The sequence below is a fragment of the Helianthus annuus genome, chromosome 8, assembly GCF_002127325.2.
Source record: "Helianthus annuus cultivar XRQ/B chromosome 8, HanXRQr2.0-SUNRISE, whole genome shotgun sequence".
NCBI classification, from domain to species: Eukaryota; Viridiplantae; Streptophyta; class Magnoliopsida; order Asterales; family Asteraceae; genus Helianthus; species Helianthus annuus.
Window position 1 is genome coordinate 53145343 of NC_035440.2, and position 72089 is coordinate 53217431.

Genomic DNA, 72089 nt, shown 5'->3' on the forward strand with positions numbered 1-72089 from the left:
GGGCCAGCCTACAAGGAAGGAATTGAAATTTCTACGCAACCCTCAGCTCTAAAAAAGAATAGATCCATCCCGATAGAGGACAAGCAAATAGTAGAGAAGAATATACCACAAAAAAAGCATCATATCATTTGGAACTCTAAAAATAGGAGTTAAAGAAGAATATGCCAAAAACTAAGTTCTCGGGTGAATATAGAAGGATCCAATTCTCAGATAACCTGTTCATCAATGCTGAGTATCAACCAGGAGATACTAAATTTATCATAAATAGGAAAAAATCCAACAAACACAAGACGACTAAGGAGCTGGTGCAAGATTTTGAGCATAATCGGGAAAAAAGAGAAGGCCATGGAAGTAAAGTGCCGGGGCTGGATATGAACTTTACCTTAAAAAAATCTATGTTGAGCAGCAACCCCATCCGTGAAGTTACATTTGCTACCAAAGTTAAGGAAGACAGGAAGGCCGAGCCTGTAGAAAATAAAAGCGATAAAGAGACAGAGGACCAGAAGATTGAGGAGGGGAATATTAACCAACCTAAAGCTACTTATGCGGATATGGTTGATGGTAAAATGAAGAATGTGTTCACCGAGAAAATCAAATACTACCCTCCCGAGATAAGAGCTGATGGCCAAAAAGTAGTTATTGTGGAACCAAGGATAATCAACAAAGCCAAAGAACGGTACAAAAACTATCTCTATGGTTACTTTGTAGGTACCAATCCCTCCCTGGCGTACGTTAAGTTCAATATAAACAAGATGTGGAGATCTTATAACATTGAGGAAATAACCAACAATGGATCTCGTATTTTCTTATTTAAATTTAAAGATGGGACTGTAATGAATGAGGTTTTAAAGTTGGGGCCTTGGATGGTGGGAAATATGCCATTATGCCTGGAAAAATGGGATGCAGGTATGAGCATGACTAGAGTAGCACCTAAAACGGTACCTATTTGGGTTATTTTACAAGACCTCCCATTAGAATTATGGGAAACTGAATGCATATGTAGAGCTGCTAGTTGTATAGGAAACCCTATTACCTTTGATAAAACTACTAAGTATAAATGTGCCAATCCGGATGAGGCGGGGGGTTATGCTAGAGTTCTAGTCGAAATTAACTTTGATTGTGAGTATCTAGCAACTATCAAAACATGTTATGCCAATACCGGAATTATACCAGGAAAGAATGTTGATATCAAAGTAGCATACTAGATGAGACCAGCAAAGTGTGACCACTGTAAAGTGTATGGCCACAGTTTTCAGAACTGTCAAGTAAGGCAAAAATCAGCGGAGGAAATATTGAAAGAAAAGAAGCAAAGAGGGGTAGCATTAAGAGATTCAAATCAAACCCAAGGGCGAAATATGAACCAGGTGGATGAAGATGGTTATACTACAGTGACTAATAGGAGGAACAAGTATGGGAGATTCCAATATATTGACAATAAGGGTAGTAGAAATGATAGAATGGGACAGGGCCAACAGAAAAATGAACGGATAAATTGGGAGGCCTTTAACAATGGCATGCAGACTCAGCATCACCAAGGAGGGCAAAATATGTATAAAAACAACAAGTTTAATAAGAGTTATGTTAAGACGTCTAACAATAGCAGGATTGGGCAGAACCTAGAACAACAAGGGGGTCTTAAACCTATGTATAGAGCAACTAACAAGCAAATGGATACATGAGCATCATCCTCAGGGGTAGTAAAGGAAAATCAGACAGCTACTGGTCATGAACAGAAAGAACAGCATGTTAGAGAACCAGTTAAAGGCAATGTGAAGTCAAAGGGACCAAAAGTCAAAGTCATTGAAACTACGAACAGATTTCAATTGCTGGATGAGGAGGATAGTGTATTGGAGGAGAGGAATTATACTCTTAGAGAGAATACAAAACAACCTATAGATAATGACATCAACAAAAACTTGAATAAAACTCAAGAACAAACTCTAAACAAATGTTATTTTGACTACCTGACCCCTGCAGATAAAGGAGCAGCCCTGGAGTACATAACCAATAAGAAAGTTCCTGCAAAGGAAGTGCTAGAGAGCTGGAGTAAATCCCTTATTAGTTATTTCATACACCTGTGTAGTATTTACAACTTTGGTGCAGGTATACAAGCTGTTCAAAAGGACGATGATATGGAAGATGAGGGAGATGCTAGTAAACCGAGAGAAGAGGAAATAATTGAAGATGTGGAGTCGGAAACGGATGGCACAGCAGTCTTCATGAAGCAAGATATTTTCAACATCAGACCTCAAGAAGTCCTTGCTCCCATGGCAGTTGACAAAGTTGTCCCAAAACATCCTCATCCGAATGAACATGAGACTGGTAAGTTTCAATCTCCTAATGGATTTTAAACTTCTTACATGGAATGTTAGGGGTCTGGGAAAACTGGATCACCAAGAGCAACTGCTGAGAATCATGAAGGAGAATAATGTTAGTATATGTTGTGTTTTAGAGTCTCATCTCACCTCTGGTAAAATACAATCTGTTTGCAATAAGGTTTTTAGGCATTGGGATTGGACGTCTAATATGGCTCATTGTAGAAACTGGATCAGAATTATCATAGGCTGGGATCCCAACACTGTTGATGTGATGATTATTGACCAAAACGAACAAGCAATCCATTGCTTTATTAAACCTCTCACTGGTCAAAAGGAGTTCTACTGTTCATTCATCTATGGTAACGTTAAAGCTTACAGGAGAAGACCCCTTTAGGATGACTTAGCGAAATTTCATAGCACCATACATAATGAACCATGGTTAGTGATGGGTGACTATAATGTAGTTATGAATCTGTCAGAGACATCAAGTGGCTCGTCTCAGATCACCACAGCAATGGAGGATTTTATTGAGTGCTGCAATAAGGTGGGTTTGACTGATCTTCCTAAATCTGGCCTTCACTACACATTGAATAAATCACCTGGAAAGCCAGATGGGTTGCTCAAGAAACTGGATAGGGCTATGGCTAATTGCTTTCTGGTTGATAAATTCCCTAACGCTAAAGCTGAGTTCCTTCCTTTCTGGACATCCGATCACTCACCTTGCCTGGTTAGCATGCCTGATATCAAAAAGAAATGGAAGGCCAAACCCTTTAAATTTATGAATTATCTAACAACAAAACCTGGATTTAAACAAATTATAGCGGCTGATTGGAACCAGCACATTGACGGGTGCAGTATGTATAGAGTTGTTAAAAAACTGCAAAGGTTAAAAGGTGATATCAGGAAGTTCGGCAAGCAAAGCAATATAACAAATGTTACTGCAGAAAAACTTAGAACAGAATTGGGGAGAATTCAAGCCGAGGTGGAAAAGGACCATTGTAATAAAGATCTTCGGGATGAAGAAGCTATTTATGTTCATGCCATGAAGCAGCTCAGCTTGGAAGCAGAATTACTGTTGAAACAAAGGGTCAAAGTGACTTGGCTAAAGGAAGGGGATCAAAACACTAAATATTTTCACAATGTTGTCAGAGGGTATCACCAAAAGACTAGAATCAATTCCATCTCGGATATGGACGGCAATTTCTTTCAAGGGGAAGACGTTGGTAACCAGTTTGTGAAATTTTATGAAAATCTTCTTGGTAGACAAGGCCATACTAACCCTATCATAGAACCTCAAACTCTTTTTACACGTAAACTTCCTACTCATGTTGCAGATAGTATGGTTAGGGAGGTGACCAAGGAAGAAATAAAGAGTGCCATGTTCAATATCGATGATGATAAAGCTCCTGGACCTGATGAATACTCTTCAAAGTTCTTTAAAGCCACTTGGAGCATCATAGAGGATGATATATGCACTGCCATTCAGGATATCTTCAGAAATGGCAAATTGCTAACCTAGGTGAATGCCGCCATTATCTCTTTAATCCCAAAAACTACCAATCCGAATTCTGTGGTAGAATTTAGACCTATAGCATGCTGTAATGTTATTTATAAATGCATTACCAAAATAATTTGTGAAAGGTTAAAAGCTGGTCTAAATATAATTGTGGATGAATGTCAAAGTGCCTTTGTCCCAGGCAGGTTGATTTGTGACAACATATTACTTACTCAGGAATTGGTTAGGAATTATCAACAAAAAAAGAGGGGAAGCTAAAGTTTCTTTGAAAATTGACCTTCAAAAGGCTTACGATATGGTCGACCACCATTTCATGGATCAGTGTTTGCAACATTTCGGCTTTCATCCCTGTATGAGAAGCTGGATAATGACATGCTTAACCACTGCTTCCTATTCCATAAATGTCAATGGGGAACCGTTCGGCTATTTTAAGGGGAAGAGAGGGTTAAGACAAGGAGACCCTATGTCCCCTTATCTTTTTACCTTGATTATGGAAGTCTTAAACTTAATGATCAGGAGACAAATAGAGGCAGCAGGGAACTTTACATATCATTGGAGATGTGAGGATTTAAAAATTACTCACTTATGTTTTGCTGATGATTTATTTGTCTTTGCGCATGCAGATGGAGAATCTGTGAACATTATTAAGAAATCCCTGGAAGAATTTAGTGGTGTGTCAGGGTTGATTCTTAATCTTAACAAAAGCACTATGTTAGAAGATGTGTTCAGGAGGATATTAAAGGGCTACTGCCATTTAGAGTGGGAACTCTCCCTATCAAGTATTTGGGGGTGCCACTAATTTCAAAGCGCCTATACTCAAAAGATTGCAGGTGCCTTGTGGATAAAGTAAAAGCTAGAATAGGGGATTGGAAATATAGATTTCTGTCATTTGCAGGTCGGCTGCAACTCATCAAGTCTGTTTTGTCATCCTTGCAAGTGTACTGGGCCTCTGTTTTCACTCTTCCAGCTAACATCATTGAAGATATTGAAGGAATTATGAGAAGATTTCTCTGGAGTCAAAGCGATTAATCTAAAGGTAAGGCCCGTGTCCGTTGGGAGGAAGTTTGTAGACCTAAATGCCAAGGTGGATTGGGAATTAAATCCTTAAAAACTAGGAATGTGGCCCTTATGTCTAAGCATATTTGGAACATTATAACTGATAAGGAGTCCATATGGGTTAAGTGGATAAAAAATCACAAATTAAAGGATAGGGAGGGCAGGAACAGGAATTTTTGGGACATAAGAATTGTCGATGGAGATAGTTGGAGCTGGAAAAATATTCTTAACAACAGACATATGATTAGACCTCACTGTGAATCTATAATTGGGGATGGGCAAAAAACCTCTATTTCGTATGACAAATGGCACATTCATAGTCCTTTGGGTGAAGTCATATCCAAAAGAGATATAACCAGGGCTGGCCTGTCAATCGCTAGCACAGTCAGTGAAGTAATTGCTCATGGAGAATGGAATTGGCCGATTGAATGGCAAGAACGCTACCCTTTTCAGTTTGACCAAAGACCCCCAAACATTACACAGAACCGTCAAGATTGTTCCTTGGTTCAAAACTATCTGGTTCAGTCAGTGCATCCCTAGACACGCTTTTATCACATGGCTTGCATTCAAAGAGAGACTCCTTACTCAGGATAGACTTACAAAATGGGACCAAGATACTAATGCTTTATGTCCGTTTTGCAAGGAAGAACCAGACAGCCATCGTCACTTATTTTTTTACTGTGCCATCCCTACGAGTATATGGAGGGAAACTCAAAACTGGGGAGAATTCAAACATCCTCCTGATGAATGGATAGAGTGCATCCAACATGTTAATAACCTGCCTAGAAACAAATCCATTAATAGCATAATCTGGAGGCTTCTGTTGGGAGCTACTATTTATTTCATCTGGTAGGAACGAAATATTACGTTGTTTCAAGGAAAAGGTAGGACGGTGGAAGATATTCATAATATTATTATTGATTCTGTGAGAATGAAACTTATGGGGCTTAAGATACAAGCTAGTAATGCCTCCTTAGTGGCAAGTAAGAAATGGGGATTTGTGATCAAGGAGAAACTTCAACAAAATGCTAATACGAATGGGTGACGGGATAAACAAAGGCAATGGAAGGGTGAGATCTTCGAAATGTAAACACTGTGGTGACCCACACAAGTTGCAAATGAGAATCCGTAGATTTCAGTTAGAGTTAGGCGGATACCAAGTTGTTTTATTTGTAGAGGAGGATAGGTTGGGATTTGACCCGGAGGTTGGTCATTGTAAGATTACCAAGGGCATGTGGGGAGGGGTTGGTACACTGAGCACACTATGCACCACTTTATACACAGAGGATGTTAGAACTTGAGGTTTTAGGAAGGGCATGGGTGTTCATTTGGATTGGGGAGGGACGATGAGGAAGATTGGGGTAGTCATCTGGTGTGAATGCACTATCAATAGCAGTCTCTTGAGTCAACGATTTGAGGGTCATAACTATCTGAGTCACTTTTCTGTAGGATTTTACTTGTTAAATCAGTTGGACTTACATAGTCAACCTTATGGGCTTGATAAGTTCAACCCTGCGTATGATGATAGGGAAACTAGGAATTGGCCTATGCAGCTAGAGGCTGGTAACCATGGAGAAATAAGGGAGGCGAGTTCCTATGGTTTTTTGGCGAATTTTCTATGGCTTTTTCACACCATACTCGGTTACATATTTTTTTTTCTTTTCTTTTTTCTTTTTATTTTCCTAGCTAACCATGGGAACCAAACCAGATTTCATGTCAAAATTCACTTTGAGCCTCTCTTCACTTGTGTGTCTTGTAACAGGGGGGACTTTGCATTGGGTTGGGTCTTTATTTGGCGGATGCAGGTTGAATATGGATTAAAATGCAGAACTTGGAACCTAGAAAAGCGACTGATACAAAAGCTATGAAAGTCAGTTGGTATGATAAAAAGAACGATTGTTAGAGTCAAAGAAGGGTGGGCTGGTCAGAAGATTATAAGTACTTGGAAGGTGGCTTGGATGCGGAAATTCAAAGTAATCAAGCTAACATTAAAATGTAGGAGGCATAAAGGGCAAATTAAGGACATACAAGGGTACAAAGAACTGCAGATTTCAGAGGAGCATGTAAGGACTATAGAATACATCAAGATACATTCAACAATGGAAAAGCCTGAGAATAATTGTTTAGTTGTTTATAATCTACATTATGCTTGTATTAGTACTCGGTTATGTGTCAAGATCATGTGGATTGGTAGTTGTATGTTTTATTTTTGGACCACGGGGATTACATAATTATGTAAGTGCCCCTTTTTCGAGCCGTGCAGTTTTCTAGTCTATGGGTTTGTCCTAGATTAGCTGCTTGGTTCTTTTTTTGTATTCTTTTTTTCTTTCTAATAAAGTTTGCCTCGGGTACCGTCCCCTTTCCCAAAAAAAAAAACTAAACCTTAATGCTAAACCCTAAACCCTAAAGCTAAACCCTAATTCTAAACCCTAATGTTAAACCCTAAAGCTAAACCCTAATTCTAAACCCTAAAGCTAAACCCTAGTGCTAAAACTAAACCCTAAAGCTAAACCCTTAATGCTAAACCCTAATGCAAACCCTAAAGATAAAGCGAAACCCAAAAGTTAAGGTTAAACCCTAATGCTAAACTCAAAAGTTAAACCCTAATGCTAAACCCTAAATACTATTACTAAACCCTAATGCTAAACCCTAATGCTAAACCCTAAAGCTAAACCCTAAACCATAAAGCTAAACCCTAAACCCTAAACCCTAATGCCAAACCCTAAATACTAATGGTAAACCCTAAATAACACTTATTTTTTAATTTTAAACATGTATATACATATATGTATAATTGACAATATACATATATGTATAGTTAAAAGATTAACAATATACACATGTGTATAAATCCTAAAAAAAAATTTAAAAATAATAAAAAATTAAATGCTTAAAGAAAAAGCTGCGATTTTTGCAAAAAAAAAAAAAAAGTTGCATTTTTTTTACATTTTTTTTTTTGCATTTTTTTTAGGGAAAATGTGTAGTCTAGAATGCTTCTCAAGTTTCTCAAATAGCCTACTACTTCTCACATGATCCTTATCTATATGTATTAGAGAAAAATAGGATATCCATAACTTGTTTTCTAGAACAAACTGACCTATTTTGAATCTGGAAAATATATACACATACGAGTTCCATACGCTTGATCAAGTCAGAATACTGATTCGAGAGTTAGCATTGGCGGTCCGCCACGTTTTATCTACGTGTTTCCAATCGTTGATGTGACACCGACGATCAAGGACGCATCTTTGGAGTCACTGCTAGCACCCGTGAGAAGTATCCGAATCGCCGTCGCCACCTCTATAACCTTAATTTTTCGTTTTCTACCATGAAAACATTACCGATTAAATGTGAATGCTTGACGAAGATATCATTTTGTTTTTTTTGTTGCTGCTAAAACCCTTATCGAACTGTGTCGCCGTCATACTCTCTTCGCCGTTGTTTTTTTATACTACCGCTAGTTTCTCCGGTGACAAGTATCGTCGCCGAATTTTTCAGCCGCACTACACCCACCGACGAGATTTACACGACAGGTTTGGTCAACAACCATGCAAATCGGAAGTAGATGGTGCAACCATCAGAGCGAAAGTTCAGGAAGAGGTGATCTGGTCGATTCTCAAAAGGAGAGAAGTTGTTGTGGATGTGATTTTTTTAAGGGCCTGATTATCATTTAGATCGTATCTATACATATAATAAAGTAAACCAATTTGAGACACATGGCAATCATTGAGACTATCTAAAATTCTATTTTCCCGCTTAAAATATAATCCTTTTAGTTTTATAGTTAATCCTAAATTTAAAAAAAATATATATATAACAATAATAATAATCCTGAAATCTAATCTCCCTATATTTATCAGTTTAATATTTTTATTATTATTTATCTATAAAAGCAAATCAAAGATATGATTAAAGATTAAGTTGTAACTTAATTGATTTATATATTATTGAAGTTGTTACGTATTGTTTAAGAACACCAATTGGTGAGAATGATATAAACAAATAATAACGTAAAACAAATTAAAAGATTTTGAACTTTACTTAATTTTCCAATCTAAATTATAATAAAAGACTTCAAATAATGCTACATGTCATTTCATCCTACAACCTCATAAATTTTATTTATATTTCTAACTATATAATAAAAGAAACCATTTTGGGGACACTTGTCATCATATTAGACCATGTTTTGTAGATAAGTATTATTTTAGTTTAATCTTTTCTAATTAATTATAGATAATTCTCCTACTAAATATTATTTAGTTTAATTTTTTATGGATAATTATTATTTAGTTTAATCTCCTTCTCATTTATAATATTATTTATTTAACTAATAGAGTAAATTACGATTTTGGCCCCTGTAGTTATAGCACCTTTACTCTTTTAGCCGAAAAAGAATTTTTAACATCTGAGCCCCCAACGACTTTTTTTCTAATCTTTTTGGCCCCTAACGTCTTTTTTCTAACCCTTTTAGCCCCTAACATTTAATAGACGGGGTTAGTGTTAGGGGCTAAAAGGGTTAGAAAAAAAGACGTTGGGGGCTCAGATGTTAAGAAATTACGGATAAAGTTCCACAAATTATCTTATTATTTATTTATATTAATTAGTAGGTTAGAAATTATATCTTAATAATTAAAACAAATATCGAACATTTTCATAACGAGGGTGGAGGAAACAATTTTCTTCTTTATATTAATTACTAGATTAGAAATTATATCTTAATAATTGAAACAAATATCGAGCATTTTCATAACGAGGGGGGAGGGAACGATTTTCTTGCTTAACAAATAATTTATTTATTTAATATATTTAAAATACAAGAAGAATAATAACTACATTTATCATACTAATAAATTTATCAAAAAACAACCATCTTTTTAAGATGCAACTCAAGTCTATATGTTTAAATTTTAAAGTTATATAACTTAATAATTACCGATAATTTATACTTATCTAATTAATTTAAATATTATTTTGTAGCTATAAGTTTATCTAATTGGCTAATTGCTATATGCCTAATCTAAACATTTCAACAATATTTTTAGAACTAATAAATTAAGACCACTGTTATTTAAATAAAACTTGGGTTCATGTCGTGAGAAAGTCGATGAGACAGTTTGTCTTCTAATCGATTGTTCAAATGTTTTTATATTTATAAACTTGACAAACATCACAAGTTTTGATCATACATAAAACATCACAAGTGTCTTAAAATATCGTTTTATAATTGTTAAATCTTAGTTATTAACTATTTGATATTTTATTTTCTCAACCCGTGTAATACACAGGGTTATAACCTAGTATTCTTTTATTTTACATTCAATTAATGGCTTAGTTCCCCATATGGTCCAACGGACACTTTACTTTCTTCCAGACTATTCTAATGTGAGATGAATATTAACATTTTTTTTCTTGATAAACAATATAATATGATACATATTATTTTAACAAAGAATTGAGAATTGATGTGTATGAAGAGTTTTTATTTTTATTGACTACGTGAAAATCAAATTGTCACAATCTAACACACATATATATATATATTAAATTGTTGGTATTATAACATTACGCATTTAATTTTAGTTAAATAATATGTCGTATTTTTTTCACCCTTTTGATTATTTAATAAAATAATCAAGTTTACATACTAGATTTTTATTAGTCACTAGAGGGTAGGCCCGTGCGATGCACGGCATGACCAACAGTTAGTGTCCTTCATTTTGTGGTGCGTTCGGGAAAAATGTTTATGCATGGATAAAAGGTGATTAGCCAAAAGACAATGTAAGAGAAGCCATACAAAACGTCATAAGAGCTTGTACCATAAGCCAGCCACACAAAATTTAAGGCGTGCATAGCATAGGAAACTTTGTTTGCGGAATGTGTTTAAGAACAAACTTGTATGCCAAGTCTAAAAACATACATTACAGGAAAAAAACTTAAAGGAGTTCATAAAGCTTCCGGTTTATTCAATAATTCACGAAATCTTCTGCCGCTAATGCATGCCCATGTAGTCGCCCTTCCCCTTAGTAGTTTCTTGTCTACAACAGGTTTAAGCAAGTAAACATAAGCAACGGCTATGAGTTAGTCAAATCAAATATCTTAACATATGTGCACGCATGACTCTCCATACATGACTAACCCATAAAAATCATTGAGAGAACTCACTACCATATGAAAACCTTAAATCATATTACAATATGCTACAATAAATTAAATAAAACCAGACTAAATTGTAACTGCCTAAAAACTTGAAATGACTATTAAACGAACTTAAACATAGATAAATGAAGGTAAATGAACACACATAAACAAATTTTTAAGTGAACTAACTTATGAGTGTAGCGACTGCAGTATGCACGTAAAGAAACATGAAACAGTAACAAAATAGATTACAACCAGTCTGCCATTATTAACATCATAGATTTCTTATACATAAACTTTAACGCTAAGTAAAAATATCAACAACTACCATGAATATAAACAAAAGGTATTATAAGACCAATAAAGTATAGAAACAAAATGGAAGCGAGCGAAGCAAAGCAGGTTAATTGGGCGAGGGAAGACTCTGTGTACTAACTTGCTTCTTTTATTCGGTAGGTGGGCACTCGTCATGAACCACCTAAGATTTAGAATGCAACAATGAGTGAAAGATATATGGTGTCAAAGTGTACATACCAAAAGCTATTCATCTTATTTGCTTAAAAAATTTATATTGTAGAGTTGGCATAGTATAGCACTATAGCAGTATGATTTGCAACCTTATTGTGATCAAGTGTGAATGAGACCACTGAATGAATAATGGGAGTAGCAACAACAAATTTGTAGATTTGGCCGTCATAGGATGCCATCCTTGCCTTTCACGACCTTTGCTTGATGAGATACCCATGAAGTGTGAGTTAAACTCCTATTTGTGGGTTCTCCTTCAAGGCCTTTTTGCTGATTATTTTAAGCCAGTTTACAAATGATGAACATAATGGTAAGCGAAGTTAGTTGCTTGTATTTCTTGAAGATAGAATACAAATATACTGATAATATGAACATACTGCAAGTAATGTTGCGGTATAATGTTCATAAGGCATGCAATTATGCTCCTTTGAATTATCAGCCAGCTTCAAAAAAATGAAAAGACCTGTTAGTAACAATCTTCTTTGTCATTCATTAACACATTTAACAAAAAAGCTCTCATTCATTAAAAGGCCACAAACAGGATGAAATCATGAAATAAATCAACACAAAATAAACAAATCATTAAATAAGCTAAAATATATACTCACAATAGGACAATCCCGCCAAAACTCAGATAATGATTTCCTCTGCAGGCAAGGAAAAAGACAACTAATTAAGAAGAAATTAGACCAGAAATAGCAGAGCACAACAATTCTTCCACAATTAGAACAAAGAGACCACAAATTTAGTAACTAAAACATTATGATTATGCATTCTTATTCATATACATCAAATAAAATGAAAACCAATGAAAGTATGAAACTCACATTTCTCAAATAGCTGAACTGAAATGGAGGCAATGCACCTGTATCCACACGGTTACTGGTGTTCCTTAGTGAAAGCAAAATATCCATTTGTAACACCACCGAATATGTTATTATTTCCACGAACTCTTTCTATATCAAAACTCAAAATAATGCGACTAAACAAACTGGAAATAAAAACGTACCTGAACCAAATCAGAATACGAAAAGAAAAAACCCTTGCAATCAGACCTATGACACGAATAAAAAAGATCTGAACCCAATCAGAGGCGAGATGTATATGAGTATTTAAACAAACAAACCAACTAATCGTGCACGACTATCTCCATATAATCGACATCCGGTCAGAATCGTGGCCGGAACCCTTTCTTTATCTTTCAGATGGTCCGTAATTGCTCATCAAAGTAACATTCCAAAATACATAAAACAGTTAAAGGAATTGCATATAACCATATTCAATACATATATTTGCATGAAACTTTTTTATAACCATCCAATTATTAAAGACGTATGAAGCTCTAAATCAGATAAAGACAAAAGAAAAAAAACATACCAGTTGAGAGAAATAGCAGGGAATAGAGCAACCGCACCTCGAAAAGTGATAAGGAGTCCCTTGCCGGAGGAGTAGAGGAGAAGAGCAGGCGGAAAATGCGGATGACACTTCGTATACCACCTTCGATCCTCCGTTACCTTACCTTGACTGAAGTCGTTACCCCATCACATCACCCGGTTCGTTCTTCGGAACCCTAGTCGTCACTCAAAGATGTGGCTGCTGACCACCGGCGAACTACCGTCACCATCGTCACTATATGTCACCCTTGAGCGGTGATGTTACCCCCATCACCCTCGTCGTCATCTCCTGAGTAATAGATGATCACCGGGTAATGTAGCCGGCGACCGTCCACTCTCTCTCCAGGCCCCTCTCTCTTTCTTTAACCCTGGATGTATCTAACTTTGTAGACGTAGTGTTATGTGAATGCGAATGTGAAAAGGAAGTAAATAATAGTTGATAAATTGATAAATAAATAAATTTTAATTAAAAGTGAACGATTCAATTGCAATTGCAAGTTGTAGGAAACTCTTTAGTTTCCAAGGAGTTATTGAGAAAAAAGGGTAAACAGGGATTAATGTTAAAGTTAAATAGGTAAATTACTTCTCTTTGAATTCCATTTAATATTTTTTAACTTAAAGACTTCTAATTTACCTCTATTTCATTATTTGTAAACTTTTAGATTATGATTTTGGAATATATTTTTTAATCAATATTGTTTTAAGTGTTGAATTTATAACATCATAAATTTTGACTTTAAAAACATTCAAAATAATATTGAAAAAACTGTTTTACAGCAAAAGTAAATTTTTAAACCATGGTCGCATGACTGTTCTCTTTAAAAAAAAAATAATGCTTAAGAGCTATGACGTATTATATATAAGCAAAACTTTCAATTTTCACATAACAGAGGCAGAAGCTTATAAAAAAATAGGCAGGGCTTATAAAAAAAATGAATTCATATCATTAGGTTAATATCTTATTTGTAAACAATTATATTACACATTAAATCATAAAATATGTAAGTAATGGTATTAGAAAGGGGAAAATGTAATAATCATTTAATAAGTTCATTAAAGGTAAAATAGTAATTCAATAGGAGTAATTTTAATAAAATGGGTAAATATGTAACATGTATGGTTTAAAAGGGGGAAATATGTAATTGATTTTATGGGTTGAGTATATATGTAATAAATGATCTTAGGAGGGGGATATATGTAAATGACCTCATTTAAAACAACCATAAATTTTGGTTTTAAAATAGTACATATAACTAAACTTTAGAATATATATTTTTTAACTTAAAGACTTCTAATTTACCTCTATTTCATTATTTGTAAACTTTTAGATTATGATTTTGGAATATATTTTTTAATCAATATTGTTTTAAGTGTTGAATTTATAACATCATAAATTTTGACTTTAAAAACATTCAAAATAATATTGAAAAAACTGTTTTACAGCAAAAGTAAATTTTTAAACCATGGTCGCATGACTGTTCTCTTAAAAAAAAAAATAATGCTTAAGAGCTATGACGTATTATATATAAGCAAAACTTTCAATTTTCACATAACAGAGGCAGAAGCTTATAAAAAAATAGGCAGGGCTTATAAAAAAATGAATTCATATCATTAGGTTAATATCTTATTTGTAAACAATTATATTACACATTAAATCATAAAATATGTAAGTAATGGTATTAGAAAGGGGAAAATGTAATAATCATTTAATAAGTTCATTAAAGGTAAAATAGTAATTCAATAGGAGTAATTTTAATAAAATGGGTAAATATGTAACATGTATGGTTTAAAAGGGGGAAATATGTAATTGATTTTATGGGTTGAGTATATATGTAATAAATGATCTTAGGAGGGGGATATATGTAAATGACCTCATTTAAAACAACCATAAATTTTGGTTTTAAAATAGTACATATAACTAAACTTTAGAATATATATTTTTTAACTTAAAGACTTCTAATTTACCTCTATTTCATTATTTGTAAACTTTTAGATTATGATTTTGGAATATATTTTTTAATCAATATTGTTTTAAGTGTTGAATTTATAACATCATAAATTTTGACTTTAAAAACATTCAAAATAATATTGAAAAAACTGTTTTACAGCAAAAGTAAATTTTTAAACCATGGTCGCATGACTGTTCTCTTTAAAAAAAAAATAATGCTTAAGAGCTATGACGTATTATATATAAGCAAAACTTTCAATTTTCACATAACAGAGGCAGAAGCTTATAAAAAAATAGGCAGGGCTTATAAAAAAATGAATTCATATCATTAGGTTAATATCTTATTTGTAAACAATTATATTACACATTAAATCATAAAATATGTAAGTAATGGTATTAGAAAGGGGAAAATGTAATAATCATTTAATAAGTTCATTAAAGGTAAAATAGTAATTCAATAGGAGTAATTTTAATAAAATGGGTAAATATGTAACATGTATGGTTTAAAAGGGGGAAATATGTAATTGATTTTATGGGTTGAGTATATATGTAATAAATGATCTTAGGAGGGGGATATATGTAAATGACCTCATTTAAAACAACCATAAATTTTGGTTTTAAAATAGTACATATAACTAAACTTTAGAATATATATTTTTTAACTTAAAGACTTCTAATTTACCTCTATTTCATTATTTGTAAACTTTTAGATTATGATTTTGGAATATATTTTTAATCAATATTGTTTTAAGTGTTGAATTTATAACATCATAAATTTTGACTTTAAAAACATTCAAAATAATATTAAAAAAACTGTTTTACAGCAAAAGTAAATTTTTAAACCATGGTCGCATGACTGTTCTCTTAAAAAAAAAATAATGCTTAAGAGCTATGACGTATTATATATAAGCAAAACTTTCAATTTTCACATAACAGAGGCAGAAGCTTATAAAAAAATAGGCAGGGCTTATAAAAAAATGAATTCATATCATTAGGTTAATATCTTATTTGTAAACAATTATATTACACATTAAATCATAAAATATGTAAGTAATGGTATTAGAAAGGGGAAAATGTAATAATCATTTAATAAGTTCATTAAAGGTAAAATAGTAATTCAATAGGAGTAATTTTAATAAAATGGGTAAATATGTAACATGTATGGTTTAAAAGGGGGAAATATGTAATTGATTTTATGGGTTGAGTATATATGTAATAAATGATCTTAGGAGGGGGATATATGTAAATGACCTCATTTAAAACAACCATAAATTTTGGTTTTAAAATAGTACATATAACTAAACTTTAGAATATATATTTTTTAACTTAAAGACTTCTAATTTACCTCTATTTCATTATTTGTAAACTTTTAGATTATGATTTTGGAATATATTTTTTAATCAATATTGTTTTAAGTGTTGAATTTATAACATCATAAATTTTGACTTTAAAAACATTCAAAATAATATTGAAAAAACTGTTTTACAGCAAAAGTAAATTTTTAAACCATGGTCGCATGACTGTTCTCTTTAAAAAAAAAATAATGCTTAAGAGCTATGACGTATTATATATAAGCAAAACTTTCAATTTTCACATAACAGAGGCAGAAGCTTATAAAAAAATAGGCAGGGCTTATAAAAAAATGAATTCATATCATTAGGTTAATATCTTATTTGTAAACAATTATATTACACATTAAATCATAAAATATGTAAGTAATGGTATTAGAAAGGGGAAAATGTAATAATCATTTAATAAGTTCATTAAAGGTAAAATAGTAATTCAATAGGAGTAATTTTAATAAAATGGGTAAATATGTAACATGTATGGTTTAAAAGGGGGAAATATGTAATTGATTTTATGGGTTGAGTATATATGTAATAAATGATCTTAGGAGGGGGATATATGTAAATGACCTCATTTAAAACAACCATAAATTTTGGTTTTAAAATAGTACATATAACTAAACTTTAGAATATATATAGATAGCACGTATATATAGGGTTGAAATTCATCTTGTGAAATGATTTCATTCTCATTAATATATCCATTTTACAAAATTGTATGTTACTTCCTGAAATTAATTTTCCAATGATAGGCTTCATTATATAACCTGTAGTTCTATCAACTGAGAATTTGTAGCTTGCTCTGGTTTACATTTTTTTTATATAGACCCGTGAATCTTTTGTATGTAGATACTTAGGGCCGGCTCAACCATTTTGGTGGCCTAATGCGAAGTAAAATCTTGTGGCCTTTTTCCTAATAAAATGTATGTTATTGAAAGTTAAACTTGAAGGGCCCAAGTGTGATTATTTGAAAGATTGTGTTAAAATTTAAAAACAATAAAAAATGGTGAACCAAGGATTCGAACCCGTGTCTCACCAACGTCAATACATACACAAACCACTACACTACCAACCGTCAATATGTTGATAACCCACACCCTAAATCTTTTATAAATGAACTGGGGTTTCATCAAATTGTGGAGGCTCTATAGTTTTGGTGGCCCAAGGCCCAAGCCTTATTTGGCTTACCCTTGGGCCGGCCCTGTAGATACCATGTTGAACGTGTCAAATCTTAAATTCACTGCACTTGAAATCTCGGGCAATTACTACCTCTCGTGGGTCTTGATGCTAAAACCCATTTGGAAGCAAATAGTCTGGGGGAGACAATCATTGATGGGAATAAAACGTCCTTTCAAGAAAAAGCTAAAGCTATGACATTTCTTCGCCTTCATCTTCATGAAGACCTAAAGAGGGAAAACGTACTGTCGAGGACCCTCTTGAGTTATGGAAAAACATTCAAGAAAGATTTAACCACCTGAAGTTGGTATTACTCTCTAAAACTCGCTACAAATGAGTTCATTTAATGCTACGAGATTATAAGACTGTTAGTGAGTACAACTCTACCCTTCTTCGCATCACCTCTGAGCTTAAATTATGTGGTGAACAAATCACCGACAAAGACATGATTGAGCAAACTATCTCAACGTTCCATTTATCAAACTGCTCCCGGCGCAGCAGTACAGGGAACGTAATTTTACAAAATATTTTGAGCTAATATCATGTTTGTGGTCGCGGAACAAAACAACAAGCTCATACTACAAAATCATTAAATGCGTGTTATGTGATGATTTTTTTTTTTACTATGTTTTTTTCTTTGTTTGGATTTTATTTCAACTCTAGTGGTATTTTATGTTTTGAACTATTGTTATGGTTTCATTTAAAATATTTGTGGTGTTTGATTCATATTTATGTGATGTGATGTTTTATATCATACTCAAGCAACTAGTTCGTTATATTAATTTATTTTATTTTTTCCAGAGGAAATATGTTTACAAGCTCCAATAAAACTATCATTGGCGATGAATGTCTCGTAGATAATGGTACTACCAACACTCTTCTCAAACATAAGAAATTTTTCTCTGAGTTGTCTCCTGCAGAGACTGTCTCCTGCAGAGACACTTGTTGGTACTATTTCTGTTGTATGTGATCTTATAGAAGGCTCTGGAAGAGCAAGCATCATATTACCATTGGGTACTAAACTAATCATATATGATGCATTATACTCTAGTAAATCAAGACGAAATTTACTTAGTTTTAAAAGTATTCGACAAAATGGTTACCACCACAAAACAACTTCCGCCAATAATAATGAATACTTACAAATTACTTCAAATAAAAATGGCAAAGATACCATTGTAGAAAAGCTAAAAGCGTTATCCTCTGGATTATATTATACTAATATTACTTCTATTGAAGTTACAAAAGCTCGGGCTCGTTTACTAAACGAGCTTGTTTTTTTAGGCTCAGACTTGGGCTCGAGCTCATTCAAGCTCGGCTCGCTCGAGTTTTTTTTTTAGGGGAATCAGCAAATTACTGAATCAGCTTACTGATGATAAAAGCTAATTAGACGAAATTCTCTCGTCCTTTTGCGCTTCGTTGTGTTTCACTGTTGCCACATAGTTTATATTGGTCTGTTATTTTACTTTTCACGTAAGCTTTTCTCATTCAAGTAAACCATAAAATGGCTTCTGTTGTTCGACCTCCATCTGCAATGGCATCAATGGTTCTTTCAAAAGTCCAATCTACAGAACACAAGTTTTGGAAACCTACAAACTACAAGTTCACCTTTCTTTGGTTAGCCACAAAACATCACACCATTTGTTGCACAAACGTGACCCCATGGAACCCACCTCCAGTGACATACGCATTAAAAGATGATACCACCAAAGGCGAGTTTTTGCCAAGTTTGAAACCCTTGATTCCGATCAAGCTCAATCAGCTGAATCTGTAACAACAGATACGAAACCGGTCACAAAACTCGGGTATATTAGATGGCCTATGTGGCTAATAAGCCCGTTGGTTCTATTAGCCACGGGAATGGTTCCGACTCTTTGGTTACCGATTTCTTCTGTCTTTTTAGACCGAATATAGCTAGCTTACTGTCATTGATTTTGTAACTACTTGAAAAACAGATGGCAATCACTGTATATACATTTACATAGTAGATGGATTTTCACATGTTATAACTCTCTCATGTCATTATTATTATATGATCATTTCACTATATTTTCACCATTTCATAAGTTCATAACTTTTCTTTTTATTACAATCTCTTTTGTGAACTCATAATTTACTGTTTTATTTATAAAATCCGTTTTTAGCGTTGTATATCTTGTTTTTACTATATAAATATGGCGGTTATATGGCCGTTTTCATTTTCTTTTTAACTTTTATTATATATGTTAAGCATTAATAAGACTATGCGTTTTGGCTAGACGCCACCCTAACGCCCCGGAACACTGCCTCTCCGGCGTTAAAGGGGGGCGCCATGGGAGTGCGCGTTCATGGGCGTGAGGGAGAAAGCTGGAGTAAATAAAACATTTTTTTTAAAATAATGTTTATTATGTGCATGCATTTTACATGTAACCTGTAGCATTTTAAAGCCTACACACATTTTTTCTTTTGTAATAAACCAAGCATCTATACTTAGAAGACGCCCTTACAGAATCATATCATGTAAATAAACATAAACATTTAATTGAAGCTAATGTAATGTATGATAAGAGGAAAGTTAAAATACCTTGGATGAAGGGCGCGGGCAACGAGAATTGGATTCTTGGTCCTCAAGCGCATTGTCGAATCCCGATGAGAGTAGTAATAATAATAATCTTCCTCTTCATTGCCGCTACTCATGCAATCCATCGCACTTGTTGGTCTTGCTTAGGGTTTCCGGTCAACTTCAGAGGTGAATTTTGAAGTAAAGTAGGATTATTATCCAGATTTGTATTGTTCTTGTTTAAATTTGTTTAAAGACGAAATTCACAGATTAAACAATTTCCACCCCCAAAATCTCCCTTCAACCATTAAATAGCAACGTGACTCTTAGCAAACCATACTGAAAAATGTCCTTATCTTATTTCCAAGAGTTTCACTTCTTGAATTGGCCCCTTTCTCCCAAATAGATTCATGCATATCATTACCTCACCCTCACACACACTACACCATATCCATCGTTAAATACCTTTGTTTCCCTCTTCGCCGACCCAATACAGTAACTACTCATCGCTTTTCGTATCGATCAAACTGTTAATAGCCACTATCCACTATTTGTGACCCCGCCCCTAAACTACGTTCGCTAAACCAACACCCAGTTTGTTGCATCACCATCGACCACAGAAAACTCCGTTGTACCATCCCCAAGTCACACCACTAATATATGACACCAGTAGCACCAATCGATAACAACTGATTACAACCTTTATTACATTTAGTTATGTGTACTTGAGATATGTATGTATGCGATTTTATGGGTTATGCACTTATGTATGTGTAAATGGTTACTATTAGGTTTGTACCTAATACTTGACCTAATGGTAGGTTGGTGAATTGGATGTGTTAATTGTGTGTAATTATATGTTTTTATACCCAATTATGTGTGGAACTTGGTGATTTCGGGTGTGTTTAAGGATTGTAGGTGTTATGGGAGATTACATGCAAGATATGAAATGATAATGAGAAAAGAAATCAAGTCAATTAAGTTTAAATATAAATAAATGTGTTCTTTTGTTGTATTTGTGCCACTAGAAAAAAAATCGTAGAAATAGATGAGAAGTTGTGGTTTATCAAGGAGTTGGAAATGTTGAAAACTGAGCAGATACCAATTTAAGTGGACGTGATAACCGGATGCATTAGGTAGCAAGCTTATTTATAGTTAAGTAGCTTTATAATTATGACATTTATAGTCAACTAGCTTTATAATGTGTTTCTGAGATAAAACGAATATACATTGTGATGTTTGTGACATTTATGTAGCTTATGTCTATCTAGTTTGTGTGTGTCGACAACCGGAAATTGGTAGGTTTTTGTGACACCCCAGGAAAACCAGTAAACGATACAACTTACCTGGCTTCCTTAGTAACCGCATGCTAAATTTCGGGACGAAATTTCTTTCAAGTTGGGGATAATGTGACAACTCGAGTTTCCGACTTTCACTTTCGCATTCATTACACGTTGACTTTGACCGTTTAGTTGTTGATTGGTTTAACTTGTAACTGTACGATTGGATTATAAGTGAAATGAATGTTGAATCTCTATGTGATAAATACATGTGAAGTACTTGATCGCATGAACTGGTATCCGTTTAAGAGTTTGAAACAACCCGACAAAACAGATTTCTGTTTCGCCATAAGCGTCTCCACGAAACAAGTGTGTGTTTCGTCACACACTTCTTTGACGAAACAAGAATGTGTTTTGTCGGCCCGGTTCATTGCGAAGCCCAGTTTGGGCCCAAACTTTTATGCGTAAATATATATTAGATTAGGTTATGTACATGGGGAACAGTTATCAATTCTCAAACCCTAGACTCCTCCCCTATTGACGGCAGCCTTGTGACTTCGTGACCCTCAAAGAACGATCAAGATTTCTTCCTTGTTCATCGTGGTTAGTGCAAGTCATTATCCGATTATGTGTTTTAATACGATTATTTGAATATTATGCTTGCATGTCTTCTGTGATGATAATTGATATGATGGTTGGCGGCTACTGTGATTTCTTTTTGGTCCAATAACATCTTGCATTGTTGTTGATACTGCAGTTGTCGTCTGTGAGGGTTATTAATTATTGGTGATCATCGACGGCGATCATTATTAATATTACTTCATTTACATTATTCTTGCATTGTTAAACAAATTGAGATTTGTATATAAATGTCGACTATCATATCGATAATTGCATGTGTTTTGTCAGTTTTCATGTGATTAAAGTTGTGGGTCAACCTTGGTTGAATTGTTGTATGCCATGGGGTGAATTGGCGGCTGGATCAAATGTTGGTCCAATCAACAAAATGGTGGCACACTACACACTTAATTATAGCAAAAGTCAATTGTGCAGTGCATGTGATTGCTTAGCAATTGTCGGCCATATGTAAACTTTTTTTTTTACCATTAGTGTTGTTGTGCATGTGCAATAAAATAACTATAAGAATCTTATTATTAATTGACCATGTGATCCACTGGCATGTCATAAGAAATGGCGGCTAACTTACATGTGACCATCTCACCCTAATTGGCTAGTATTTGCGGTCCAATGATGTTTGGTGGTGGTTAATAGATGTCGGCCACTAGGGCCTTACGGTTTTGTGATATTGTTTGTTATTGATGAAGCAGTTAAGGGCTCGACGAAACAGAGGTATCGGCGAAACACATTTGACGAAACCGACATGGCGAAACACATTGTGTTTCGCCGAGACCAATCATGACGAAACAAACCAGACAAATCAAAAGTGTTTCGCCGAGGGACGTCACGACGAAACGGAGGGCGTTTCGTCGAAAGGGATTCACGGCGAAACAAGGGTGTTTCGCCGACTGGTTAATCTGCACAGTAATCTGGTTTAATTCTGTTAAAGTTAACTGGATTTATTAACTACCGTTAGCTGATATGCATGACTTGTATGAACTTGAATATGTGTCATATGTTGTTCGTGATTTCTAGTTCAACACTACTGTGATTGTATATGCTTACATAGACTTAGTGAATATAAACTGATTATGTATACATGCGTACTCTAGGACTTGATTGATTAACTGTGAGCACACAATTTAGCATACCGAGCAAACCAAGGTGAGTTCACACTCTTACTAAGGCATGGGATTCCCGGGGTAGGGAATGGGATTGGTTGATGAATTGTACTTGCATTGTTATGGGAATTACTGCTAGACTAGTGATACCTGGGGAAATCCCCACTACTCTTCGCACACATGCCTATAATGGCCGCGATACTGATACTGTTCTTCGCACACATGCCTGGTATGGCCGCGGTACTTATACTAATCTTCGTACACATGCCTGGAGGGCCGCGATACAAATAAACTAGTCTACAATACATGGGAAACCCCTACTAATCTTCGCACACATGCCTGGAGGGCCGCGATGTAATTAATAACGATACATGGGTTACTAAACAAACAAACGATTTATGAAACGAATTTTACTAAACAACCCACTGTGAACTCGCTCAACTAGTTGTTGACTCTCTGTTACATGCCTTGCAGGTCGTTAGGTACACTAGGAGCTTGCACTGGGAGGCGCGGTCGTTGTGGACAAGGATCGTGAATGCTTGGTTAAACGTTTATGACATTACATACTTATGATTTTGTTGGGTTTACTTTTATGCTTCCGCTAAACGTTAAGATTATACTTGTGTTTTGATACACCTTTCATATTGGTTTGATTTAAATTACATTTACGTTTGCTATTTACATTTAATGTTCGATATGATTGGTGGCTTGATCCTGGTCAGTCACGCCTCCAAGCGGTGATACTCCGCGGGTGGATTTTGGGGGTGTGACAGATTGGTATCAGAGCCATTGGTTATAGAGAACTTGGTTTTAATGTGGGGAAAACGTTTTTATTAAAACCAGACTATAACCGGAACAGTGCTCTACGATCCACAACGACGCTTCGCTCCATGTGCAAGACTCAACATCCTAGGTAATATGGCTTATGTTTATTGCCTACATGCTAGAATTATATAGAACTTTGCTCGTGGTATGCTTAGATTACATTGCCTACTATATGCTATTGCTTGAAAACACTTATGTGCTTGCTCTCTTCTGTCATCGCACTTTCGCGAACCTTTCTCACTTATGTTGCCTTTGATATGAAGATCAATGGCTCGACGTATTAACTTGACACAAGCCCAGTTGACGGCTCTCATCAACGAACAGGTTGCTGCGGCGCTTGCAGCCGCACAAGCAGGTAGTATACCCTGCAGTCGTGACTTACGTTAGGATCTTTAGATCCTACATTCATAAACCAACTCTCGTGCTTAATATTGTCCTATTCCTATGCACAAGCAGGTCAACATGCTCAGCCACCTGTCTGCACTTTCAAGAATTTCATGGACTGTCGTCCAAGTACGTTCAGTGGCACGGAGGGAGCAGTGGGACTCCTCCATTGGTTTGAAAAGCTCGAGTCTGTGTTTGAAATGTGTGAATGCCCTAAGGCTCGCAGGGTAAAGTACGCCACTGGCACACTGGAAGGGATCGCGCTAACTTGGTGGAATGCGCAAGTTCAACTCTTAGGATTGGCAGCTGCTAACGCCACTCCTTGGAATGATTTCAAAGAGCTGATCAAATGGGAATACTGCACACGTGACTTCCACAAGCTAGAGGTGGAGTTCTTTCATTTGAAAATGACTGGATCGGAAATTGAAGCCTATACTAAACGGTCAAACGAGCTGGTCGTTCTGTGTCCAACTATGGTGGACCCTCCTATCAGGCGTATAGAGTTGTATCTCAAGGGACTGGCACCAGAAATTCAAAGCCACGTGACATCGGCCAATCTTAATAACATCCAGGATATTCAGCGACTTGCTCATCGCCTCACGGATCAGGCAGTGGAACAAGACAAGCTGCCTAAACGTATCAGTGTTACCGGTGCTACTACTTCTGCCACTCCCAGTGACAACAAGCGGAAATGGGATAGGGATTCCAGCAAGGGTTCAGCTACCGCTCAGTCACATGTTAAGCAGCGCAAGACAGATAACTACCAGAGCCCTGGTCAGCAATCTTCGGGCAATCAAAGACAGGGTGGATAGCAGGGCAATCTCCCAAGGTGCAATACTTGCAACAAACATCACAACGGCCAGTGCAACAAAGGTCGTTGTCAGCGGTGCCTCAAGATGGGTCATGAGGCTAAGGATTGTCGAAGCTCACGACCTGCGAACCAGAATCAGCAACAACAGCCACCTGCTCCAAGAAACCAGCAGCAGCAACAGCAGCGAGGCAACAGAGGCTGCTACCAATGTGGCGCTGAAGGCCACTTCAAACGCGACTGTCCCCAGTTAAACCAGAATCAGAACAACAACAACAACAACAACAACAACAATCAGGGCAATGGCAACAACAACGGGGGAAACAATAACGGCAATGATGCAAGGGATCGTGTGTTCGTGCTGGGGCAGGGTGACGCAAGGAATGATCCTAATGTGGTTATGGGTAAGTTTCTTCTCGACGACTTTTATGTTACTGTATTGTTTGACTCGGGTGCGGATATGTGTCTCTAAAAGTTAGTCAAATGTTAAAACATACACCAACACCCCTAAACACCAAACATGTCGTAGAGTTAGCCAATGGTAAAAGTGTAGAAGCCACACATGTAGTCAAGGGCTGTGACATCGTCTTAGCTGGTCAGACCTTCACCATCGACCTCATTCCTATAGTTTTGGGTAGTTTCGACATCGTTATTGGTATGGATTGGTTATCCCAGCAACAAGCAGAGATCTTATGCAAGGAGAGGATAGTTCGCATTCCACGTCCTGATAAAGAACCCCTCGAAGTTCAAGGCGACAAGAGTGGTGCCGTGGTCGGTATCATCTCCTTTTTGAAGGCTCAGAAATGCTTGCGCAAGGGGCACGCTGCCATTTTGGCACTTGTTACTAATGCCTCAGCAAAGGAAAAGAGATTAGAAGATATTCCAGTGGTGCGTGATTTTCCTCAAGTGTTTCCTGAAGATTTTCCTGGGCTACCGCCTCACCGTCAGGTCGAATTCCAGATAGAACTAGCTCCTGGAGCAGCACCTATCGCTCATGCACCGTATCGCTTAGCTCCAACCGAACTGGAAAAACTGTCAAAGCAACTGCAAGAGCTCTTGGATAAGGGCTTTATTCGTCCTAGCTCTTCGCCTTGGGGAGCTCCAGTATTATTCGTGAAAAAGAAGGACGGTACTTTCCGCATGTGCATCGATTACCGCGAACTGAACAAGGTCACAGTGAAGAACCGCTATCCTCTTCCTCGTATTGACGACTTATTCGACCAGTTGCAAGGGTCGAGTTACTACTCCAAGATTGATCTGAGGTCAGGTTACCATCAGCTGAGAGTCCGGGATAAGGACGTCTTTAAGACAGCATTCAGAACTCGCTACGGCCACTACGAGTTTCTTGTCATGCCATTCGGACTAACGAACGCACCTGCAGTTTTCATGGATCTTATGAACAGAGTGTGCAAGCCTTACCTAGACAAGTTTGTGATTGTTTTTATCGACGACATTCTGATTTACTCTAAGAGTCAGGAGGAACACGAGCTGCATCTACGACTTATCTTGGAACTCCTTCGAAAGGAACAACTGTACGCCAAGTTTTCAAAGTGCGATTTCTGGCTTCGTGAAGTCCACTTTCTAGGCCATGTGGTAAACAAGGATGGGATTCACGTTGATCCATCCAAAGTAGATTCGATCAGAAACTGGCCTGCACCGCGTACACCAACGGAAATACGCCAATTCTTGGGTTTGGCGGGTTATTACAGACGGTTTATCAAAGACTTTTCAAAGATTGCGCAGCCGCTTACATTACTGACATAGAAGGGTGTTACTTATCGTTGGGGTAATACTCAGGAATCAGCTTTTCAGCACTTAAAGGATAGGCTATGCAGTGCACCTATTCTCTCATTGCCAGAGGGCACAGATGATTTCGTGGTCTATTGCGACGCGTCGATTCAGGGTCTTGGTTGTGTATTGATGCAAAGGGATAAAGCCATTGCCTACGCTTCGCGGCAACTTAAAGTTCACGAGCGGAACTACACTACACATGATTTAGAACTTGGAGCTGTTGTTTTCGCGCTTAAGATATGGCGACACTACCTGTACGGTACCAAGTGCACTATTTACACCGATCACAGGAGTCTCGAGCATATCTTCAAGCAGAAGGAATTGAACATGCGACAACGACGATGGGTCGAGCTGCTGAATGATTACGAATGCGCTATTAAGTACCATCCAGGCAAGGCCAATGTTGTGGCTGACGCCCTCAGTCGGAAAGATACTACACCTAGGCGTGTACGAGCCTTACAACTCACTATTCAGTCTAGTCTTCCTGCACAGATACGGGATGCTCAGGTAGAAGCATTGAAACCAGAAAACGTCAGGGCTGAAGCCCTACGCGGCTCACGGCAACGATTAGAACAAAGGGAAGACGGCGCCTACTACGTAACAGGACGCATTTGGGTTCCACATTATGGCAACTTACGCGAGCTGGTAATGGATGAAGCTCACAAGTCTTGCTACTCGGTACATCCAGGTTCTGACAAAATGTACCACGATCTTAGAACTACGTACTGGTGGCCTAGCATGAAGGCCCACATAGCAACTTACGTCGGCAAGTGTTTGACCTGTGCGAGGGTCAAGACGGAATACCAGAAACCATCAGGCCTACTTCAGCAACCAAAGATACCACAATGGAAATGGGAGGAAATTTCCATGGATTTTGTTACTGGCCTACCTAGATCTCAGCGGGGTAACGATACTATTTGGGTGATCGTAGATCGGCTCACAAAGTCTGCTCATTTCTTGGCTATCAAAGAAACGGATAAGTTCTCTACCTTAGCAGACGTCTACTTGAAAGAAGTTGTTTCGAGGCATGGAGTGCCAACCTCTATTATTTCAGATCGTGATGCACGATTTACTTCAGAACTGTGGCAAGCAATGCACAAATCTTTTGGCTCACGGCTAGACATGAGCACAGCTTATCATCCTCAGACGGATGGGCAGTCTGAGCGCACGATTCAAACTCTAGAAGACATGATTCGGGCATGTGTTATCGATTTTGGCAACAGCTGGGAAAAGCATCTCCCTTTAGTGGAGTTTTCGTACAATAACAGTTACCACACCAGCATACAAGCCGCTCCATTCGAGGCATTGTACGGACGTAAATGCCGGTCACCTCTCTGTTGGGCAGAGGTGGGGGATAGTTAGATCACAGGTCCAGAAATGGTAGTTGATGCTACTGAACGAATTGCACATATACGACAACGCATGGCGGCAGCTCGTGACCGTCAGAAAAGCTACGCTGATAAACGCAGGAAACCACTCGAATTCCAAGTTGGGGATCGAGTGCTACTCAAGGTCTCACCCTGGAAGGGTGTAGTTCGTTTTGGTAAGCGGGGCAAGCTTAATCCGCGGTACGTTGGACCGTTCGAGATCATTGAAAGAATAGGCAAAGTGGCCTACAAACTGAACCTACCAGCAGAACTCGGTGCAGTTCATAACGTTTTCCACGTGTCGAATCTGAAGAAGTGTCTGTCAGATGAGACCCTTATAGTTCCTTTGAAGGAACTCACTATCGACAAACACTTGCATTTCGTCGAGGAACCTGTTGAAATCACGGACCGGGATGTTAAGGTCCTCAAGAACACCAGAATACCTCTTGTTCGAGTTCGTTGGAACTCCCGTCGTGGCCCAGAGTATACCTGGGAACGAGAAGACCGAATGAAACTCAAGTATCCCCAGTTATTCGAAAACCGTGCAACCACTACTGAGGCTGAAGCTACTATAGAATTTCGGGACGAAATTCCAAACCAACGGGGGGATGATGTGACACCCCAGGAAAACCAGTAAACGATACAACTTACCTGGCTTCCTCAGTAACCGCATGCTAAATTTCGGGACGAAATTTCTTTCAAGTTGGGGATAATGTGACAACTCGAGTTTCCGACTTTCACTTTCGCATTTATTGCACGTTGACTTTGACCGTTTAGTTGTTGATTGGTTTAACTTGTAACTGTACGATTGGATTATAAGTGAAATGAATGTTGAATCTCTATGTGATAAATACGTGTGAAGTACTTGATCGCATGAACTGGTATCTGTTTAAGAGTTTGAAACAACCCGACAAAACAGATTTCTGTTTCGCCATAAGCGTCTACACGAAACAAGTGTGTGTTTCGTCACACACTTCTTTGACGAAACAAGAATGTGTTTCGTCGGCCCGGTTCATTGCAAAGCCCAGTTTGGGCCCAAACTTTTATGCGTAAATATATATTAGATTAGGTTATGTACATGGGGAACAGTTATCAATTCTCAAACCCTAGACTCCTCCCCTATTGACGGCAGCCTTGTGACTTCGTGACCCTCAAAGAACGATCAAGATTTCTTCCTTGTTCATCGTGGTTAGTGCAAGTCATTATCCGATTATGTGTTTTAATACGATTATTTGAATATTATGCTTGCATGTCTTCTGTGATGATAATTGATATGATGGTTGGCGGCTACTGTGATTTCTTTTTGGTCCAATAACATCTTGCATTGTTGTTGATACTGTATTTGTCGTCTGTGAGGGTTATTAATTATTGGTGATCATCGACGGCGATCATTATTAATATTACTTCATTTACATTATTCTTGCATTGTTAAACGAATTGAGATTTGTATATAAATGTCGACTATCATATCGATAATTGCATGTTTTTGTCAGTTTTCATGTGATTAAAGTTGTGGGTCAACCTTGGTTGAATTGTTGTATGCCATGGGGTGAATTGGCGGCTGGATCAAATGTTGGTCCAATCAACAAAATGGTGGCACACTACACACTTAATTATAGCAAAAGTCAATTATGCAGTGCATGTGATTGCTTAGCAATTGTCGGCCATATGTACACTTTTTTTTAGCATTAGTGTTGTTGTGCATGTGCAATAAAATAACTATAAGAATCTTATTATTAATTGACCATGTGATCCAATGGCATGTCATAAGAAATGGCGGCTAACTTACATGTGACCATCTCACCCTAATTGGCTAGTATTTGAGGTCCAATGATGTTTGGCGGTGGTTAATAGATGTCGGCCACTAGGGCCTTAAGGTTTTGTGATATTGTTTGTTATTGATGAAGCAGTTAAGGGCTCGACGAAACAGAGGTATTGGCGAAACACATTTGACGAAACCGACATGGCGAAACACATTGTGTTTCGCCGAGACCAATCATGACGAAACAAACCAGACAAATCAAGAGTGTTTCGCCGAGGGACGTCACGACGAAACGGAGGGCGTTTCGTCGAAAGGGATTCACGGCGAAACAAGGGTGTTTCGCCGACTAGTTAATCTGCACAGTAATCTGGTTTAATTCTGTTAAAGTTAACTGGATTTATTAACTACCGTTAGCTGATATGCATGACTTGTATGAACTTGAATATGTGTCATATGTTGTTCGTGATTTCTAGTTCAACACTACTGTGATTGTATATGCTTACATAGACTTAGTGAATATAAACTGATTATGTATACGTGCGTACTCTAGGACTTGATTGATTAACTGTGAGCACATAATTTAGCATACCGAGCAAACCAAGGTGAGTTCACACTCTTACTAAGGCATGGGATTCCCGGGGTAGGGAATGGGATTGGTTGATGAATTGTACTTGCATTGTTATGGGAATTACTGCTACACTAGTGATACCTGGGGAAATCCCCACTACTCTTCGCACACATGCCTGTAATGGCCGCGATACTGATACTGTTCTTCGCACACATGCCTGGTATGGCCGCGATACTTATACTAATCTTCGCACACATGCCTGGAGGGCCGCGATACAAATAAACTAGTCTACAATACATGGGAAACCCCCACTAATCTTCGCACACATGCCTGGAGGGCCGCGATGTAATTAATAACGATACATGGGTTACTAAACAAACAAACGATTTATGAAACGAACATTTTTACTAAACAACCCACTGTGAACTCGCTCAACTAGTTGTTGACTCTCTGTTACATGCCTTGCAGGTCGTTAGGTACACTAGGAGCTTGCACTGGGAGGCGCGGTCGTTGTGGACAAGGATCGTGAATGCTTGGTTAAACATTTATGACATTACATACTTATGATTTTGTTGGGTTTACTTTTATGCTTCCGCTAAACGTTAAGATTATACTTGTGTTTTGATACACCTTTCATATTGGTTTGAATTAAATTACATTTACGTTTGCTATTTACATTTAATGTTCGATATGATTGGTGGCTTGATCCTGGTCAGTCACGCCTCTAAGCGGTGATACTCCGCGGGTGGAATTTGGGGGTGTGACAGTTTTGATATGAAAAAACTGAATAACAGGAAAAACAAAATAAACCTTAGAAAACACTTTTAGCGACGACATTTTTGTCGTTATTAATAAAAAGCCTTTAGCAACGAAAACAGTAATGGCGACAACAAAGCAACAGCGACGAAAAAAGGCCTTTAGCGACCAAGCAATAGCGGCGCCCCTTTAGCAACGATATTGTCGCCACTATTGCCTTTAGCGACGACTTTGGACATCAATAGCGACGACATCCGTCGCCCCCTATTTCTTCAGTTTCTTGTAGCGACTGTTCGAATCGAGCTTGGAAGAAATGTTGCGCCAACACCAGTTAGGAATGGCCTCACCCCATGACCCTCTCTATTTTTTTTTGAAGGGTGACTTTCTATGTACAGGACCTATTGGTCACCGGGTTCATGTCGATGACATTCCCCCGTCAGCCCCGCTCTTCCGGACGCGATGTTCGATCGGGCCCCGGCCGTTGCACAAGCTGACCTTCGCCCGAAAACCATACTGCCCCCATACGAGAGACTCACTGGGGTAACAGCTGGGTAAAACCGGGTTGCCCTCAGGACCGCACCATGCCTCGGTAGGAACGATCCATCATTGGGACGTCCTCCCCCCGAAATGCCACAGCCGGGTTTCAAACCTGTGACCTCCCAAACGCGATGTTCGATAGTCTATATTTATTAATTATAATCATATTTTCTAAAAATCATATTTTGATTGTAATTAGATTTTATTATTTACAATTACACTTTTTATTATAATTGTATCATTTCAGTTACTAGAATCCGGAAACAATCCGAAAACAATAATTATCCATTGGGAATAGCCCAATGGTGTTGGTGAGTTAGATAAGGTGTAAAATAGGTGGAGGTCATGGGTTCAATCCACATGACATGCAAGTTTAGCCATTAAAAAAAATTAACGAAAATAACCATTGAATGTATGCCTTCGTTGATATATCTAAGGGGTGAGTCATCAGCGATTCAAGTTGGTAAACTATTGGTGATGGTATTTGAAAGTGATTCCTAGGTAAGTTTCACTGACAGATTATTTACCCGACCCTTGACATCAACAAAGTATCTATTGGAATATGGTAGTTAGGGTTTTAGCATTGAGCCCATGGGCGGCTCAATGCTAAAACCCTAACTACCATATTCCAATATATTTGTTCGTTTTTCGTTTCTTTTTTTTTTAAGTTTTGTGTTCAAATAAAACTTCGTCTTCGGTTGTAGATTCACCGGTCTTCTTACGGTCTCTTACCACACAGATGATACTACGGCTCATCCTGTTGATTTCGCATCTCCGTCAAGCCGCCCCTTGCCGCTGTGCCGCCGCTGCTCATTAGACTACGGTCTTCCGCCGCGCCGCCTGCAGGATTACGATCCGCCGCCGCGCTGCTACCAGTCGCCACTGCAGTGCTGTATTGGTTGCCTCTTATAGGATTACGAGATCATTCAAAACCGTGGATCGAAGATTATGGATTGAAGATTGCAAGATTGTGGAATTTTGACCGAAATCGAAGACAGTTTTTCAGGGTTTATTATTGTTTTTGTTTTTCAGTCTAAGCTTCTAGTTCCATCCGCTACGAATGCAGGGGAGTATTAGACTATGGGCCCACGGGCTCAGTTAGGTTTCTAGGGTTACTCGTAATCCCTATATATTGTAACCTACTCATTCAATAATATTCAATCAAGTCTTTCATAATCTAACATGGTATCAGAGCCAGCCTAGGCTCTATACCATTTCCGCCGCGCCACACACAAATATACAAACCCTAGCCTTCACCATTTGAGAAAAACCCTAGACAGGGCGGCGTGCCGCCACTGCCGCCCTGTCCGGTCTTAGTTCGCTGTCTGTTTCCGTTTGTTTTTTTAGTCTGTTGGTCTTCTTTTCCTATTTCATGTACAAAGAAACGATATCGGTTCATTAATCGTGTTCTTGCTGTTGCCACCTATCAGAGCTTTGGTTTGGTATTTATTTAACTTTTATTCATAGGTGACATCATGTTCTATCCATGCTCTTTCCATCTTTGGTTTGGAATTTACATTTTTACTCATTGTGGATCACATCATGTTTGAATCTCTTTGATTTCTTGAATTCCATTTTGCACCTGTTAACAATCTCAATCCCATCCACTGCCATGCCATTATTTACTTTTTTCTGAAACCACAACTTGGATTTCATCTAATTATCCCAACCAATTTTCACATTCGTGAATAAATTGAATCTTCCCTTCAATTCCTTTTTTTTCTTATTGTTTGTTCTCGTCGAACCACAGTTCGATCATCTCTCCCTCTTTCGAAGATTGCCGCCTGGCCACGGTCAACGACCTTCACCATTTCTCTTAGATACACCGCGCTCGACAATGGTCGCCGGTTGTCGACTTGCAACCCTTCTTTCTTGTTTCCTCTTACCATGGCTAATTGGGATTTTGCGGACCGTGTGTTATTATTCCAGGAACCAAGAAATTAAAGCAGTGAAAGCCGTTGACAGAACTAATGTCAAGTATTGAAGAACAACGATTGTTATTTTTTATTGGAAAAATGAAGCAGCTTGTGGATTTTTTGACAGAATATTGTACCTTCAAGTCAAGAACTAAGATCGAGACTAGTTTCTTTTATTATTGTGTTGTTTATGTTTTCTATTCCAGTCTAAATATCCGATTCTCTACCGCTTTGACTGCGGAGGAGTAATTGAATATGGTAGTTAGGGTTTTAGCATTGAACCCATGGGCCTAATTATCTCTATATATTGTAACCCTATTGAATGGAATGAAAAACAATTCAGTCTTTTACCATATGTTACAGTATCATGGACGGAACACACGAGCATTGTTCACCTATGTTGAGTAACGCAAGACATAAGAGAATGAATCTTTGTAAAGAATGAGACATATTATCCTTATATATATATATATTATTAATTATTAATTTTATTTATTATTTATTTATTTATTTTTTAAATTAAATTTTGAAGCTTTTGAACAGTAACTTCTCAAGTAGGTGCCACCTCTTTCTCAAAACAAAAGGCCTCTTCGTATCAGATGAAAGAAACAGAGTGACTGGTACAAACGAAGAGGGAGAGAGCAGAAGAGAAATAAAGAGTGAGAACAGAGAGAAGAAAGAGCGAGAAAGAGGGATTCTGAAGATCCCGAGCCGGCTCCGGAGACCGGCCCCCAGCGCATGCTCGCCTCCCAGCCATAGAAGGGAAGATGTAGAAACCCTCGGATTTTTAGTCAGATCGGGTCATGTTTGGTATTCACAACGGTCGTGGTGGTAGGGATGTGGCCAGCGACGTGGATTATTTGTTCTTCGTCATGGCTTGTTCAAGGAGTTATGCTGTCAAGATGCTTTCTGGTGGTCTATACATTTGTGGGTTTTGTTTGAAAATCAAGAAAGATACGGTCTTGATTCAGGTTAGGGTTTCTGGTTCTTAAATCTTTAAGTTGATTAGGTATTGGGTATTGGGTTAGAGCAAGTTTCATCATATGGTTTGTGTTTGATATGAATGTGTATGCTTAGGGTTGCAGTTAGGGTTTCAAAACTTTATGTTTAGTAGTAGTTTTTGTTTGATTTTGTGTTGGTGTTAGTTAGCTTTAGGATTTTTATTTATGTTATCGGCATTTTTTTTGTTGTTTTGGATTATTTTGATGAGATTTTTTTTTTATTTTTTGCTGATTTGTTGAGTTATTTTGGTACCATTTTGGCTGTTTCTATTGTTAGAGCTAGCTTTTTTGTTTTCTTGAAATGTGATTGATTTTAGGTTGTGATGATCAATTTAAACAGCTACCGAAACAAAGATTTGACTAGATGGATCATGGATGGAAAGAATAGTGTGGGACCCACGTCAGTCCGTTTCGAGACCAAAAATTCTTCTTGATCTACAAGATGAAAATATGCGTTTTGAAATTTTGGATAACAAGGACGGTGAGCATCTTCAGCTTCATGCTTGAGCCATGCTCACAACTCAGTCTGCTAACTTAGCTGCTGTTGGGAATTCATTCGAGCTACATGGTGGTTATGGAGGTTATATGGCATGGAGAGGCTTCTCAAAGTGTCTTCCTCCTTGAAAGGTACGGCTATGTTAAAATACGTGTCGAAATCGCCATTATAATTTACATGTTTTTGAGAATGGTTTAGGGTCGTTATGCAGAGCTTCAAACGAGGTGTTCGAGGGTCTACAGATCTGAAAATTTTCTCTGGAAATCAAACCACCACTCACGACGAGGAAGAATGACATGTGGGTGTGTGTTTCGTCCATCAGAGACGAAGAACGACCCATTTGTGCGGCGAGGAAGAACCATTGTCAACCGGATTCCTTCACTATATACCCCGGGCCACTGGATCTGAAACTGAACCACCCGTTTGTGTGTTTATATACACATGTTTTACCTCACCAGGTGTTCAAAAACCTCGATCATTTGACCAGGTTTGGTTCTTGATCTTTATATACTTTTCATTTTTTTATCAGAAAACTTCTCATTTGAATCTGGGTTTTTTTATTAGGTTTATTTGTTAAGCTAATTTTTATTTATCTTATTGTTTTGATCGACTGTGTAGTATTTGAAATGAATTGCTCCTCACATGATAATTTAAACTTGGTTTTTCTTTTCAATTATGAGCGATGTGGTTTGTTGTGTTTTTAGGTCTTTGAATTAATGAAGAAGTAGGAAGAGACTAAACCGACGGAGTTAGCAACGAAGATAAAGCAATACGCTAAACCCTGTAGTTTTTGTATCTCATTGGTTTGTGGTAAGTTTATGCGGTTTTATCATAAATTCTACAACTTTTATCATGGTTTATGTAATTATTTGAATCTTGAGTTGGGTTTTTGTTAATTTTGCTCATGGTGTGTGATTCGTGTAGTTTGTTGTTTATGCAGCTGTGTTTTGCTGCAGTTTTTGAAGACAAAAACCCCATGATTCTATCAAAATACAGTCGGTGGAAGAGACCTATGGCTATTATGATCCAATGGTTATAAACGGTTTTTCAATTTTAAATTATTTAACTTTATTGTAACCTAAATCAGTTAACTCCTGTTCAAAAAAAAAAAAACTTGTAACCGAAATCAGTTAACTCTTATCAAAATAAAAATTTTGCAAGAATTAGGATAACTCTAAAGTTGCCTTAAAAAACATAATTGTGGACTAAAGAAAAAAAGACACGCTGCTCGTAGGTTAACTCTTAAGCAGACAATTCATTCAACCCAATATAAAGTGCTTGGCCCAACAGAAGTGAAGTGACCCATGAACGAAAAATGGTTCTCAATTTTGGGGGAGTTGTCATGTGTAAAATTGTAAGCATTGCCTACTTATATTGTTTTTTTTTTTTTTTTTTTTTTTTTTTTTTTTTTATTTTTATAAGTGAGGTCCAGTTAAATCTTGAGCTTGAATTATGAATTCAGGCATGAGTTGAGTACCATGTTTATTGGGATGTGCACATTTATTATGGGTGGGGTGTTTGGATATGTGATTTGAAAGGTTTTAAAGACTAGGATGCATGCGTTTGTGAGAAGCATTTTTAGGTCCTGTGCGGGCATCTTCTACTTAAGTGGTCAACAATTCATATAGTGAAGAGTGTGAAGACAAATTAGAAAGCTGACTTGTAAAGTTTCATTTATTATATGGAAGAAACGAAAATAGTTTATTTTGCATTTATAGATCTATATAGAGAGATAGAGTGAACAGGGATGCGAAAATACGATTTAAGGGTGTGAGAATAGTGGAAGCCTTGAATGAACAATTCTGTTGGAAGGAAATGTTGCTTTATCGCTGTTAGCCTCTAGCTAAGTGATTGATTAAGGTGTTGTCTCAGCCTCGGTCCCACGCGCAACGCGCGTTCGCGAATAAACCTAGTTCTCTCAATTAATGGATTGAATTATTTGCAAAACTTAAAGTCAACAATCATTTTAATACGTTTACTGGTCAACATCACCAGTTTCCTGATTTTCCCGTCAACGAATATACACCACAAATATTATTTGTGTTTTTTTTTTCTTTCTAAAATTAATCATCTCATGGCTCATGAGTGATGTGATAATTACTCGCATTGTTTCTGTGAGGAAAAAGTAAATATTTTTGTTTAACTACATAGAAGATGTAATATAAGATGATTAATTGTCTTAAGTATATTTTTATGGTGGATTTATCATTCAAAGTTATTGAAATTCATAATTTATTCTTTAACCTTTTAAATTATAATGAACTAGTGAAATTCCCCCGCGCTTCGCGACGGGAATTCAGTCGATATCAGTTCGGATGGTTATGGTAACAACACTCACTATAATAATCGAAAGAGAAAACATTACATCGATTGAATGCAATAAAAACGAATATTGATATTGATACCATTGTTGTTCAGTTGATGATATCAGGTTTGTTTGCATTCTATGTTTATTTTATTTCAACATTCAGATATTTATTTTTCTTGCAAATGGACAGTGTGCAAGCTATCGTACCAAACCGAATCAAAACCGATCGAATAACAACTATATGGATACCAATATTTATTTTTATTGTTCTTTCTTTGGATAAACTGAAACCGTATCGCTACCATATCATATCGAGCTGAACCGAACAACATCAATATTTGTATGCATTTATTTTTGTGGTTATTTGTTTGATAACGGATGCTTGATCGCATCTAATAAGTTGTATTATAAAAGAAATATTTTAAAACCAATTAAAGTGCTAAAACAGCAAAATAATAAAAAGCAAAAAAAATTATTAAAAAAAACTTAAACTACTGTTCATAGTCACTTTCTATTAATTATATAATATAATATATAATATATAATATATAATATAATATATATTATATAATATATAATTATATAATAAATAATATATAATATATAATATATAATATAATATATATCTACTATGTATTGAATACTGAGAAATCATTTCTAACTTTTGACTTCCATTTGCTAATAAATTGAAAAGTCTCCCAACCCCCTCCAATACGGCCATTAACTAAAATGTGGAAAAGAGAATAGACTTGCGTTCCAATTACTTTCTTTTTGTTATAAAAGAGATGAACAATGAATGGTGTTATTGCATATTACAATTTAAAGAAATGTTGACTTCCCTATCACATATGGCGAGCTTAATTGCCTTTGTGCTCACTACTTCCCTTGCCTTTAGTACAGCAAAATCCCAATCCAATTTAACCAGAGGTTCTTCTTTAAAGCCTACTGGTGCCACCACCTCTTGGTTGTCGCCATCCAGATTATACGCATTCGGTTTCTACCCACAAACAGGCGGCTACGCGATTGGTATATATATTGCTGGAATTCCAGAAAGGACTGTCGTCTGGACGGCTAGTCGTGACACCCTTCCGTTCTCAAGTAATGCTACTTTGAGATTCACATCTGATGGAAGGCTCGCTGTGGAACAAACACAGGGTCAGCAAATCAGTTTATTTGATACTGTTGGTGCTTCTTTTGCTTCCATGCAAGATTCCGGCAACTTTGTGCTCTACGATTCCACAGGGACGGTACTTTGGCAAACCTTTGACCACCCGACGGACACCCTTTTGCCTGGACAACGTCTCCTACCTGGCCAAAGTTTGTATTCAGGTGTCTCGGAGACCGACCAGTCAATTGGTGTGTTCCAGCTCAGTATGCAAACCGATGGGAACCTTGTGCAGTACCCAAACAGAGGGACTGATAATGGTCCAAATACATCTTACTGGAATACCGGCACATTTAAAGCTGGACCTAACGTGACACTGAATCTGGATTCCAGTGGTTTTTTGTATATGTTGCAAAATTCAACCTTTTTGATCCGTAATCTAACTCAAGGAGGATATCCTACAAAAGATGCTATTTATGTCATGAAATTGGATGTGGATGGAATCCTTAGATTGTATTCTCATGATCTAAGTGACATAAACAAGAATGGATCCGTCATATGGGAATCCTCACCAAACAAGTGTGCAGTGAAGGGTCTTTGTGGCTTAAATGGGTATTGTTTGGGCACAATAGATGATGCAAGATGTCAATGTGTACCGGGATTTGAAGTTGTAAATCCAAAGCGTTGGACTTTGGGTTGCACGAGAAAAGACACCGTAGAAAGCTGCAAGATTCAGGATGCTAATACGGAAATCCAGATGACAAATTTGGATCGTGCTCGTTGGGAAGATGCTGCGTATCTCATCCTTAAAGCATCAACCGGAGAAGACTGTTCATCTGTTTGCTTAAACGACTGTAACTGCGAGGTGGCATTGTTCACCGGACAGGAATGCAAGTTGCAGGGGCTACCATTAAGATATGTGGAAGTGAGCAATACCGAGTCAACTGTTGGGTTTATTAAACTATACACATCTTCTCTAAATAATGGAGCGAATCGAACTGATCACTCAACTCATGTCAAGAAAGCGCAACAAAAGATGATCATGGTTATCGGGATTTCACTCATCTCATTTGCTGTACTTGTTTTGCTAGTTTCTGGAGTAATTGTTTACAAAACGCAAGTTTGGGCATACAAAAAGATATCTAAGAATCTAGATGTCCAATTACTCGAGGACACGGGGCCTCGGGCATTTTCTTATGCTGCGTTAGAGAAAATCACAGATGGTTTTAAAGAAGAGTTGGGTAGCGGATCATTTGGGATAGTTTACAAAGGTATCATAGAGAGCACAATGAGAGATGTTGCGGTGAAGAAGTTAAAAGAAGAACTAGCACAAGAAGGGGAACGAGAATTTCAAACCGAAATGAAAGTGATTGGGAGAACACACCATCGTAACCTAACAAGACTACTCGGGTACTGCTGTGAAGGTCCAAAAAGGCTACTAGTTTTTGAGTACATGACTCAAGGATCACTTGCAAATATACTATTCGCACCCGAAGAAAGCAAGCCAAAACCGTGTTGGATGCAAAGAATTAGAATGGCGGTTGATGTAGCTCATGGTATCCTTTACCTACATGAAGAATGTGAAAAGCCTATAATTCACTGTGACATTAAGCCTCAGAATATCCTCATGGACGAGTATGGATGCGCCAAGATTTCTGATTTTGGGTTGGCTAAACTACTTGAACATGATCAATCCAGAACCTCCACCTTGATAAGAGGAACAAGGGGTTATCTTGCACCTGAATGGCACAAGGGGCTACCTATAACGGTTAAGGTGGATGTATATAGCTTCGGGATTGTTTTGTTTAATATTTTATGTTGTCGGAGGAATGTGGACAACAATCTTCCTGAGAGTGAAGCCATTCTTGAAGACTGGGTGTATGACTGTTATGAAGCAGATGATTTATTGAAACTTGTAGATTATGATGAGGATGTAGAAAAGAAGAGATTCGAACAAATGGTCAAAATAGGGCTTTGGTGTCTTCAAGAGGAGCCATCTCTTCGCCCTTCGATGAAGAGAGTGGTGTTGATGCTTGAAGGGACGGTAAAAATACCAGCACCTCCCAAACCTACTTCATTCCTTAGTGTCGTTTAGCTTACAAAACCAGATAAAAACATCATTCTGTTTCACATTACTTTGGTTTATCAAGTGTGTATTTAAAGGAAATTCTTAGAGCAGACTGTTAATTAGGTAGTTATGCAATTCGTTTTGAGTTTTACAATTATATATAACTTGGCATCATAGCAGGCAGTCTGTTCCAACAACTACCTTTGATCAATAATCTCAATAGTAGCTCATCTCAAGTGTTTTCTCCTCTACTTTTTTCACTTTTTTTTATTGTTTATTAATGAACAAGTGAGTTGAGAAATATATACACAAAAATTACATGAATCTTTTTTTAATAGCTAATTTGAATCACTGACGGATCAGTGGAGTATCCTTGTGCTACCAGCGGAACCACCCGATCATATCAATCTCTAGTAGACTATAATGCCTATACACCCAATTCAAAAGAAACCCAATAAATCTGGAACAACCCCTTTGTTGGAATACTAGAAAATAGGGTTTTTTTCCACCACATGTTGCCATTGGTCAGCAACTACTGAAAGTGCGGTGACAAAAACACCTGTGTCAATTGCTCTGCTGCCACCAAATAGCTACCACTTTTATATGTTGCTATCAGATTTTTGCCACCACAAAAACGGTCAAAATAATATGTGACCGCTCCTTGTTTGCCACATGACCAGGATTTTTTGCTACGGAATTGCTACGGTTGTTTTGCCATGGTTTTGGTACGATTTAGCCACCAACATTAACACTATATAGCCACCAATTTGCTACCATTTAGTTTTAGTATTGAACATTTGCTACCAAGTAGCCACCGCTTGCATTAAATATCTGCTACCATTTAGCAACCATATTGAATATTTGCTACCACATCTGTTTCCACATTTCCCATTTTTTCATGGGAATATTGGATTTTAATAATCTCAACTATTCGTTGTTGGCCGCTAATAGTCCCAACTATTAACATATTGGCCTCCAATAGACCCTGACTTACAAAACCCTAATGCCGTTAAGTCTCCGGTCGCCGGAAAATCATTTTTGGCCGGAAAACTCATATTTGGCTCGAAAACTCAGCATTTCCGTCCCAAACCTCTTTTTAACCTTATTACGGACCTTTAGGAGCTTTTTATAGTAAAAACATAATTATTGAAGTCGCCGTAAAACTCAATTTTCGCCAGAAAACTTTTTTTTTTTGCCGGAAAACTCAACTTTTTGGCCGGAAAATTAAACATTTTCGTCTCAAACCTCTCTGTAACCTTAGAACGGACATTTAGAAACCTTTTTCTAGTCAAAAAACGGTTTTCTGGCGACCGAAGACTAACGGTGTTAGGGTTCTGTTAGTTAGAGTACATTGGTGGCCAATTAGTCAATAGGTTGGGACTGCCAGTGGTTAGTTTTGAAGTTGAGACGGTTGGCGGCCAACAGCGAATAATTGAGATTATTAAAATCCAATATTCCTTTTTCATGACATATACATTTCAATAAAATTGCAAAATTATATAAACACTCCAATAAAGTTACGAAATCCTAAAATTGTATAAAACATTTCTGTTATAGTTTTTCCTTTTTCAAAATCATATGTAACATTCTAATAATAAATGTAACAACTCTCATTAAAATTAATAATTAGAATGATAATTAGTCAATAAGGAAACCTTAATTGAGACACCCACGTGATTTGGCATAAACCCTGAAATTTCCGGAATAATCGGAATCAGGATCAGGGCCCCTAAAACTTAGGGGGGCTAAACCCTAATTGATATTTATCCTTAAAATCGCGTTGTAAATTATGGAAATTCGATTGTGAATGATTCAGCAGACCTACATCACTGAGAAGGCTAGTCTACAAGCTAAAACGCACCCTTTACGGACCGTAAAGGAAAGTCCTTACGGACCGTAAGCCAACTGGCTCCCTTACGGACCGCAAGGGTACAGGCATACGGTCCGTATGTGAGTCGAATTTTGGGCTATAAATAGCCGACCTTGGCAGTCGACTATTGATGTTAAAACGTCACTCAGAAACCTTCTGTGCGTCGTTATTAGGCCGATTTACTACAAATTAAACACACACTACACACGAGGTGCTGCCGCGGAACAGGGTAATTACTCGATCGCTATTACGATTCATTTTCCGGGATCAATATATCCAAAGAATGTCTAAGTGCCACCCGCATTGGGTTATACTTTGTCATTTGTCGATAATTCGATAAATGAGTTGAAGTATTATGCTTTATCGTTTGTCGTTAATTCGATAAATGAGTTGAAGTATTGCACTTTGTCGTTCATTGTGAGAATTTGATCTCGTGAGTTATCGTAACTGCTGTATTGATCACTAACCCTGTTTTGTGTGCATTATTGTTGAAATTAGGTTAACAGGGCTAAAATCATATTCTGTCAGTACTAAATCTGCAATGTGAGTTATTCCTCTTTTATAAACTCTTTTCTCACAGTTTGTGAGTTGTTAACTGTTTACAATACTCCAAATTATTTTCAGAATTATAACTTACAGTGATTAAGTTTATGTAATCACCAAGTTACAGCCGGTATGTGGGGTATTGTGCACATTACTTGATAATCGTCACCATTGGGGCAGCCATTGGGTGATATGACCATAATCACAGACACCATTGGACAGGTGGGCCAATGGGTCGAGTGGTAAAGTACTGTGGGTAGTTGGTTGATATCAGAAACATTGTAAAAGATCTTAACACTGTAAATTATAACAAATGTGTCATTTTCCAGTAACTAGAATAATTCACTCAGTATTTCCCCGCTGACAAAATCTTTTTCAAACATATTTCAGGTGATCTGCTGTAATTCAGGAATAATGCGGGGGAAGCATTTCAAGCTTAAGATAGTGGCTCAATATAAAATAAAGAAATATGTTTTATCAATAAAAACTTGTTATTGTAAATTATCGGGGTTTTATCCCGAATTGTGAAATAAAATAATCGGGAAAAGTTTTAACTTAGCCGATCCTTTAAATAAAATTTCCGCTGCTAAACTCACAATAAATAAAGTACCGCAGGATTTCTGTCCCGCGGCTCCTAGAACGGGTCAAACCGGGCCGGGGGCCGTGACAGAAACAAGGTGGTATCAGAGCCACTAAGTTAAGCTAATTAAGTATTTAAACGATACTTAATTTTCCTGATTACTATTACGTGATTATGTGTTTATGTGCTTTTAACTGATTATTTGTTAATTACAGTATGGGTAAACAAAAGTTGCAAGATATCTATCTTAAATTAGATAGATCAATTTACAAAGAGGGAAGTTCATCCAAAATTAAATTTTCAAAGCTCCCTACAATTCCTGAAGAAGGAATATTTGTGCAAAAAGCGAATTATGAATATCCGCTTTCTTCTAGAAAAAGGAATATGATTATTAAGAAAAGTAAGGAGCAAATCAGAGAAAAGAAGATTAAAAAGGAAACCCAGGAATTAATTAAGAAATCACCTTGGGAAGATAAACTCGATGAAAAATGGGCAAATTTGTATATGCTAGCCACTGTGGCAGAACATGCAAATCTCCAGATGCCCTAAATTTAGCAAACAGCACTCCCCAATAAATAAATAAATAAATAAAATTTAGTAAAATAAATCTGAGTGTATTTCCCTGAATAGTGTGCAATAAAACTTCCATGTTTATTTGTTAAACTTTGCTCCAAAGTTTTAACTTGATATTTTGTGCATTTTGCATATATGCTACACAGCATGAACGAGATATCTGAAGCTTTTCAGAACCTCAATCTGTACCTAGTGAATATAGAAGTTTCTCATGAATTTACGGGATATTTTGCTGATGTGGACCAACCTGTAAAATTCCCTACTCTACCATTGACCAAACCAAAAAGAAAGAAAAAGAAAAATTATGTGTGGGGAAGCCGTATACGTAAGAAAAAGCCACTTACAAAACCTTCTAGAAATAACAACCCTTTAGGAAAAGGAAAGGCAATTATAATCCAGGAAAACCCTAATCAGCAAGAAAAGGAAACTGAAGCCAATGACGAGTCTAGGCAAATGGAGGAACAGTTTGATAAATATTCTCAAGAAATAGAAACAGAAATAGGGCAAGGTTCTAGACCAACTCAGGTAGAAATTGGGGAGAGTTCCAACCAAAACCAAAGGTTAACTTTTCAGGAGCAGATAGATATTCTATTGGCAAACTGTGATACTTTACAGCCTGTCAATACGAATATTTTTACCTATCCTATCGAAAATCCACTTCCTATGAACTCTGGGCCAACAATACCAGATCCAATCGTACACTTCCAACCTGTAGAAATGGAAGAATGGTGGACAAATGATTGGCAATTTCAAAATATTGTCAACGACCCTTATTCCTTTCTTCCGCAATTCGACCCAGAACCCCTACCTAATCCACCAATGAGCAATGAAAATCTGGCTGAACTTCGCCATTTTGGTGAAGAGTTGATGGATGCAGGGAATAGGATTAGGGAGATAGGGGGACAGATTGCTTGGAAGTATGACGAGAGGGAACTTCGTTTTTAGAATGATAAGTAGGAGGGTGGTAAAGCTATCTTTGTATAATAGTAAAAGTAAATAGTGAAACCAGTTGTAACATAACAAATAAAACATTGTAAAATATCGGTGTGTATTGATGCATACTATACTGATATGAAATGAAATCGAGAAATCGATAATTTTGACTTTATGTGTTATAAATTGTTCAATTATTTGTATAAATTGCTAATTGCTAATTACTCATAATAAATTATCATCAGATGGCAAATAATAGTAACGAACCAGTAAATGAAGTTAATCAATCGGAGCAACACCCAGAAGATCAATATATGACCAAACAAGATATTGAAAATATTGTTGCTCAAGGGGTAGCCAACGCAATTCCAATATTCGTTGCTGCTATAAAAAGTCCAAACGATCCGCAACATATCATTCCTAGTAAACATACTAGTGAGAATAATTTCAGTAATAGTATAAACGGGGGCAATGATCATGTTAATCATGACAATGAATCTCAGCACACGCCGCGCCCTAAAAAGCGAAAGGCTGTAACACCTGGTTGCACTTTCAAAGAATTCCTTGCTTGTAAACCCGCTGAATTTGCAGGCAACGAAGGAGCAACTGCAACACTGCGATGGTTAGAGAAAACCGAAGCAGTAATTGCAATAAGTAAATGTGCTGAAGAAGATCAAGTCATGTATGCCTCAAATCTGTTTAAAGAAGGAGCACTAGAATGGTGGAACACAGTGCTACAGGCCAAAGGAAGACAGGTAGCTTATGCTATGACTTGGGAAGAATTTAAGAATCTTGTTGAAAGAAAATTCTGTCCTGAGTATGAGAAGGAACAAATGGCAAATAAGTTCCTCAATCATCGAATGACCGGGGTAGATTGTCGTGGTTATACTTCGACATTCTTCGAATATGCGAGAGTGGTACCTAACCTGGCTTCGCCAGAACCAGTACTCATTTCTCGATATATTTGGGGATTAATTAGCGAAATTCGCAATATCGTTAAGGCTGCGAGACCTCGTACTATTGACGATGCAGTAGAATTAGCCAACACCCTAACCGACGAACAGATACGCACAAGAGATGAAGATAGGAAGAAAGAATTGGCTCAGAAAATTTCCCAAGGATTTAGGGTGGATAATAGTAGTAATTTCAAGAAGAAAGGAGCGAGACAATCTTCAATCCCGCCATTTTGCAGAAATTGCAGAAGGAAGCACTTTGGAAAATGCAATGCAATTTGTAACTTCTGCAAATCTGTAGGCCATAGTGAAGAGAATTGTAAGAAGAAAACTGTAACCTGTTTTCACTGTGGGGAAACAGGACATTACAAAACCGAATGTCCTAAACTGAATAGAATCACCAATAACAAGGGCAAACTAGTCGAAGGAACTGTTAAAAAGAACGCCAGAGCTTTTCAGCTAACTACTCAAGAAGCCGAGCTCATTCCGGATGTGATAGCCGGTACGTTTTTAGTTCACAACGTCTATGCGAAAGTATTATTTGACTCTGGTGCAAACCAAAGTTTTATAAATACTTCATTCTGTCAAGCTCTTAAGTTACCATTGACTACCGTTAGGCAGATTTTTACAGTCGAAACTGCAGATGGGAATTCCATAGAAATTAATCAGGTTTTGCAAAAAGTAGAAATAGAACTCTCAGGTCATAAATTTGTTGCAAACCTATTGCCTATGAAATTAGCTGAGTTTGATGTTGTGTTAGGAATGGATTGGTTAATAGCCAACCATGCTCAAATCATTTGTGATCGGAACTCTATAGAAATTCAAGCACCTACGGGAGAAGTAATCAAGATTTCAGGAGATAAACCTCGGAAACCGTTAAAGTTCATATCAGTAATGAAAGTTACTAATTATGAACGGAAACGAGGAATAGTATATATGATTCCAATAATCATTTGTACTAAAGGAAAAGAACTCAAGGAAATTCCTGTAGTCTCAGAATACCCAGATGTATTCCTAGAAGGTTTACCTGGGTTACCACCAGATAGAGAGGTAGAATTTAGGATTCATCTAATTCCAGGAACTACACCGATAGCCAAGGCACCTTATCGATTAGCTCCTACCGAAATGCTAGAATTGAAAAAGCAATTAGATGAATTACTAAGCAAAGGATTCATACAACCTAGTTCATCCCCTTGGGGTGCACCAGTGTTGTTTGTGAAAAAGAAAGATGGATCGATGAGAATGTGTATCGATTATAGGGGATTGAATAAGGTTACAATTAAGAATCAATACCCATTACTTAGGATTGATGATCTTTTCGATCAATTACAAGGAGCTAGGTATTTTTCTAAAATAGACTTAAGATCCGGATATCATCAATTGAAAGTACAAGAAGAGGACATACCTAAAACTGCTTTCAGAACTAGATATGGTCATTATGAGTTTACAGTCATGCCCTTCGGATTAACAAATGCCCCAGCTGCATTCATGGACATGATGAACAGAATCTGTAAACCATATTTGGATAAATTTGTAATCGTGTTCATTGACGATATACTCATTTATTCCAAAAGTCAAGTCGAGCATTGTCAACACTTGCATGCACTCTTAACTTTGTTAAGAAAAGAAAAGTTGTACGCTAAATTCTCGAAGTGTGAATTTTGGCTACAAGAAGTACAATTTTTAGGACACATGGTGAATCATGAAGGTATTCACGTAGATCCTGCTAAGATCGAAGCCATTACCAACTGGAAGGTTCCACAAACTGCAATGGAAATTAGAAGTTTTATAGGTTTAGCCGGTTATTATAGACGGTTTATTAAGGATTTTTCCAAGATAGCTGTACCATTAACTAAGCTAACCTGTAAAGCCACTAAGTTTGAGTGGGGACCTAAGCAAGAAGAAGCCTTTAGAATCTTAAAGCAGAAATTAACCAATGCGCCAATCTTAGCCTTACCAGAAGGAACAGAAGATTTTGAAGTATATTATGATGCTTCAAAACTGGGATACGGATGTGTGTTGATGCAACGCAAGAAAGTAATTGCATATGCCTCTAGACAATTGAAAAAGCACGAAGAAAACTATACGACTCATGATTTAGAATTAGGAGCTATAGTTTTTGCCCTTAAGATTTGGAGACATTATCTGTATGGAAGTAAGTTTACTGTTTATACAGATCATAAGAGTTTAAGATATATATTTGGGCAAAAAGAGTTAAACATGAGGCAAAGAAGATGGATGGAAGTCTTGAGTGATTACGACTGTGATATTCAATATCACGAAGGAAAGGCAAACGTAGTAGCAGATGCCTTAAGTCGTAAATATCATGACAAGCAAAGACGAGTCCGTGCTCTTAGAATAAGTCTACAAGTAGATTTAATGAAACAATTGAAAGAAATTCATGAAACGGCAATCAAGGACGATGCCGAAGGAATAAAAGGTTACCTAAAAGAATTGGAACAAGGAAATGATGGAATTTGGAAATTCCACAAAAGCAGAATTTGGGTACCTAAACAAGGAAATTTAAGATCGAAAATTTTAGAAGAAGCTCATAAATCTAGGTATACTGTACACCCAGGAAATAATAAGATGTACCAAGATTTAAGAAAGAATTTCTGGTGGATAGGAATGAAAAAGGATATAGCTGAATACGTATCTAAGTGTTTAACCTGTTCACAAGTTAAAGCCGAACACCAGAAACCCTCAGGTTTATTACAACAGTTAGAAATGCTTGTATTTGTTACTAAGTTACCCAAGACTAGAAAAGGTAATGATGCCATTTGGGTAATTGTGGACCGATTAACCAAATCCGCTCATTTTCTACCAATAAAAGAAACCTTTAGCATGGAAGGATTAGCCAAGCTATATGTGGATGAAATAGTATCCCTACATGGAGTCCCGCTCTCCATTGTGTCGGATAGAGATAGTCGTTTCACTTCCCGATTTTGGACAAGTTTCCAAGAATCAATGGGAACCCGACTCAATCTAAGTACTGCATACCATCCACAAACAGACGGACAAAGTGAAAGGACGATCCAAACTCTGGAAGACATGCTCCGAGCATGTGTAATTGACTTTGGAGGAAATTGGGATAACCATTTACCCTTAATTGAATTCTCCTATAACAATAGTTATCACTCAAGTATTGAAGCCGCTCCATTCGAGGCATTGTATGGACGCAAATGCAGAACACCTGTATGTTGGGCGGAAATAGGAGAAAGTCAATTATCAGGTCCAGAAATTGTTCAAGAAACCACAGACAAGATAACTCAAATCAAGGAAAGATTGAAAACAGCCAGAGATCGCCAGAAGAGCTATGCAGACAATCGTCGCAAACCACTTGAATTCCAAATAGGAGACAAAGTACTGTTAAAAGTATCTCCTTGGAAAGGAGTTGTAAGATTCGGTAAGAAAGGAAAACTGAGTCCCCGATATGTTGGACCATTTCCAGTGATTCAACGAATCGGACCAGTTGCTTATCGCTTACAGCTACCAGAAGAACTAGCTGGAGTACATGATGTATTTCATGTATCCAATCTCAAGAAATATTTATCAGACGAATCTCTGGTAGTACCTCTTCAAGACATAGAGGTAAATGAGAAGTTGAAATTCATAGAAAAACCTTTACAAATAGAAGACCGGAAAGTTAAATTCCTCAAACACAAGCGACTTGTACTGGTAAAAGTCAAATGGAATTCCAAGAGAGGACCAGAATACACTTGGGAATTGGAGTCAGAAATGAAGCGCAAGTATCCTCATCTATTCCAATGAATCTCGAGGACGAGATTTTTATAAGGTGGGGAGGATGTAACAACTCTCATTAAAATTAATAATTAGAATGATAATTAGTCAATAAGGAAACCCTAATTGAGACACCCACGTGATTTGGCATAAACCCTGAAATTTCCGGAATAATCAGAATCAGGATCAGGGCCCCTAAAACTTAGGGGGGCTAAACCCTAATTGATATTTAACCTTAAAATCGCGTTGTAAATTATGGAAATTCGATTGTGAATGATTCAGCAGACCTATATCACTAAGAAGGCTAGGCTACAAGCTAAAACGCACCCTTTACGGACCGTAAAGGAAAGTCCTTACGGACCGTAAGCCAACTGGCTCCCTTACGGACCGCAAGGGTACAGGCATACGGTCCGTATGCGAGTCGAATTTTGGGCTATAAATAGCCGACCTTGGCAGTCGACTATTGATGTTAAAACGTCACTCAGAAACCTTCTGTGCGTCGTTATTAGGCCGATTTACTACAAATTAAACACACACTACACACGAGGTGCTGCCGCGGAACAGGGTAATTACTCGATCGCTATTACGATTCATTTTCCGGGATCAATATATCCAAAGAATGTCTAAGTGCCACCCGCATTGGGTTATACTTTGTCATTTGTCGATAATTCGATAAATGAGTTGAAGTATTATGCTTTATCGTTTGTCGTTAATTCGATAAATGAGTTGAAGTATTGCACTTTGTCGTTCATTGTGAGAATTTGATCTCGTGAGTTATCGTAACTGCTGTATTGATCACTAACCCTGTTTTGTGTGCATTATTGTTGAAATTAGGTTAACAGGGCTAAAATCATATTCTGTCAGTACTAAATCTGCAATGTGAGTTATTCCTCTTTTATAAACTCTTTTCTCACAGTTTGTGAGTTGTTAACTGTTTACAATACTCCAAATTATTTTCAGAATTATAACTTACAGTGATTAAGTTTATGTAATCACCAAGTTACAGCCGGTATGTGGGGTATTGTGCACATTACTTGATAATCGTCACCATTGGGGCAGCCATTGGGTGATATGACCATAATCACAGACACCATTGGACAGGTGGGCCAATGGGTCGAGTGGTAAAGTACTGTGGGTAGTTGGTTGATATCAGAAACATTGTAAAAGATCTTAACACTGTAAATTATAACAAATGTGTCATTTTCCAGTAACTAGAATAATTCACTCAGTATTTCCCCGCTGACAAAATCTTTTTCAAACATATTTCAGGTGATCTGCTGTAATTCAGGAATAATGCGGGGGAAGCATTTCAAGCTTAAGATAGTGGCTCAATATAAAATAAAGAAATATGTTTTATCAATAAGAACTTGTTATTGTAAATTATCGGGGTTTTATCCCGAATTGTGAAATAAAATAATCGGGAAAAGTTTTAACTTAGCCGATCCTTTAAATAAAATTTCCGCTGCTAAACTCACAATAAATAAAGTAGCGCAGGATTTCTGTCCCGCGGCTCCTAGAACGGGTCAAACCGGGCCGGGGGCCGTGACAATAAATACCAACTAAAACATCAAATTACCGGAATTATCCTAATATGATAAACATTGAAACATTCAAAATCAAGTGTTTATAGCATATCTTAGAACAATAGCTGATAATGTAGCTTCAATTTGTGACATCCTATATTTATTGTTGATGTAGATTTTGTATCTGATGCTTGTCGAATAGATTAGATTTATTTTATGCTGAATATGTAATAGTTAATGAAACGGTCAAACAAATGTGTATTGACCCGCTCGTTTGAAGTGGTCAAACGAGAGGATTATGTATTTGACTGTGTGTGTTTGCTAGACAAGTGGGTGTGGGTATAAATACTAACACTTGTTATTTGCAAACTAGAAAGAGAGTTAGAGAAAGGGTGAGCTCATTTGAGAGTTCCCTGTGAGTTCTATTGTGTGGGGGAGAGATCACCACTTGGTCTCTCCCCGGATGTATACTCCTTTGGTATTAGACTTGTAACATCCCGAAAACGGCTTTGGTAATCAAACCACGTTAATAGTAAAGACGGGTAAAATACCTTTAGTGGTAAAAATTCACCCGGTAAATATTAGGATTTAAATAATTAATCCTAATAATAAATAAAAAGTGAATAAAAGCTTTTAAGAAATAAAAGCTTAGAAGGCCCGAGTTAACGGGACCTAAAATAAACTTAGTCATAAATATTCCCGAACCCGCTAAGTTAACTAGGAATATTTAACCTAGTTAATAAGTGGGAAAATTGTTAAAAGAAATAAGTAGGTTGTGGCCTACTTAATAACGAACCAAACATGAGGGGTTAAAGCGGGATAACTAGAAAAGTTATTTAATAAAAACAAACACAAACACACACACAGTGTGTGTTCTGGATCGAGCTCAGGGGCAACCAAGAAGGGTCAAACCCTAATCAACACAATTTCATCAAATTGAAGGGGCAAATCAAGTCCAAATCAAAATCCGAGTATGAATTAGTGATCTCCATTGAAAAAGGAGTCATGAGGTATGTAAATTTCTTGAGAAATCTCTAGTTGAAATTCTGAGCAAACCTAGAGAACTCGAATCTGAACATGCATGTTTGTTGTTTGGGTGAAATTAGTGATGAAACTATGTCTAGGAGTAAACCCTAGTCATGTACTTGTTGAATTGATGTTCATGGTTGTGAAGCCATGATCATACACTCATGTGTCAAGTGGGTTTTGATTATGTAGTAAAGATGATGATGTACACATGTTTAAAAACATCATAGTTGCTAGTAGGAACAAGATACTTGAACAATTTGCAAGTTTGAGTAATTGATCATAAGTGATAGTGGTGAATTTTGATGTTAATCTTGGTAAAAATAACTAGTTAGGAACTAGTTAGTAAATATGTAAAATCATGCACATTAGGTGTTTGTTAAAATGCCTAAATGAGAACTAAGTGTTGATAATGTGCCTAATTAAGTCTTGTGAACTTGATAGTGCAATCATATGTGTTAATTGGTGATTTGACTTTTAAATAGTCAAACCGATCATTAATAAGATCGAATGGTAATTGTGATAGAAAATATGTAAGATGGAATAGTCATAATTAATGATGACTAATATAACCGTCTTACGAATTATGATGATAGTTTGACGCTTGACAAGCTAGGTGGAGGCTTGGAAAGGAAGCGGGTCAAACGAAGCAAGAATGGTGGAAAAGCATAATTCGGATGCAAGGTAAGTATAGCTTACACTAGTCTTAAATTGTGGAATGTTTTCCTATCATATAAATTATGAATGAGATATCTAAACAATTGAAATATGATGTTCCGTCGTGTAGTCGAACGGAACAAGAAAATCAAAGATGATAGAAACCATAATAATGGTTAAAAAGAAGTCAATCGATAAATTGGTCATGTTATGTCGAAAGAAATACACAGTTTATATTTAAAGTTACCGTACGGTGTTAAACGGGAAGAGTCATGTAGAGGAGATGATAATAAATATCATTTCGCAAAGATAAATGGTCAATTCGGCCAAACGGGTCAAAAGGTGTAGACAACACCTTTTGACTATATAGACTAATGATTCTTTTGTTGAGTCATATGCTTACTGGAATAGATATCCAATGGATATTCGCATCGTTCTTAATTAGCGAATATAAAGCAAGGTATTAAAATCGGGTCTATTTGTTGATCCGAGCCAGGTACGCTTATTTATGATGTATATAAAAGTGCTAATTTGGTCGAATAATTGGTGATAGCCCTTCATTGTAAAAGAAGGACCAAAATCGACCAAAACGCCCTTGTAGGCTAAATTGAACAAACAACTCTTAGAGGTTGTTTGGAAAGGAGTCTTATGATTAAACAAAAGTTTAGAACGAGTACGGGTAGTGAAAGATGTAATTCTTGGGCCAAAAGACTCCATGTGAGTCTTTGCCGTAAAATGATATTTCAAGAAGTATAAATTCGGAACACATAGATATCTACTTTAAATCCAACACACATTTAGTTGTGATGGAAGAGTACTAGATAAGAGATATAGGTTACAACGCTAGATTAGAATGAAAGCGAAATTGAGCTTAAAAGTGCTTAAAATATCCTTAACGTGTCAAAATAAGCATACTAGTGAAAAGGGGTTTAATTTGTGAATAAACCTATGATTAGAACCTAATATGGTATATCATAATTATTTGATGAAGTGTATGGAATATAGGAATCAAATAAATACGTTTGTTTGATAAAATACATAACCGGGTCAAAATTTGGTATAAAGGGTAATAAGCCGAAGACTTAGAAGTCTTAAATTTTTTTAAGCTGAATGTCGGATTTTAACTCCAAATGATGGAGAATCAAATTACAAACACGTAGGAAGAAACGGTAGGCCAAACGGACAAGCGGTTTGAAAGATACGGAAGATTTCGTGTCAAATTACGGCAAAAATGGAAAACTGGATGCAGGGTCCACCGTAAATTACGGTGCCACCGTAATTTACGGTGGAGATGAAAAGCCTTACGGTGGCCCCCTACTGGTTTACGGTAGGGGCATGTAAAACCAGTGGCCACCGTAAATTACGGTGCCACCGTAATTTACGGTGGAGGTCAGGTTGAAATTTTTGTTTTTGTTATCAATTGTTTCTCGGACTCGTTTAGACACGTTTTAAACCCTGTATGACTAAAGCATTTCATGTTTATGAAATGTAGGTACACCTTGGATGCCGGAAGACGATCAAGCTCAAAAAAGAACCGAACACGATAAAGACTCATGCTTCCGCACATTGCCTCGTTGTAAATTTTAACGACGAACCCGATCACGTTATGTAGAATAACTTATGATTTGTAAAAGTTTTAATAATCCTGTATTTTGTAGTATGTGTAGTCTTAACTACACATCTAATTGTTGGTATTACATATAAAAATCGCTTAATAGTAACTAGGGTGTTACAAGTTGGTAATCAGAGCTCAAGGTTGTTGACAAATGTGTTCGGTTCGAGGCTTGATCGCAAATCCGGTAAGTGTATGTATGTTAATCGTTTAGCGTATAAAAGTGTTGTAAACAACACATAGGGTTATCGTGAAATACACGTTACCCCAAATTAAATGATAGATATGGTTAACAACATTTCGTGCGTTGACACATATAGTACAAAAGCCTTGTACTATGATACGGGCATTTAGTAAAGTTGACATTACTAACTTTGTGAATGTCTTGATTGAAGGACACTTACATTTAAAGATGACAAAGGTTAAACAAATGCAGGATGTGATAGAGGAACAGTCCGAGGCATGACAAGAGGAACATGCCCATCAAGGACTAAATCGCGTAACGACCGCGAACAAGGCTAATGGCAAGAGAAGCCCGTTAGGGCAAGCATTATCAGGTGCACGTTTTAAATTATTGCATAAATAGTAATATGCAACAAATATGTAGAGATTGAAAGTTGCATATGTAGATTGAAAACTTGGAAAGACCTGAATAGAAAACCTATCCGGGATATTGTTTCCATGAAAAACAGATAGAGGTATTACTTACATAGGGCGTGATGTGAAAACTGTAAAAAGGTCATGCGTGTCATGTTTTAATCGCTTACTCTGGCCAAGTAAGTAGCGGCATATGATACCATGAACTTATTATGGCGGACACGTTTACATCCGATGTAGTAAGGGTGGGGTGAATGGGACTAACTTAAAAGTACCCAAATGAATCAAATGAGCAAAAATATCTGATAAAAAAAATGTAAACGCACAGCCGGGTGACGGGAGCGTATTACATCAGAATAATGAGCCCGGGTGAAGGGACAAAGAAGCATGTAAAATGATTTAGACAAGTATTGGGAGGGAGTGATACTTACACTCGAACCCAGAAAACGCAAGCATGTAAAATGATTTAGACAAGTATTGGTAGGGAGTGATACTTACACTCGAACCCAGAAAACACAAGCATGTAAAATGATTTAGACAAGTATTGGGAGGGAGTGATACTTACACTCGAACCCAGAAAACGCAAGCATGTAAAATGATTTAGACAAGTATTGGGAGGGAGTGATACTTACACTCGAACCCAGAAAATGCAAGCATGTAAAATGATTTAGACAAGTATTGGGAGGGAGTGATACTTACACTCGAACCCAGAAAATGCAAGCATGTAAAATGATTTAGACAAGTATTGGGAGGGAGTGATACTTACACTCGAACCCAGAAAACGCAAGCATGTAAAATGATTTAGACAAGTATTGGGAGGGAGTGATACTTACACTCGAACCCGGAGAATGTAAACATGTAAAATGATTTAGATATATATTGGGAGGGAGGGATACTTACACTCGAACCCGGAGAATGTAAACATGTAAAATGATTTAGATATGTATTGGGAGGGAGTGATACTTACACTCGAACCCGGAGAATGTAAACATGTAAAATGATTTAGATATGCATTGGGAGGGGGTGTACTTACACTCGAACCCGGAAAATGCAAATATGTCCCTTAACGGGTCGTTTTTGTAAAACGTCGAACTTAAAGACAAAGTCAGAATATAAAAATGAAGCGAGGTCTTAATGCATACCGAGAGGATTGCAATAATAACGACTTTGGTAAAACACCCGGTTGATGGGTAAGAATCAAACACATGTGTAAACCGAGAAACGAGAACATGAATTTAAAGTCAAAAGACTCGGATTATGAGTTATGACTAAAAGAAGATAAAAATTTCGTAAACAGAAATTCTGATCATTATATATTCAACTATTTTGAGATTGAACGGGTTGAATAAAGTATAATGCTTGAAGGCGTAAGTAAGCGCAAGCCGGATAACGGTAAGCTTGAGACAAATGAATTTCAAACGTAAAAAGAGTGCTTTGACACCAAATATATATTTTAATAAGACACGAGTAAAAAGAGTGATCTACGGGATCAACATAACCTTTAGGGTTATAAACAAATGAGAGATATACGGACTAAAACGACCCACGGGTCATGATTAGAAAGAAGTTATAAGGACTTCGCCTTAAAGAGGTGAATGTCTAATCAAAAATAGCCCATAAGGCTAAGTGATAAAACCTACGGGTTAGATGGAATAAAGCGAGGAAATCAGTTAAGAATCCCCGCATAAAAACTAAGACTGTAAAGGATTAAATTACGGACTGTCAATATCCCAGTATGGATGATTGACACAAGTTAAAGAAAAGATCCTAAAACTAAAACTTCGGTTTTAGTAAGAAATAATGTTCTTACAAACATAAATTCTGATAGGAATTTAAATAGTAAGCGTGAAAGATACAAGTCTTGACACTGATAGGCGCAAGATGGTATATTCGAAAAGGGATATTCTCAAAAATGAAAGGTTGATATAAATTAAACATGATGTAACACAATCACGGTCAAGAAATGTAATGTGAAGTAGAATCACAATATAACCAAGCAAGCGGTAAAAAGGAACTGGACAAATAAGTCTAGTTAATGAAACCGGTTAAAGTCAGCAATTTAAGTTAAGAAATTTGGTTCGCTTGTAAACGGTAAATTCGGTATAACTAAACCGAATAAGTAAATTTGAAAATAAAAGGAATTGTCGCTAGAAGTGAAAGATTTCACTAGAAACCTTTAAACGGGTCAAAGTAATGGATTCATAAAGAATTCGATAGTATATGAAAGCGAGGAATATCGCTAAGTTAATTAAACTAGTGGAAATAACGAGATTACGTTATTTCCAGTCGCATAATGTCATGTAAGATACGTAGATGATTAATAACCAAAAGAATATTACCATACTTTTCTGGTAATACTAACAATTGGTTAAGATATGAGAAATGCTTAACTGATTATCGAGAGCAAATACATGGAGTCGAACTCGATAAATTAAGTAAGAAAAGGTTTCGAGGACGAAACCTCTTTAAGGGGAGTAGACTTGTAACATCCCGAAAACGGCTTTGGTAATCAAACCACGTTAATAGTAAAGACGGGTAAAATACCTTTAGTGGTAAAAATTCACCCGGTAAATATTAGGATTTAAATAATTAATCCTAATAATAAATAAAAAGTGAATAAAAGCTTTTAAGAAATAAAAGCTTAGAAGGCCCGAGTTAACGGGACCTAAAATAAACTTAGTCATAAATATTCCCGAACCCGCTAAGTTAACTAGGAATATTTAACCTAGTTAATAAGTGGGAAAATTGTTAAAAGAAATAAGTAGGTTGTGGCCTACTTAATAACGAACCAAACACGAGGGGTTAAAGCGGGATAACTAGAAAAGTTATTTAATAAAAACAAACACAAACACACACACAGTGTGTGTGTTCTGGATCGAGCTCAGGGGCAACCAAGAAGGGTCAAACCCTAATCAACACAGTTTCATCAAATTGATGAGGCAAATCAAGTCCAAATCAAAATCCGAGTATGAATTAGTGATCTCCATTGAAAAAGGAGTCATGAGGTATGTAAATTTCTTGAGAAATCTCTAGTTGAAATTCTGAGCAAACCTAGAGAACTCGAATCTGAACATGCATGTTTGTTGTTTAGGTGAAATTAGTGATGAAACTATGTCTAGGAGTAAACCCTAGTCATGTACTTGTTGAATTGATGTTCATGGTTGTGAATCCATGATCATACACTCATGTGTCAAGTGGGTTTTGATTATGTAGTAAAGATGATGATGTACACATGTTTAAAAACATCATAGTTGCTAGTAGGAACAAGATACTTGAACAATTTGCAAGTTTGAGTAATTGATCATAAGTGATAGTGGTGAATTTTGATGTTAATCTTGGTAAAAATAACTACTTAGGAACTAGTTAGTAAATATGTAAAATCATGCACATTAGGTGTTTGTTAAAATGCCTAAATGAGAACTAAGTGTTGATAATGTGCCTAATTAAGTCTTGTGAACTTGATAGTGCAATCATATGTGTTAATTGGTGATTTGACTTTTAAATAGTCAAACCGATCATTAATAAGATCGAATGGTAATTGTGATAGAAAATATGTAAGATGGAATAGTCATAATTAATGATGACTAATATAACCGTCTTACGAATTATGATGATAGTTTGACGCTTGACAAGCTAGGTGGAGGCTTGGAAAGGAAGCGGGTCAAACGAAGCAAGAATGGCGGAAAAGCATAATTCGGATGCAAGGTAAGTATAGCTTACACTAGTCTTAAATTGTGGAATGTTTTCCTATCATATAAATTATGAATGAGATATCTAAACAATTGAAATATGATGTTCCGTCGTGTAGTCGAACGGAACAAGAAAATCAAAGATGATAGAAACCATAATAATGGTTAAAAAGAAGTAAATCGATAAATTGGTCATGTTATGTCGAAAGAAATACACGGTTTATATTTAAAGTTACCGTACGGTGTTAAACGGGAAGAGTCATGTAGAGGAGATGATAATAAATATCATTTCACAAAGATAAATGGTCAATTCGGCCAAACGGGTCAAAAGGTGTAGACAACACCTTTTGACTATATAGACTAATGATTCTTTTGTCGAGTCATATGCTCACAGGAATAGATATCCAATGGATATTCGCATCGTTCTTAATTAGCGAATATAAAGCAAGGTATTAAAATCGGGTCTATTTGTTGATCCGAGCCAGGTACGCTTATTTATGATGTATGTAAAAGTGCTAATTTGGTCGAATAATTGGTGATAGCCCTTCATTGTAAAAGAAGGACCAAAATCGACCAAAACGCCCTTGTAGGCTAAATTGAACAAACAACTCTTAGAGGTTGTTTGGAAAGGAGTCTTATGATTAAACAAAAGTTTAGAACGGGTACGGGTAGTGAAAGATGTAATTCTTGGGCCAAAAGACTCCATATGAGTCTTTGCCGTAAAATGATATTTCAAGAAGTATAAATTCGGAGCACATAGATATCTACTTTAAATCCAACACACATTTAGTTGTGATGGAAGAGTACTAGATAAGAGATATAGGTTACAACGCTAGATTAGAATGAAAGCGAAATTGAGCTTAAAAGTGCTTAAAATATCCTTAACGGGTCAAAATAAGCATACTAGTGAAAACGGGTTTAATTTGTGAATAAACCTATGATTAGAACCTAATATGGTATATCACAATTATTTGATGAAGTGTATGGAATATAGGAATCAAATAAATACGTTTGTTTGATAAAATACATAACCGGGTCAAAATTTGGTATAAAGGGTAATAAGCCGAAGAGTTAGAAGTCTTAAATTTTGTTAAGCCGAATGTCGGATTTTAACTCCAAATGATGGAGAATCAAATTACAAACACGTAGGAAGAAACGGTAGGCCAAACGGACAAGCAGTTTGAAAGATACGGAAGATTTCGTGTCAAATTACGGCAAAAATGGAAAACTGGATGCAGGGTCCACCGTAAATTACGGTGCCACCGTAATTTACGGTGGAGATGAAAAGCCTTACGGTGGCCCCCTACTGGTTTACGGTAGAGGCATGTAAAACCAGTGGCCACCGTAAATTACGGTGCCACCGTAATTTACGGTGGAGGTCAGGTTGAAATTTTTGTTTTTGTTATCAATTGTTTCTCGGACTCGTTTAGACACGTTTTAAACCCTGTATGACTAAAGCATTTCATGTTTATGAAATGTAGGTACACCTTGGATGCCGGAAGACGATCAAGCTCAAAGAAGAACCGAACACGATAAAGACTCATGCTTCCGCACATTGCCTCGTTGTAAATTTTAACGACGAACCCGATCACGTTATGTAGAATAACTTATGATTTGTAAAAGTTTTAATAATCCCGTATTTTGTAGTATGTGTAGTCTTAACTACACATCTAATTGTTGGTATTACATATAAAAATCGCTTAATAGTAACTAGGGTGTTACAAAATGCTTCATCCTGTTTTGGTCCCCATTCAAACTTAATGGATTTAGAGGTTAGCTTAGTTAATGGAATGGCTATTCTAGAAAAATCTCGAATGAATCTTCTATAATAACCAGCCAATCCTAAGAAACTTCTAACCTCGGTTGGCGATTCAGGGGTTTTCCACTTGGTAATTGCTTCGATCTTTGTTGGATCTACATGAATTCCTTCATGATCAACTAAGTGTCCAAGAAATTGTACCTGATCTAACCAAAACTCGCACTTGGAAAACTTAGCATAAAGCTTTTCCTTTCTTAATAGACTTAAAAATAAGTGCAAATGCTTTGCATGATCTTCTTTACTCTTGGAGTAAATTAGAATATCATCAATAAAAACAATTACGAATTTATCCAAATATGGCTTACATATTCGGTTCATCATGTCCATAAATGCAGCTGGGGTATTGGGTCAACCAAATGGCATGACAGTAAATTCATAATGGCCATACGTTGTTCTAAATGCAGTCTTAGGAATGTCCTCTTCCTGTACCTTTAATTGATGATATCCTGATCTTAAATCGATTTTAGAGAAAAATCGAGCTCCTTGCAGTTGATCGAACAGATCATCGATTCTTGGTAATGGTGTAGGATCGGATTGTGACCTAAACGAGTCATTCGGAAGAGCTCAAATCTGTTTCAGAGGCGGAAAATAAGAAACAGATGTAAAAACAGCTTGATTCACACTTTAATCCTCTTGTATATTGATTTTACAATGTTTACAGTCAAAGGAAATACCGGCAGCACCTCGGTATCACTTGGCAAATTCTGTTACAAATGAACTAGACACTAGCCTATATATAGTACTTATGTTTCGCTTGAACATACATGTCTTGTTCAAGCGAAACCTTCTCATTAACTACAAGCGAAACCTCTTAATTCCTTTCAAGCGAAACCTTAAACTTTTGTCTTCACATGCATTCCATATTGACTTCAATGTGCACATGCATTCTGTTTTGTCTTTTGTGAACATTCAGTTTCGTGTAGTATTTCATGTGATGATGCAATATGTGATGTCATCAATATGATGTCATCATCATATATGATGACATCATGCTTGATCCATTCGGCAACGAACCCGAGACTCGATATTAAGACGAAGACGACAGATGACTGCACCAACAGACTCCCCCTCAGATGTTGACGAGTCTTAAGTTTCGAGTCTTCAACGACTTCAGTCTTTATCAGTCTTCTCGAATTCTGAAATATCTCACAGGGCTTAGTAACTTCAAACACCTTTTCGACTTCGACAGTCTTTTCAATTTCAACAAGTTTCTCGACCTCAACAATCTTTTCGACAATCTTTTCGACTTCAACTATTTTCTCAACTTCCATGAGTTTCTCGACTTCGACAATTTTCTCGACCACCTTTTCTATTTCAACAATCTTCTCTATTGCAGTCTCAGCAGTTGCTTCATCTTTTGTTTCTACAGCTTCAGTCTTCACCTTTTCATCAGTGAGTAGCTTTGCTGCTTCTAGCTCTCTCTGCAATCGAACAATCTTCTTCTGATTCAGCATCTCAACTTTATCTGCATAGAAAAAATTAAAACTGTCAGGATCAATGCTTTTTCTACATTTGTTAAGATACTCTTCCTCATCATTCGTATCAACATCACTTCCAAGATCTGGAAATATCGGAATCCTTTTCTGACAATCCTCATTTTGTTCCAGAATTCTGGTAACTAATGCCACATCTGGTTTAGTTCCACTAGGTATATACTTATCCCAGCTAAACCCCTGTGCAACAAACTCATCACTTTGGTCTATTATACCAATAAGCTTTCCTATTGGCTTCTTCAATCATTTTCCCATGAGCAGTTTGCGGTTCCTTTTGTTGAGGTTTTTGATTGATTTGATGAAAGACTGATTTCTGATAATAATTGCTCTTTTCTTGACTTCCAGTTGACTCTTGGTTTTTACATTCCCGTTTAAAGTGACCCTTTCCTTTACATCGGAAACAGGTAACCTTTGACTTGTCAAAACCAAGTGGAGATGTAGCCATTCCTCGAAACTCGTCTCTGCCAGTAATCTGTTGAAATTTTTCAGCTCTCCTGCAGGCACTAGCTAAGCACCACTTCACATCCATCAGCTCAAGCTCTTCTGCATCGATTTGGTCGTAATCTTCCTTTGTGAGCATCGGATTACCGATTCTTCCAGCAATCAAACTATCATACGACTCTAACATGGCGACAAGAGATGCCATGTGTTGCTTTGCTACCTCAGGAGAAAAATGTTGACCATTCTGAATGTTCAAGGTCACATTACACTGCAAATTTGTAGAATTTTGCTTCTGAGGGCTAGGTGTGTTGCTGTTTGGATCAAAGCTTGAGAATGATGAAGTAGATCCACCACTTTGAGTTGTAGTACTTGCATTTGGACTTGCAGAACCATCAGCACTGAATGCAGTACTAATCTTTGGACTTTGACTGGGAGTGGCCTCAAACTTGTTCCCTCGATAGTACAGACAGACATCTTGCTTTGCATTTGGATTTGTCATGATAGCTGTCTTTTGAATATCCAGCTCCTGCTCTTCGATTTTCTGAATAAACTGAGCCAAATTCATGCTTTCGGACTTTCTCATAAGTTTCACAACCATCAAATATGTTCCCCACTTATGTTGTGGTAACGCCTCAGCTAATTTGTCGACCCACTCATCGTCCTCTTTCTTTATATCCAACCTACCCATTTCCAATACCAGATGACAATACCTATCAATGGTTTGTTTCGTAGTTTCATGATCGAAAGCTGTAAACATATCAAATGATTTTTTCAATAACGCCTTTTTGTTTTTGATCATATCAGCACTCCCTCTGAATTTCTGAATCAAAGCCTCCCAGATGGATCTAGCTGTTCCGTTATGTTGAAGTAACACAAAAATATCTTCTTTAACAGCTTGCTGAAGGATGCTGATCATCATCTTTTCACTTGTGTATTTCAACTTGTCAGCTTCTGTAAAATCATTAAAACACTTCTCTAATCCACGTTCATTCTTTGGTTTCTCATAATCTTTTAGCAATGAACACCATGCATCAAATCTGTAAGCTTGAACCCAGTTCTCAAATCGGTTTTTCCAACCCTGAAAATCTTCAATATACATGAGTTTCGGTGGTTTTTGATGAGTTCCCGTCTCATTCTCATTATACAACGCTTCAGCAGCGGTTACAGGGGCAACGGGTGTCGCGAACGCATTGTAGAACTCTTCAGCCATGTTTCAATAATCAGATGATACTTCGGGAAACACCTGACAACACACAAACAAAACACAATCAGTTTAAAGATTTATCAATTAATAGAAACGAACTGGTACTCGAACTGGTGATTATTCTGTGATTATTCTTTGCAGACTGCTATGACCCGGATCAAATTCAAAACGACCTGACTCACTACGTACGAACTGATGGACTTTCAAACGACCTTCCCCGACTTCTAACCGACCTGGTTCAAAATTCATGTGAACTGGACCTTTGAATGATCAAACCTTGAAATTTGGTCCTTTGAACTGTATTGTATTTCAAACCCTCATGCAAACTAGAAACAAACTAATTTGACTTTTAAAAAATAATATCATATACAAGTTTAACACATGGGCCGCTTATTTAAAAAAAATCACATTTAAAGGTTTAGCTCATTTAACTGTTGATTGTGGCCGATATATACCTTTTTTAAAAAAATCATTGATTGGGCCGAAAATGATAGCTGTTTGTGATTGGGCCGATATTATTAAGTGGATGTTGAATAGGATAATTTGTGATAGGACCAAATTGAGAACCAATTACTATTATTGAGCCGATCACATATGTAGACACACTCTAGCCGACAACTTTACTGACAATGACTTATGTTCCTTTGGGCTCTCATTGGGCCGATGATATATATCTTCCCGACAATTTTTTTAGTCAAAAACATTAATGATCAATTTTACTTTGTCCAATGACAATTATAACATGCACCTTTTTAATAAAAGCTTATTGGACCTTAAAATCCACTAAGATGACAACCATTAATTTTTCAATTCAAATGGGAAATTGAAGTCCTTTAAAGAAGCCATTAAAAGCTGGCTTGTACGCACAAAACAGGAGGTGAATGCACAATATACACAGTTAAAAGACATGTCGACATATTTAGAGGATATAATGGAAGTCAGGTCGTTAACGGAGGAAGAGCTCGCCGTGAATTTAGAGTACAAGCAGAAGCTGCTTGACATTGAGCTGGATCGAGCTTTAGATCTCAAGCAAAAATCCCGGGTTAAATGGGCTTCGGAAGGAGATGAGAATAGCGCTTTTTTTCATCGGATAATCAATAATCGTATATGTAAATCGCGGTTAAACGGGCTCACAATTGATGGTACTTGGTGCAACAAACCTACTTTTATCAAAAGAGAGGTTCTGAAGTTCTTTTCTAATAAATATAAAGAGCCGTTACGGTCGAGGCCCTCGTTCGTGTGTCGTGGTATAAAACAAATCTCAGAATCGGATGCCTTGACCTTAATTAGTGATTTTTCTACTGAAGAGATAAAGGCAGCAGTCTGGGACTGTGATGGAGATCGGGCTCCTGGCCCGGATGGTTTCAACTTCACTTTTATCCGGCATTTCTGGGCGATTTTGGAAAAGGACTTTGTGGAAGTTCTTAAACAGTTTCACTTGACTGGGTACATCAGCCGAGGATGTGCTTCAGGTTTTATCGCTTTGATTCCAAAAACCGGAGATCCTTCAACACTTAATGAGTATCGTCCGATCAGCTTGATTGGATGCATCTCGAAAGTGATTTCGAAAGTTTTAGCGAGAAGACTTAAACCTATTGTGGCCAAGGTGATCTCGGACAACCAATCAGGTTTTGTCTCAGAAAGAAACAGTTTGGACGGTCCTTTGGTGGTCAATGAAATTATCTCTTGGTTAAAGCGAACGAAATCGAAAGCACTTATTTTTAAGGTGGACTTTGAAAAGGCTTACGATACTCTCAACTGGGATTTTATCGATTCGGTTTTGAACCAAATGAACTTTCCCTCAAGGTGGCGTATGTGGATTCGGGGCATTCTAGAGTCGGCTCGGTCCTCGGTACTGGTTAACGGTTCTCCGACCTACGAATTCCAGTGCTTCAGGGGAGTTCGGCAAGGAGATCCTCTATCTCCGTTCATTTTCATTCTTGCCATGGAAGCCTTTACGTGCTTTTTGAATCAAGCTGAAAGTTTAAATCTTTTCACTGGGATTCGTACACCAAATAACGGTCCGGGTATTACGCACTTTATGTACGCAGATGACGTCTTGATAATGGGCAATTGGTCGATGGGAAATGTGTTGTGTATTGCGAGGCTTATGCGGGCTTTTTATCTCGTTTCTGGTCTTAAAATAAATTTCCATAAATCCTCTTTATATGGGGTAGGCGTGGAAAACCACTTGGTCACAAATTTTGCAGCGGCTCTTCATTGCAAACCCGGATCTCTCCCGTTTATTTACTTGGGTTTAACTGTTGGAGCCAATATGAAATTGTTTAAAAACTGGAAACCGGTGATTGACATCGTTGAAGCCCGCCTGGCTCTTTGGAAGGCTTCGGTTCTCTCTATTGGCGGGAGACTCACCCTTCTAAAGTCGGTTTTTGAATGTCTTCCTGTCTACTATTTTTCTATTTTCAGGGCGCCGGTTAGGGTGATTCATAAGTTGGATGGCCTGAGGAGACGATTTCTTTGGGGGGGTAAGGATGACAAAAACAACATGAACTGGGTCGCTTGGTCTAAGGTCACTTCTCCAAAATCAGCGGGTGGCCTTGGTTTAGCCCCGCTTAAGGATTTCAATACAAGTCTCCTAATTAAGTGGCTGTGGAGACTAAAAGCTGAAGGCCCGAGACTGTGGAGTAACATTATTAGAGCTCTTCATTGCAACCCCAGGCTTCATTCTTGGGTGCCTTTGAAGAACTCGGCAACGGGGATATGGAAACAAATCGCTGGGCTGGTCCATGAGTTGCAAGACCGGGGTATAAACCTTGATAGGCAGTTTAGAGGCAAGCTTGGGGATGGCTCTAGCATCAGGTTTTGGTATGACACTTGGGTGGGTGATGATCCGCTCAAAACTCGGTTCCCAGCTTTATTTCTCCTGGAACGGGATAAAAATGCTTTGGTTCAGGATAGGATGCTTATGAATAATCTTGGTCCTCTCATGCAGTGGAATTGGTCTCGGGAGCCTGGCTCGGGTCAGGAAGTGATTGAACTGATGTCGTGTCTAAATTTGTTGTATGGTTGTAAGCTCGGTCTAAACACTGATGTTTGGTTATGGGAGGCAGACTCATCCAAACGATTCTCGGTCAAGTCGGCTCGCAAACTTATCGGTGGCCATTCTGACACCTCTGACCGGTTGGGTTTTGTGTGGAATAATTGGATTCCACTGAAAGTGAACATCTTTGGGTGGCGCCTCTTCCTGAACCGATTACCATCCAAAGACGCTCTTGCTGCTCGGAATATCCACTTTGACTCGCAGTTATGTCCGTTTTGTGATGAGGTTCCAGAAACTCTAGATCATCTATTTTCTGCCTGCCGGTTCGCAAATGAAGTGTGGGCAGGAGTCTCGTCTTGGTTAAAGATTCCTCCTATCTTTGCATTCGGTTATAAAGACATCCTATTATTTCATCGCTCCTTGAGGACTTCGAAGAGAGGCAGCAAGCTCATACATGCTATTCTTCTTATCTCTTGCTGGATGATATGGAAGGCTAGGAACAGACTAATCTTTGAAAAGTCGACTTCTTCGGCTAATGGTGTCATCGGTGAAATCAAAGCAGTGGGCTTTCTTTGGATCAAGAATCGGGCTAAATCTTTGGGCATTAATGAAATGAATTGGACTCATTTTGACTTATTGTAATTTCTAGTTTGTTCCAGTTCTGTTTTTTTGTTCGTTTGTTTGTATTGTTCCCTCAAGCTTCTTGCTTGTTGGTCCGTTTTAATGAAATGCTGCCTTTCAAAAAAAAAAAAATGGGTGAGAAAAAAAAACTATGCTATCACATGCAATTCTTATTTCTCGGAAATCTTGTTATGCCTGATAACATCATTCACATTCAACATTATCACATGCAAACAACAATCATGACAACATCACATAAACAATTCCAATTGAACTTCTAAAATCACTAACCCAATAGTTGATTGGGCCGCAAATTTTATAGTGGGCTGACAGACTTTTTCAAATACCAATCGGATCTCATGCAAACAGATAACTTGTGATTTCAATTTCCGACATACTGTAATCTTGTTTAATGTGACACACAATACACTATGCACTTTTAATAATTTTCAAACGGTGTGTCAGTTTCAAGCGGAACTATGTGAATTAAATGTCCTTCAAAGCGAAACTAAAAGTATTGGATGTCCTTGAAGCGAAACTGAGAATATTTGGTGTCCTTGAAGCGAAACTAGTGTGTCATATAAGCGAAAGGTGTTTTACAAGCGGAACACCATGTAAATTCAAGCGAAAGACCCGGTTTCGCTTCAAACAATACTGTTTTTCAAGCGAAAGCTAAATGATGTCAGCAAATATCGAACGAATTTCAAGCGAAACCACCGGAAAAATCAAGTTTTAGATTGATTTTAATGATGAAACTTTCCAGGTTTTGTTAATACATGATTACACACAAGATGTGTGAATTTGATCCGATTTTATCCGTGAAAAATTTTAAATTTTGAGAAAGAATGGTGTAGAAACAGAAAAAGTGATGAAAACGAGCTGCTTTAGCGAAAACTCTTCTTCCCAGGCTCTGATACCAATTGTAGGATCGGATTGTGACCTAAACGAGTCGTTCGGAAGAGCTCAAATCTGTTTCAGAGGCGGAAAATAAGAAACAGACGTAAAAACAGCTTGATTCACACTTTAATCCTCTTGTATATTGATTTTACAATGTTTACAGTCAAAGGAAATACCGGCAGCACCTCGGTATCACTTGGCAAATTCTGTTACACATGAACTAGACACTAGCCTATATATAGTACTTATGTTTCGCTTGAACATACATGTCTTGTTCAAGCGAAACCTTCTCATTAACTACAAGCGAAACCTCTTAATTCCTTTCAAGCGAAACCTTAAACTTTTGTCTTCACATGCATTCCATATTGACTTCAATGTGCACATGCATTCTGTTTTGTCTTTTGTGAACATTCAGTTTCGTGTAGTATTTCATGTGATGATGCAATATGTGATGTCATCAATATGATGTCATCATCATATATGATGACATCATGCTTGATCCATTCGGCAACGAACCCGAGACTCGATATTAAGACGAAGACGACAGATGACTGCACCAACAAATGGGTACCGATTTTTAATCGTGACCTTGTTCAATTCACGGTAGTCAATGCACATACGTATTGATCCGTCCTTCTTTTTGACAAACAAAATCGGTGCTCCCCATGGTGATGAGCTTGGTTGTATGAATCCTTTCTCTAATAATTCGTCCAACTGTTTCTTCAGTTCCTGCATTTCGGCGGGTGCCATGCGGTAAGGTGCTTTGGCAATCGGTGCCGTTCCTGGTAGTAAGTGGATTATGAATTCAACTTCTCTGTCTGGCGGTAGTCCTGGTAATTCTTCTGGAAATACATATGAAAACTGGGACACTACTGGAATGTCTTTTAATTCTTTTCCTTTAGTGTTAGTGATTATAGAAATCAAATACACTATAGATCCTTTTCTTATATAACTTGCAGTTTTCATCACAAAGATGAATTTAGTGGATCTAAATGGTTTATCTTCTTTAATTGTGATCTTTTCACCCCTTGGTGAATTTACTTGGATTGACTTTTGATCACATAAAGTACTGGCTTTATTGGCTATTAACCAATCCATTCCTAATACAACATCAAATCCTACCAGATTCATTGGGTAAAGGTTTGCAATAAATTTTTGATTAAAAATTTCTATTCTTGCTCCCTGCAAGATTTCAGAAATTCTAACGGTTTCTCCATTTGCTGTCTCTACTAGACATTCTTGTGGTAGTTTAGTTAATGATTAATTTGGAAGTTTGCAAAACGAAGTATTGGAAGTTTGCAAAACGAAGTATTGATAAAACTTTGGTTTGCACCAGAGTCAAATAATACTTTAGCAAAAATATCATTAACTAAAAACGTACCAGCTATGACGTCCGGAATCATCTTGGCTTCATCTGCAGTCAGAACAAATGCTCTAGCATTTTTAGTGTTCTTTTTGTTTTCAGCTGGAGCCAATTTTGGACAGTTTGGCTTGATATGACCTTTTTCTCCACAGTTGAAGCACAATCCATAAGTTGGTTTCCTTCTACAGGTTTCTTCCTTGTGTCCTGGTACTTTGCAGAAATTGCAGTAAGTGGAGCATCTTCTAGAATGCTTCTTTCTGCAGGTTTTGCAGTACGGTGCAGAGGTAGAACCTACATTCCTACGGTTGGAATTCCCAAAACGGAATTCTTGACTAAGCCTTTGGGTTAGGTTTCTCCTCTGGTCTTCTTCTCTCGTACGAATTAATTCATCTGTCAAGGTATTGGCTAGTTCTACATCTTCTTATATGGTTTGAGGTCTAGCTGCCTTGACTACATGCCTAATCTCTCCAATTAATCCCCAGATGTAACGGGAGATTAATACCGGTTCAGGTGATGCAAGGGTTGGCACTATTCTAGCATATTCAAAGAATGTGGTAGTGTACCCCTTACTATCTACCCCGGTCATTCTAAGGTTCAGAAACTTATTTGCTATTTGTTCCTTTTCATTGGGAGGGCATAATTTTCTTTCTACCATATTTTTGAACTCCTCCCATTCCATGTTGTATATCCTATCACTTCCTCTTGACTGGAGGATAGTGTTCCACCATTCTAGGGCTGAATTCTTAAACAAATTGGAAGCAAACATTATCTTATCTTCTTCAGCACACTTGCTTATTTTTAGAACAGCCTCAGTCTTCTCTATCCAGCGTAGAGCTGCAATGGGTCCTTCATTGCCCAAGAATTCTATTGGTTTGCGGGACCAGAATTCTTTATAAGAACAACCATACGGCATGGTTCTTCTTCTTTTAGGAATGGGCACATGAAGTATGGGTCCATTGTTCACGCTGTGTTCTGGTTCAGTTGGTCACTTACTATTATGCTTACTTTTATTTTTGGTTTCCTTAACATTTTGGATAATAAATGGCATTGCGTCTATGATTCCTTGTGCCACTATATGTTGGATGGCACTATTATCCACGGGATTTCCATTGTTATTCGGGTTCTCATTATTCAAATTATCGTTATTCTAGTTGTTGTCGTTCTGGATATTATCATTCTGGTTTTCCTGATTCACTTCGTTGTCTATCTGAAATTTAAACATTTACCACATATTAATATCACCAATAATTTTGAATATAGCCAATCACATGTCACGCACTTTTGGTCAAAAGCGTCGAACATTGCGACTTTTACTCTATTCATATACTATGCGTCTATTACACACTAGTACTGAAATAAAAATTACAATACCGAGGGAAATAAAATTACACTAATAATAGTAGGCATCCGTACACACATATTTTATTTCATTTTTATTTTATTATTATTATTACTACTACCGTTTTCACCATCCCATTTATGGATATGGATTCATCCAGAAATCCATATTGCGTTCATCGTATTTCCATATGAGACGCTCTCCCACCTGTCGCATTCTTTCACTACTCTCTAAAATTTCCTCACCAAAAGTCCTAAGTTCTTGTACGTTTTCTGCACTCATTGGGGGTGCAGGTTCTAGGACTGGGTTCGGAATCTGGGGTGCGGGTTCCTGATATGGAGGTATAGGGGCCTGAAATGGGTAAGGATTCTTTAAGATCTCTCTAATATACACATCATTATCAAAATAAGGATCTAGAGTATCTAAACCTGGGTAGGCTCCTAGGTTTTGCATTGGCATGTCTTCTGGAATAGGATAGCATTGCACATAGTCCCTGTTGTCGTCCCACCATGGGTCGTAATTTGGGTCTAAGGGATTTGGTGCGGGTACCCTAGGTATTTCTTCTGGATTGAACTCATGCATTTCTACTTGGTTTTCAGGGTTTTCTATCTCCATCGGTTGATCAGGAATTAGTGGTTGTGGTTGGGGTGCTAACATTTGCTCCAGGTTTGGGTCAGCTGAAGTGGTTGCTAAGATATGGATATTAGCTATTCCCCTATTAAGCATATCCTGGGCATATGCATCAGTTTCTCTTTTAGCTGCGGCTAGTGCTCTCTACTCTTGTAACTTTTTCATACGCTTTCTACGCTTGTGTGCTCCCCTACTGAACCATCCCTCTTTTTCTGAGCAAATAGCTCTTCAGATTGAGCCTTAAATACGAATATTCCTTCTTCTGTATCAGCAGAGTACCCCGATAGGGCAGGCTGAGAAGAGGCACCTTCGCT

At 37.2% G+C, this 72089-nt stretch overlaps 2 protein-coding genes and 1 long non-coding RNA gene across 22 annotated transcripts; 2 read left to right on the top strand and 1 right to left on the bottom strand.

Annotated features, from left to right (window-relative positions):
* Window positions 1-10694: 10694 nt before the first annotated feature.
* On the bottom strand, window positions 10695-13758 carry LOC118481125 (glycosyltransferase BC10-like). 18 transcript variants are annotated; one of them, XR_004864482.1, is made up of 7 exons: window positions 12971-13756; window positions 12566-12611; window positions 12384-12447; window positions 12165-12203; window positions 11934-11999; window positions 11649-11826; window positions 11276-11509 (listed from the first exon to the last, which is right to left on the bottom strand). XR_004864482.1 is itself a non-coding variant. In XM_035976275.1 (4 exons), exons 1-4 carry the CDS (start codon window positions 12468-12470, stop codon window positions 11725-11727), a joined length of 294 nt encoding a protein of 97 aa, XP_035832168.1. In that variant the 5' UTR covers window positions 12471-13756; the 3' UTR covers window positions 11520-11724. The 18 variants fall into 18 exon arrangements, 1 of the variants encoding a protein (XP_035832168.1); XR_004864483.1 differs by having other exon boundaries at window positions 12384-12421; window positions 12934-13756; XR_004864481.1 differs by having other exon boundaries at window positions 12384-12438; window positions 12934-13756.
* Window positions 13759-34250: 20492 nt separating this feature from the next.
* LOC110872897 lies at window positions 34251-36361 on the top strand. Of its 3 annotated transcripts, none has more exons than XR_004864484.1 (5): window positions 34251-34663; window positions 35011-35320; window positions 35401-35676; window positions 35894-35999; window positions 36130-36361. It is a non-coding gene; the product is annotated as an uncharacterized LOC110872897 (long non-coding RNA). The 3 variants fall into 3 exon arrangements; XR_002554756.2 differs by having other exon boundaries at window positions 35034-35320; window positions 35388-35676; XR_002554755.2 differs by having other exon boundaries at window positions 34253-34663; window positions 35034-35320.
* Window positions 36362-38169: 1808 nt separating this feature from the next.
* Window positions 38170-40900, top strand: LOC110872898 (G-type lectin S-receptor-like serine/threonine-protein kinase LECRK3). The gene has a single exon (XM_022121798.2). It carries the CDS (start codon window positions 38283-38285, stop codon window positions 40695-40697), a length of 2415 nt encoding a protein of 804 aa, XP_021977490.1. The 5' UTR covers window positions 38170-38282; the 3' UTR covers window positions 40698-40900.
* Window positions 40901-72089: the final 31189 nt, after the last annotated feature.

What these genes read in the sequence shown, in the direction of transcription:
- LOC110872898 (XM_022121798.2), top strand. Translation starts at nt 38,283, where the DNA reads ATGAACAATGAATGGTGTTATTGCATATTACAATTTAAAGAAATGTTG.
- LOC118481125 (XM_035976275.1), bottom strand. Translation starts at nt 12,470, where the DNA reads ATGGATATTTTGCTTTCACTAAGGAACACCAGTAACCGTGTGGATACA. An exon ending in AGTTCAGCTATTTGAGAAAT is followed by an intron (nt 12,204 to 12,383) that starts GTGAGTTTCATA and finishes CCTTGCCTGCAG; the next exon opens with AGGAAATCATTATCTGAGTT. An exon ending in TTTGGCGGGATTGTCCTATT is followed by an intron (nt 12,000 to 12,164) that starts GTGAGTATATAT and finishes ATTTTTTTGAAG; the next exon opens with CTGGCTGATAATTCAAAGGA.